The sequence below is a fragment of the Amphiura filiformis genome, chromosome 7 (assembly GCF_039555335.1).
Source record: "Amphiura filiformis chromosome 7, Afil_fr2py, whole genome shotgun sequence".
NCBI lineage: Eukaryota > Metazoa > Echinodermata > Ophiuroidea > Amphilepidida > Amphiuridae > Amphiura > Amphiura filiformis.
The window spans coordinates 22,735,753-22,807,841 of NC_092634.1; the positions used below are offsets into that span (position 1 = coordinate 22,735,753).

Below are 72,089 nucleotides of genomic sequence, written 5' to 3' on the forward strand. Positions count from 1 at the left end.
CGCGCAACGTAACAAAAAAATTATTTGGCCAAAAAAATTTTAAATTATTTTTAAAAACTAGATAAAAATATCTAGGACCCGTATTTTTATTTTTTTGAATTTCGATTTTTTTTTTATTGTCACCGCGCACCAAAAACCGCCTTAAAAATGCATGTCTGTGGCCCCTATTTCCAAACATTTAGCAAATATTAAAATTTGACTTTCAATGGCAGTTAGAACTAACTGAAGGATTAGGATTTAGCTATGTTTTTTAATTCCCCAAAATTAGTGCTGTATTGTTTTGGAATAGTGAGTAGTGGCAAGAGCGTAGTATGCAATCACAGTAATAGCAAACTGACACCAGCCAAAAAAAAAAAAGCAAAGGAGAGCATTTCTAACATAACGTTTTCGTTGGCTCAACTTAGAAATGTAATTACCATGTCGTCAAAATGAACCATCTTAAGTTAACTTTGTCTGCCCGACTACTCACTGTAAAAATAGAGTCTTGGAGTGCTCTTTAAGACATGTCTTTCCGACAAACATGTTTGTCAACAATAAAAAACATTATTACACTACTTGGCTGTGACAAGCTAAGCCATGTCCTGTTAAGCCAGTTTTGAGACATGTAGGTCTCCATTAATTATGGTAAGACACTTATTTACATCTGTATGCAAGACACGTCTCACAAAAATGTCTCCACGCAAGACATGTTTGGCAAAAAATGTCTACATGTAAGACATATCTAAAATGTAAGACTTGTCTTTTGAAGACAATTTTCAAGACATGTCTTGAGTTTGTGTCCTCTGCCATGACATGTATTTGCTGAAGACGTGTCTCAATTGGCCTATGTGTCTTGGCATGTGTCTCCAACCAAATATTTATTAATGGTTTTTTTTTTAAGACGGGTTTATTTGCAAGATATGAGTACAAAATGTTGCCGAGACACCATTTGTACAGTGCTGATACAACGAAATGGACATTTAAACATTTACAGTAGGCCTAACTGCTGTTCACTTCCATTTTGGTCCATTTTTCATTATGAAACCAAATTTCATAACGAGAATATTTCACCATGAAATATCAAATATTTTACGCTTTTATGTGGATCTCACGTGTAAGGGAATTTTTGATCGCCTTTAAAATTCTGAAATATGGAATCGCTCGAATGTCTGAGTCTATGTCTGAGAAATAATACTTCAATGATGAACTTTTGACTTTCTGTGGGCTACAGTGCATCACGTAGGCCTATATGTTTTAATGTTAAACATGGTAAAGATCAGGGAAGTGATTCATCAAAATACACGATTATTGCTGTTGCTTTATACCGTATCGTACGGAAATGGAATATTAAATGTTACAATACTTCTTGTGATTTTGATGTGCACTTTCTTTCTTGCAAGGGTAAGTTCAATAATGTTGTTGTTTTTTAATGTTGCTGTTTGTTTTTCTTTCTGTTTGATTAGTGAATAATTTACTTCTATAGGTTAAACAATATTTTAGTTGAATTCGCCAAAAACACATGCAGACTTGTGGGTTTACTTAAAAGGTCAGTGAATGTGTGTATTTCATTCTTCGTTATTAGGCCCTATTTTATATGTTGCGTGATATTTTACTAAGGCTGGATTGATTCCTCCGACTAATATAGTATAGTGAGTGATAGATGTTCCCTTTTAAATTTATACTCAAGCAAGTTATCACCGTCGGGAATTGAACACGGGACCTCACCAGAAGCTTGATATTGGCATACCCTAAAACCACCTTAAATTTTAGGTCAGGTGAGTGACACCTTACTCAAACGAGGTGAGAATAATATTTGTCTACAGTGGCACTTGGCAAAAATCGGGAGGGATCTGAAAATCTGACAGTTTTTGCCCCATAGAGTTGGAATTTTTGACGATTTTTTGGTTCTGATTGGAGGGGCTTGGATTTGATAACATACATAGGCTAGGCCTACTGTATCCTTAAAAATCATCATAGGATTGGATTTGAATCACCCTTTTTAAAGATTATTAATTTAACTGCACTGAAATTAGTCAATGAATCTAAATAATAACACAGGTTTGGAGGTAAAAACACATTTTGCAGAAATTCACCAAAAACACATGTTTTGCCTCAAATTTATGTAAATACACTATAGAAAATGTAAAAGCCTACTTTTTGGCTTTTGTGTTTTTTTGTAGATATTGGCCTTTTGAGTTAATGACTAAATAAAAAAATTAGATACATTTAAGACTAAAAATGAGTGTTTTAAAAAAATGGTAAAGGGTCATATTTTTGTGCCGTATTAAATAAATAAAAATAGAGCCAATATCCAACCAAAAGGAAAAAAGGAAGACAAAGTTCTAGATTACAAAAAACACACAAAAGCCCACCGTAAAACGGGGTAACTTTGGGCACTTTTCAGAGTTTTTAAATCACTGCTTCCAAACAAAACCAATTATATTTCTAATTATCTCTTTTTTATGACATTAGGGTTCCCTTCTACACCTTGAAGATTTTTAAATAATTTCGTAAGGGTACCCTAGGGGTTCAAAATAGCCTGACCAAAATTACCCCGCATTTGGGGCAACTTTGGTCAGAGTATTACATTCCATGAAGGAAAAAAATCAAAAAAATTGATCTTCGCTGTATATGGGCAAGTTGTTGTTTTTTGTGACATTTGACCCCCTTGCAAAATTAATCAAGCGCACATCCTTGCTCACAAATATCGATTTTTATTTTTTCTGAAAAAAATGTAAAAAAATGCTAATTTTTGGTCAAAAATCCGGATTAACTGGACATGAGCGACTATTATTTCTTCCAAATATATTTCTTAACAAATTGACATTTGCATAAATAGTTAAGAAGTTACACCCCCTTTATATTTAACTTGTTTCTGAGAGTGTAATAAATACAATCCCCTGAACCAGGCGGCGAGTGGCATGATAGAGCCGGCAACTTGTGAAACAGCCCGGCCATATGGCATTTTCCATATACTCGGTTAGTTTTGTGGGGTTCATTATCGAACCCCAACGGTTTTAGCTTGTATTTATATTATTTATTAAAATAGGCCTATTTGTTTGTGATATTTCAAGCGTTTTAAAATTTCAAAATAATCCCATTCAATTACACGGTTGACGATGGAAATTTACTGAATTTAGAGAATGCACGTTATTCATCACCTGCCCTGAACCATGTTAACCAATATGAATACATTGAACAAAATTACCTGGTTAAATAATCCATGGACTAAACATCAATATACAGTGACGTGAAAATTATATTGATATTTTGGACAATGATTTCAAACATAAAACACTATTTTCCCGCGCGTGGTATCTTTGGCAGAGATAGCTGCTATCTTCAGTAGATAGCATTTTTGTTCATTTTAAAAATACGCACATTTTATATGTTATAGTTTCTTATTAATGAGCACATAATGTGCAAACAAATAAAGAAAAGACAGTTTCTCCCGGGATTATTTCTTTATCAAATCAATTTTTGTTTTGAAAGCAAAAGGTTAATTATTTTCCAAGCTTAATGCTGGGATGCACAGAGCTAGTATATTTTTCTTATAACTCTATGGCTGGATGCAATCACAATAGCCGTAGCCGCAGTCTTAACGCAATGCGACAACGTTTCAGTATTCAATGCATGACTGGAAACGAGGTTAACGCACAGGTTCGTGTAATGAACAACCTGCAGTGTTATGATGCAGTGTGAATCTTTGCAATGGCGGATGTACTGACAGTATGCTATGTGACTATATATTGGGATATTGGCTCGTGCATTTTGAGATAAGGTAAATATGTAATGAGTTACAAGCAGTGTTTGGTATATATAATATTTTAGCACACAGTATCTCATAATTATTATTGCATATTGAGTGCATCACCTGGCACGGATGCATGGTTACCAATGCAATATAGGTCATAATGCGACTTAGCTGATTATGTGATGGGTTATTGGGAGCATTAGATTTTGATGGTTGCTGATGTTAGGATCAAATGGTACATGCATATGCCTTCAGAAAATTGTAATCAAATAGTAGAGCAGAATTCCTATTTTGATAAGAACAAACAGCTAAAAATGGTATCTTCTGTATATCAGCAGATATTAAAGCTTCAACATCACTAAAATGTTGCCATTCTATATAGGCTAGAATTGGCGGGCTACTTCCATTTGCAGGCGCAAAGTGCTTTTGAATGCTACACATGCAGTAGTATATAACACACTAATGCTGTCCAGAAGTAGAAGTCCAGTATAGATAGCACTTACATGCTGTCTTCAGTAGGCAAATGTACACTAAATATGGTCCAGATGTCACTGAGGCCAGGTCATATGCTATCTTCAGTAGATAGCATGCAAATAATATCTTTGTAGATAGCTGTCAAATATAATTTTCAGCAGATAACACTCAAATGCTATCTTCAGTAGATAATACTTAAATTCTATCTTCAGAAGATAGCAATTAGGTAGCACTCAATAATCTGCAGGACAGCAGGAGATTGCACTCACATGCTATCTTCAGTAGATTGCAGTCAATTGCTAACTTCAGTATATCCTCAAACATGTCAAATGCTATAGCAGTCAAATATAATATTTTGTAGATAGCAATAAAATGCTCTCTGCAGTAGATACTCAGCAAACACAAAATAACGTTCTTAAAACAATTATTCAAAACATTTTAATAACATTTAAATGACATAAAGGTCATGAAATTAAAACATCATTGTAAAATATTTGGGGCAAACATTTTTGCAAAATATTTGTCAACACTTAAAAGGGCATTTCAAAACATTTCTTGCAGATTAATTCGTTTAACAAAGATATCGTCAAATTTGAATTTCGTTCTGGTATACCAGAACGAAATTACAACACATTGTCTATGGAGCAGTGTAACACACATAACCATGCATAACTCGCAAACGCAAAATCGGAAGCAACTGAAATTTAGGGAATAAGCTTTTTTCGTGGATATCTACTGAAAAATGTCATAAAAAGAGGATGCTAGGATCACGAAATACTCCTTTAAATAACATTTCATTTAGAATGTTTTGCATCATATTTTCAAAAATGTTTGTGGAATATTATTGAAACATTTAAATGTTTTCTTTAAAGTGAATTGTGTTATCTGTACTTGAAGATTGCCCCTTTCAACCAAGCTGTTATCAGCAAATAACACTCAAATGCTATACCATCAGTAGATATCATTCAAATTATACCATCAGTAGATACCACTCAAACTATACCATCAGTAGATACCACTCAAATTATACCATCAGTAGATATCACTCAAATGCTACCATCAGTAGATATCACTCAAATGCTACATTCAGTAAATGACACTCAAATGCTATCTTCAGTAGATAACACTCACTTTCAGTAGATATCACTCAAATGCTTTCTTCAGTAGATAATACTCAAATGATTTCTTCAGTATAGATAACACACAAATGCTATTTTCAGTAGATATGTGTCACTGTGATGCTATGCATCTGTCAAGCAGACTATTATAATCATATTTTTCCAAATATTTTCAGATAATCACCAGACAAACTACTCCCTCAGATCATCATGCACTTCCATCCTGGTTGTCATGGAAACAACATCACCTTTACCAACAATAATGCTGTAGCAACTCGCACTAAAAGCTACTACCATGGCATAACATTCAGTGAAAAACCTCATAATTTGGGAGAGCTTGTTACCTTTCTCTTAGTTGAAGAAAATACATCTTGGACTGGTACTATACGGTTTGGGTTGACCAATAATAACCCGGATGAAATTGATTCCCTCCCGCCATTTTCTATCCCTGATTTTTCTTCAAAATCAGGGACGTGGATGAAACAACTTTCAGAGCAGCACAACAATGTGGGAAGTAAAATAGGACTAGTGTTTTCAAATGATGGTTCCATGTCTCTTTTTGTGGATGGTGAATGTGTGGAGACATGTGATCTTTGTGGAGCTGTTGATGTCTCGGAACCAGTTTGGATAGTAATTGATGTTTATGGGACTGTTACATCAGTTCGGCTGATACCAACTGGTAATTATGCAAATTATCTGGTTTCATAGACAAGGTTTGGGCAAAGAATTGGTTAATAAACATTTCAAAAAAAGTAACTGACCCCCTTAAATAATGACCATTATTCAAAAACGGGTGATTGTATTACAAATCTGTAAAATGCGTTGGAAGCAGAGTTCAATTCTGCACATTTTGATACCTCATTTGCAGCAAATGACTAAATATTGACTTCACAGCGTACATTTAAATCAATGTAGCCCAAGATCTGAAAGTTGCAGTAAATTCTATTGATTTTGCATTCAGTGTAATGGAAGGAAATCTGTGTAATGATATCTGAGTATTTTTGTATCGTAAAAATTTGTATGTAAGTGCAACTTTCAAATCTGGACCTCACTACATTATAAAATGACCGGTGTTTTATTGTTTCCTGGGCTATCGTATCAAATGAGGTGTCAAAGTGCGCAAAAATAAATTCTGTTTCCAACGCATTTTTCAGGTTTGTAATACAATAGCACCCTTTTAAATAATTGCCATTGTTTAAAGGGGGTTAGTTACTTTTTTTGAGATGTTTATTATTATTAATGAAGAGCTTCGTTGCAAAATGTAAGAAATGTAATAGCTGCCATTTGTCAATTTTATTTACAGAACTTGGTGGACATGACTTTTAATGTTAGTATCAAAAGAAATAACTTTATTTCTTATAATAGGCATGTAATTTCTGAAATAATTGTGCTAAGCATGTGTACGAAAATAGAAATGCCTCTGAAGAAAAGCCACATCCATCAAATTCGGTAAACAAAGTTGACAAACGGCAGCTCCTGGACTTAAAACTAACATAACTAAAGCATATTTTGGAATTAAAATAATCATAATGTGACACGATCTGGTCCATGGAGGCCAAATGCAGCAAAGTTAAAATTGAGATAAACGCAAAAATATGGAGTACAAAAACAGTAAAATACATAATAAATAGATATTATGAAACTTCAGAATCTTAGTTGCTAAAATAGTCTTCATATTGGTAACATTATATGTTGAATAAATGTATTTCATTTAGATTTAGGAGGGAAATGGATACCTGAGTATAACCAGGTCATTCAAATGCAGAAAATCACTGCCTTTGACAAATAATAGGGCTGTTTTAACATTTTTTTTTTCTCTGTCTGCCCTGAGGTGTTTTGGGCATTTTATAAATGTCTTGTTATTATTATCATTACAGTATAATATTGCCTTTTATGAGAAATGAACAAAATCCACACATGAAAGAAAACATACTAATGAAGATTTATTGATTAAAAGTAGAAACATTAGTGTAAATATTTCCAATTGCAGAAGCTGACACAATTCCAGTTGAGATCATATCTCACAGTATTGAGGCAAAACAAGCATACCAGCAAGCATTCTCCTTTGGAACTAAGAATGTCTTCCGGACAAGACTCATGATTGTAGGACAAGAAAGGGTCGGAAAGACGAGTCTGAAGAAAACTCTGACAAGAAAAAGGTAAGACGCTCTTAACAGTTTAATGCTGTTGCAGAAAGAAAGGTGGTTAGATTTGAAAAAGATGCAAAAACGATGATAAATCCTATGTGTTTGGTTAATCATATCTTTTCATCTTCGACCTTATTGCGATGGGTTTTGGCCTACTTATTTCCTCACAGCGTAGCAGAATAAAAATAAAATAATCGTGCTGTCTATGTAATCAGGAAACTACAGAGGCGATAGTGTACATTTAAATTTGTCATTACTAGGCCTACTTCATGTTGATATTCAAACAGTGCTATATATATAAAGTTGTCTTACAAAGGAATATGTTTGAATTAAAAGAAATAATTGTTTTACAACTTGGATGAACTAGAATTACTTTTATGCAAATCCGAAAATTGCAACAGATATTTTTCATTTCTTTAAGATTTAGCGGTATTGCCAGATTTCCTTTTAAAGGAATTTTTATTAGCCTTACACCTACCTGACAAGCTCAAATTAGGTGGATCTTGTGCTTTCAGTGAAGCAGTCTTGTACGTAATAACTGGAAACTGTTGAGAAAACTGGAAACTGAGGCTAAGATATCTGTTGCCTCCTGGGATGAGGGATAAAGAAAGATATGGAGAACATTTTTATTTATTAGTTTAAAAATTAATTTTTATTGTCTAACACAGATTTCAAAGGGACCAAGAGATGACAGATGGTATTGATACATCTACAGTATGTACAATTGCTTCTGGTGACACTTGGAAGACCTGTAGAAGAGATTGTGGTAAGTATGTACACTGATAGCAGATGATGATGACTATGATGTAATGATGAAAATAAATATAATGATGAAGATGATGATGAAAATAATGATAGCATTGATGTTGTTGGTGATGATGATGATGATGATGGTGGTGGTGGTCGTAATTTATGTTACTGTTGTTGATGATTAATGATTATTGGTTATATCTTTGTGTAGATTATTCATCCAGTAGTTCAAAATATTATTTTGTAAATTGAATCAAATACTTCAACTAAATTTGCAACTCACTACGCAACGTACCAAAGTGAGTTGCAAATTTAGTTCCAGTATTTGATTCAATTTACAAAATAATAATGATTATAAAGATGATGATTATGACGATAACAATGATGATAATGTTGACATAATCACTGATAATGATGGTAATGATGACAGTGATTTTTCAACAACTGCAGCAATGATGATAATGGTGGCAATGACAATGATGAAGAAGGTGATGATGATGACACAGGCAATGACAGTGATGTTAACCCCATGAGAAATACCTGTCGATTGGTCCAAAATAAGTTTTCATTATCAATTGGACCAATCAGCAAAATTGTTAGAATAATTTCACCACACAAAAAAATTGGGGTGAATTTTTTGCAAAGCTCCATTCTGATTGGTGATTAAAATGAAGATATCATGTAATTGACCAATCAGAGGCAATGTTAGATCGGCAGGTAGTGCTCAGGGGGTTAATGATCTTGTTCATATTCCCAAGCAGGTGGTGACAATCAGGTCCAAACAGAATACATTCAAGCCGTAGCTGATTACATGGTGAAGAAATTAACTATACAAGATGATGATGAAGACACAGATGAGGATGCTGCAACAAGTGAGTAAAATAGGAACTATAGAAAAAAATAGGATGGTCATAAAATTTTTGATTACCAAAATATAGGGAGTCACAAGATGACTACAAATAGCATGTTTATTTTATTCAAAAAAACTGATTTCAATAATTTGAAATTAAATTAAAATGTTTAAGGGGTAAGGTGTATCGGTGCTGTAAATTTGGGAGCCCCTTCCAAAGCACTGAACAACAACAACTTCAAGAACAAAAACCAATAATGACTTCATCACCACCAATATAAGCAGTAGATAGCTACTAGCTCAGGTCCCTTGGATTATCTAAAATTATTTGTGTGGGGGTGTGGGGGGGGGGAGTTGGAGTGTGGGTTTCCTAAAGTGAACTTTTTTGTTTGTTTGAATAAATTGGTTTACAAAAATAAAGTGGATTTTAACCCCTTCAAAGTGGACGTTTGGGCCCTGTTTGAACATTTTCACTAAAAAAAGAGGCTCTCACATTTGCCATTTATCTGCTCTTAATTACATGTTTGTTACAAAAATGTACAAATCTTATATCAGTGTAAAGAGTATTCTGGTTCAGCAAAACAGTGATAGTCCATTTTATTTCTTCTCTTTCACATAAGATATCCCTGCTGATATCCAAGCTGCAAGTGAATCCCTGGATGCAGATGATAGTGAAGATCTTATGGTTCCAGAGAGAGTAACAGAAGAAGTTGAGAGATGTTTGCGGGAACAACGGCAGGTTGGCCAAAATTTGCCGACAGCGAAAAGAGAGAAAATGTTGGCAAGGGATAAGGAGGAGAGTAAAATCAACTTGGCTATATGGGATTTTGGAGGGCATAGTCTTTACCGTGCCACACATCAGGTGAAAAATCTGATTCAATAAAATAAGAAATTGAGTGTAAATCTTTGTAAATTTCTATGAGGTTAAACCCCTGGACACTACTGGTCATCTAACAGCATTTCTGATTGGTTGTTAACTTGAAATGCTCATTTCAATTGCCAATTGACGCGATTCCAAATACAGCGCGCCACCTACGATCACGCCTGGCTGATCTACTTCGCGCAGAGCATCATGGGTAAAAGTCGACATCCATGAGTCGTCGCGTCGACGATGAACCATCGACCCTGGAAACAGAAACGAGTGTTGCTATCGATTACTCAAATTTGCTTATTTACGTTGATGATGATCAGCTGTTGATTCAACCCTCCGACGTTTTTTTTTTTTCATTCCTGTCTCCTTTTTAAAGTTAATTTCGACAGTCATGGTTTAGGCCTCTGTTCAGAGTGTTATGCCTATTCCCACACAACCTTATTTTCAAACTTTTCCGAACTTTCCGAGGCGCTAAAATACTTTAGGCTCTCGTTTACAAGAAAAGAAAACACTTTCAGGTCTTTAAGCTTTGTTGTAAGTAGGCCTATAATAGACTTGATTAAAAAATATGATAGGGGATATATCCTTAAAAAAAATTTAAACCTTGTTTGTTTTAAGTAAAGTAGGCCTAATTCTCAATATTTAACCTACAATGTACCCAAACTCAAAAATGTTGATGTCTCTGATGCTGATCGACCATCTAGGCCTATAAACCCGATGTCAAAATGTCAATTTTCGAGTTTGGGTACATTGTAGGCCTATAATAGCAAATGCTTTTGATGCAAGACAATTTCAAACAGAAAATTTAATCTAAAACGCAAATTCGTGCCTTTTTTATTTCTTGTTTGGATAACTTTTCCCATAATTATTACCATGCGTGATACATGATTAAGATAAAAGCTTTTGGTTTTCAAAAATGTTTTGAACGCTTGTCTTATTTTTTTATTCCTAACCTAGGCCTATAGATGTTTTACATTTATAACCTTTTTACAAACTTGAATAGATATGAATTAATTGTTTTAAAGCATTTTTCGAGTGACGTTTGAAACACTCTTTGTAGCATGATGTAGGCCTACTGTATGACCACGAAGGTCGTAGATTTAGAAGCCATTTCCTTCGATATATAGCCCTATAAACAAAACACTTTGGCCCCAATGTATAATGTCGGGAGAAAATATATACTTGCACTAAACAAATAAACCTGTTAATTTTTTTAATAAACTCTCGTGGTGCAGTTCTGTCAACAAAATTACATAGGCTCAACCCCCTCAATAAATTTGGTGCGGGGGCTCGAAAGACCTACCCTTCTGTGTGAATAGGCACGTTTTCATTTTCATTTAGGCCTATAATGGCCTCCAAACTACATTGTTAAGCATGTTACGTTATCTTGTTTTTGTCAAAAACATCAACTGCAAATTGTCCCTTATTGTACAGTATATCCTTCACCGTAAATCGGTGTGTGTGTGTGTGTGGGGGGGTGTCCTGGTTCGCCCTTCAGTCTCAAATGAAGCAGGCCTAAACAATGCGTTCACCCCTCCAATAAAGTCCATCCTCAGATTTGACCTCTTTACTTTGTAGGTTGAGTCCCGCTTGATCTATGGGCCTGATCCATTATTTAATATGCAAGAAATGTCGACCCTCCGAATTTAAACCTTTCCAATTTGGCCAAAGTCAGTGCCGTAAAGGATGGGCTACACTACATTCAGTTCTTTTCACAGTGTTGACTTATAATTTCATGAGAAAGAAAAGGAAAATGGGAAAGATTTTAATCTTTTCCATTTTCTTTTTCTTTTAAAAACATGTATAGGCCTAGGCCTAGGTGTTTAAAATTGTCCAATTGAATTAGTCGAAAAGGTTTTTGATTTTTCAATGTTGTGCCGACCGATAATATGACTAAAAAGAAACTCATTCCAACCAACGTGTGCTATTTGGGAGTAGGCCTAGGCCTACTTGTAACCATTACACGTACAATAGGCTATCATTTTAAACTGAAAACACCAAAGGTCTAGAATACTTGGTTCTAAAGTTATGAAGTTTTTTCATGCATATTTTCTTGATATGCCTTAAAATAATGATCTTTTAAAATTCATGTACTCTTTTGCAGTTTGAAACTTTCTTCATCTTTATTATTATGCTAGAACTCTATGAGGTATTGTTGAACTTATGCCTTAAAGTCTCAAATTGAAATATTAATAAAAAATAAATGTTATTTTTATGCGGTAGGCTATGCCTACAAAGTGTTTTTATTGCGATCGTAATTTTTTTAATGTTTGATAGTAATATAATTAAAAATACAAATTTAAGCTAAAAATAAAATAAGGACAAATCAAACAATTACAAATAACAAAAACGGCAAACCAATGTGATGCATGTTTATAAGTAATGAGTATTAAGAATCTTTTTAAAATTTACTTGAATTTCTTTGCTGTAGGCCTATCCCGCGCGGCGGGCCGCTAAGCGCCTTCGTACAAAAAAAACCATCATTTTTAGAAAATGTAGGCCGATTACAAAAACGCAACACCTATAGTATGGATGTTCTCAAGTATGCTGGTGTTATATTATTATCGTATTGAACAAACAATAAATTCAGAAAGAATTAAAACAATTTATTCTAATAACCAAAATAAAACCTATGCGTTTTCCATTAAAAAAGGACAGGCCTAGGCCTATACTTCGCATTGACTAGGCTCGCGCGTATCGGGCTGAAAAGCATCGTAAAGTTTAAAAACAAAAAAAGGCGGTTTTAGAAAATGGGATAACAAAAAGTTAACACCTAGTATCAACATCAAGTTTGCGGGTTTTAGAAAAAGACATATGTGAATATCAAAGTGCAATATTTCACTTCAACACAGAAAATCTCAAAAATTTCAAAAAGTACTACAAAACATTGTGTTTTTAGAGTAATAATCACAAACATGGTCAGCTATGGTTGATGAAAAAGATGTCGACCCCAGACACGGGAAATGCCAATTTTCACTGCCGTCGTTGGTGGCGCGCTGTATTTGGAATCGCGAGAATTATGACTAGGCTTTAAACTATTTATGGTCACTCTTGCATTTGCAGACGATCTTATTAATACCCTCCTTGATTGGTTCACAATTATACATAATATTCATTTTGACCAATCGGCAGGTAGTTCTCATGAGGTTAACACTATGTTTGTAATTACAAAGGAAATTGAACTGCAATGCAGTTTGAAACTAATATTGGTATTGCACATGAAATTAATCAATTGTGAAAACATCCACTGACTTGAATTAACTAATATATTAATCATCCATCTCAATGGAATTGTGAGTTGTTCAAAGTGTAAATGAGGCGGGGAAATGAGGTTTTAAAAATGATTTTTATTTTTATCATTTGCTAGGCATTCTTGTCAAGTCGAGCTGTATACATTGTGGTATTCAACCTCAGTCATGATCTAAACCAGGATGTGACAAGTAAGATACAAACAGACAAAGCAAGTAAGGTAGGTTCTAAACCAAGTCGAGTAAGTTCTAAACCAAGTTATCCCAATTTGAACCATATAATAAAGTATTCAACCTCAGTCATGATCTAAATCAGAATGTGCCAACTGAGATACAGACAGTGACAGACAAACCAAGTAAGGTAGGTTCTAAACTCAGGTTACCCACAAACATGATAAATTATAAGTTCTATATAAATCAAGTTATCCCAAGTTGAACCATTAATAAAGTATTCAATCTTTGTCATGATTAAATCAGAACCGTAAAATGGGGTAACTTTGGGCACTTTTCAGAGTTTTTAAATCACTGCTTCCAAACAAAACCAATTATATTTCTAATTAACTCTTTTTCATGACATTTGGGTTCCCTTCTACACCTTGAAGTTGAAAAAGATTTTTTAATAATTTCGTAAGGGTTACCCCGCATTTGGGGCAACTTTGGTCAGAGTATTACATTCCACGAAGAAAAATTAAAAAAAAAAAAATGATTTTCGCTATATATGGGCAAGTTGTTGTTTTTTTGTGACATTTGACTCCATGCAAAATTAATCAAGCTCACATTCTTGCTCACAAATATCGATTTTTATTTTTCAGAAAAAATGTAAAAAATGCTCATTTTGGTCAAAAATCACGATTTTTCGTAAATTTCGAGGAAATTGAACATGGGCGACTATTATTTCTACCCAATATATTTCTTAACAAATTGACACCGAATATGACTAAAAACAATATTGCTGTACGAAAATATGACCATTCAAAAAAATATATTTGATCGGACCAAAGTTACCCCGCTGACCGAAGTTACCCCATTTTACGGAATATGCTTGTTGAGCAGGCAATTCTCGCTATTCGCAATAAGGGCGCCGCCAGCGGTTTGCGATGTAATCGTGATGTATCATGGGAAAAGGTCGACATCCAAGTCCGCGCAATACGAATATTACCATGCTATTACATAGGAACACGTGACAATATTTTTAGTTTGTCAAAATAAAGGTGTTACACGCGAATCGATACTCAATAATACTTAAAGCCATATTATAACATTTGCTGAGGAGGACGCCCTCACTGAATTTTTTAATTCATTTTTTTACACGATTAAATTGTACTTTATTAAACCAATATAGCCTGCAAAAATCAAGACTCTAGGTGCTGTAGTTTTGTCAAAATCAGAGATTTTGAATAAAAGGCTGATTCAGCCCTTTATTATTACGATCGAATTGTTAGTCGAACGCATACACGATGTTCATAACACACAGTACTACGCGGCGTGCGCGACGGTGATATACACAACAAAGGGTCGTACCACAACATGACCGAAGGAGTGGTACGTATTGGCGACATGTGCGCTGGTAGTAAATTCCAATTTTCTTTGCTTTGAAGTAGTTGTTCGGCTCAAAAATAAAAGGGGATATATCTGACAGTAAAAGCTAAGATTTTATGGCAAAGAAATGCCAATCTAATTTGTTTGAAAATGTTATAATATTGCTTTAATAATGTGATTTGAAATGTGCACAATTAATTTTTTCTCTATCGATTTGCGTGTAATACCGTTATATTGACAAACTAAAAAATATTGTCACGTGTTCCTATGTAATAGCATGGTAATATTCGTATTGCGCGGACTTGGATGTCGACCTTTTCCCATGATACATCACGATTTTCCCATGATACATCACGATTACATCGCAAACCGCTGGCGGCGCCCTTATTGCGAATAGCGAGAATTGATATACAAAGATTGACAGACTGACCAAGTAAAGTACGTATAATGTTCTAAACCAGGTTAGGTCACATTCTAAACCATGTTAGCCAAATTGAACCTTAAGATAAAGATAAAGGTATCCAAATGACTATCATTATGCACTGACACTCAATTAATATTTATTCCACCATGTTTAATTTGGTCTTATACCGCTATGTGCCCTGATAGGTACCAATCCCAGCAAGTACAAAACGTTTTCGACAACATTCGCAAAAGGTTAGAAAAGGTTGCCAGAAAACATTTAAACGTCTGGTTATATAAACGGTATGTAAAGGGTATAAAACCTTTTCATAACATTCAAAAACATTTGTTGATAACCTACTGCAAATATTCTAACATAATGTTATTTAAAAGGGCATTTCGTGATCCACAGCCTCATCCCCCCACTTTTATATCACTGGAAACCTCTGGCTGCATAATGTTTATGTACAAAATATTTCTTGCAGGTTAATTCGTTTAGCAAAGATATCGTGAAATTTGTCTATGGAGCAGAGTAATACACATAATCATGCATAACTCGCAAACGCAAAATCGGAATCAACTGAAATTTTGGGAATATGCTTTTTTCGTGGATATGTACTGAAAAATGTCATAAAAAGGAGGATGCTAGGATCACGAAATACTCCTTTAATTGTTGCCAAAATATTTGACAAAAACTGTTTGCAAAAAATATTTCACAATAACATTTTGAAAACATTTTAAAAATATTTTTGAAGTGTGCTTTCATATAACCCGGCATTTTAATGTTATTAAAACGTTGTTATCTAAACCAAAACCCCAAATATAATATGTTCAAAACATTTTTGTGTTTGCTGGGAATGGCTCTTTCTGTCATACTCTGGATCTGGGGATGTAATAAATTCTATATAAATCAAGTTATCCCAAGTTGAACCATTAATAAAGTATTCAATCTTTGTCATGATTAAATCAGAACCGTAAAATGGGGTAACTTTGGGCACTTTTCAGAGTTTTTAAATCACTGCTTCCAAACAAAACCAATTATATTTCTAATTAACTCTTTTTCATGACATTTGGGTTCCCTTCTACACCTTGAAGTTGAAAAAGATTTTTTAATAATTTCGTAAGGGTTACCCCGCATTTGGGGCAACTTTGGTCAGAGTATTACATTCCACGAAGAAAAATTAAAAAAAAAAAAAAAATGATTTTCGCTATATATGGGCAAGTTGTTGTTTTTTGTGACATTTGACTCCATGCAAAATTAATCAAGCTCACATTCTTGCTCACAAATATCGATTTTTTATTTTTTCAGAAAAAAATGTAAAAAAATGCTCATTTTTGGTCAAAAATCACGATTTTTTCGTAAATTTCGAGGAAATTGAACATGGGCGACTATTATTTCTACCCAATATATTTCTTAACAAATTGACACCGAATATGACTAAAAACAATATTGCTGTACGAAAATATGACCATTCAAAAAAATATATTTGATCGGACCAAAGTTACCCCGCTGACCGAAGTTACCCCATTTTACGGAATATGCTTGTTGAGCAGGCAATTCTCGCTATTCGCAATAAGGGCGCCGCCAGCGGTTTGCGATGTAATCGTGATGTATCATGGGAAAAGGTCGACATCCAAGTCCGCGCAATACGAATATTACCATGCTATTACATAGGAACACGTGACAATATTTTTTAGTTTGTCAAAATAAAGGTGTTACACGCGAATCGATACTCAATAATACTTAAAGCCATATTATAACATTTGCTGAGGAGGACGCCCTCACTGAATTTTTTTAATTCATTTTTTTACACGATTAAATTGTACTTTATTAAACCAATATAGCCTGCAAAAATCAAGACTCTAGGTGCTGTAGTTTTGTCAAAATCAGAGATTTTGAATAAAAGGCTGATTCAGCCCTTTATTATTACGATCGAATTGTTAGTCGAACGCATACACGATGTTCATAACACACAGTACTACGCGGCGTGCGCGACGGTGATATACACAACAAAGGGTCGTACCACAACATGACCGAAGGAGTGGTACGTATTGGCGACATGTGCGCTGGTAGTAAATTCCAATTTTCTTTGCTTTGAAGTAGTTGTTCGGCTCAAAAATAAAAGGGGATATATCTGACAGTAAAAGCTAAGATTTTATGGCAAAGAAATGCCAATCTAATTTGTTTGAAAATGTTATAATATTGCTTTAATAATGTGATTTGAAATGTGCACAATTAATTTTTTCTCTATCGATTTGCGTGTAATACCGTTATATTGACAAACTAAAAATATTGTCACGTGTTCCTATGTAATAGCATGGTAATATTCGTATTGCGCGGACTTGGATGTCGACCTTTTCCCATGATACATCACGATTTTCCCATGATACATCACGATTACATCGCAAACCGCTGGCGGCGCCCTTATTGCGAATAGCGAGAATTGATATACAAAGATTGACAGACTGACCAAGTAAAGTACGTATAATGTTCTAAACCAGGTTAGGTCACATTCTAAACCATGTTAGCCAAATTGAACCTTAAGATAAAGATAAAGGTATCCAAATGACTATCATTATGCACTGACACTCAATTAATATTTATTCCACCATGTTTAATTTGGTCTTATACCGCTATGTGCCCTGATAGGTACCAATCCCAGCAAGTACAAAACGTTTTCGACAACATTCGCAAAAGGTTAGAAAAGGTTGCCAGAAAACATTTAAACGTCTGGTTATATAAACGGTATGTAAAGGGTATAAAACCTTTTCATAACATTCAAAAACATTTGTTGATAACCTACTGCAAATATTCTAACATAATGTTATTTAAAAGGGCATTTCGTGATCCACAGCCTCATCCCCCCACTTTTATGTCACTGGAAACCTCTGGCTGCATAATGTTTATGTACAAAATATTTCTTGCAGGTTAATTCGTTTAGCAAAGATATCGTGAAATTTGTCTATGGAGCAGAGTAATACACATAATCATGCATAACTCGCAAACGCAAAATCGGAATCAACTGAAATTTTGGGAATATGCTTTTTTCGTGGATATGTACTGAAAAATGTCATAAAAGGAGGATGCTAGGATCACGAAATACTCCTTTAATTGTTGCCAAAATATTTGACAAAAACTGTTTGCAAAAAATATTTCACAATAACATTTTGAAAACATTTTAAAAATATTTTTGAAGTGTGCTTTCATATAACCCGGCATTTTAATGTTATTAAAACGTTGTTATCTAAACCAAAACCCCAAATATAATATGTTCAAAACATTTTTGTGTTTGCTGGGAATGGCTCTTTCTGTCATACTCTGGATCTGGGGATGTAATAAATTCTATCAAGCATAATAATGAACATTTGCATAGTGCTGTCATATTTCAAAATATTAGTTCCTATCGGTATCGATAGGCTGCCGTTCCTTAGTCTACCGTAAAAACTTGATAGTTAGCATATGTGCTTACTATCAAGCGCCTTTAAACATGCAAACATGAATAGCCCCACCCACAAAAGTGTGAAGGGTTTTGAGCAAATCATCGATACACATAGTTATATATGAACAAGTAAACCTGCAAATGTGTCTCAACCCCATTAGCTCAGTTGGTACAATTTCATGTTTTCAAAAGCGCTCGATAGTAAGCACATTATGCTAACTATCGAGTTTTTATGGTATATACCTTATCTGTTAAAGGCACAAACCATAGAGCAAGGGTTCACCAGCCTGGAACATCTAGACTTTTGGTTGAGATCAATCTTCACCTACACAACTCCTAATCAGCCAAAAGACAAGATGCTGAAACAACTCTCACCACCAATATTTATAGTTGGAACACACAGGGATGCACTGGATACTAACCCTCAAACTAGACAAAAAATGGTAAGTTACCATTGCGATGGTGTATCTATCCCAGTACCTGTACTGTTAGAATCCGAAGAAATCGAGATGGATAATTGGTGTACTGAACTCTTCATATTAAAAGTTCATGTTCTTTCAAGAAAGAAATATTTGCGCTTAACTGTGAAGTAGCATCATTAATAGCAATATTGATAAAATTAATAAAATTAACAAAAAAAGAGAACACATGACGATTACCGTATATGTGCAAATCCATATCAAAATTATGCACTTGTTGGCTGCTACATTAAATAATAGCTAGGAATGAATACCAGACTCATCTCTAGTGGAGATCACCTCAAATCATCCCCAAGTCGCATAGTTTAGGGATGACTTGAAGTAACCTCCACTTGAGATGAGTCTGATACTTATTCCTGGCTATTATGTGAAATGAGACACATGTAGCAGCCAACAAGTGCATCGTTTTGATATGGATGTACACATATATGAACTCTTCATTTCAGAACTATCTTTGGTTCTTGCATGATAATGTTAACAATTATTTAAATGAATGGTAGCTATAAGTATTTGGTAATTTGGTACTGTAAAAATAATTTAAAGGAAGTCAGCAAAAAATGCATTAAAACTTAATGTGTATCATTTTATTTCAGGTGGAAGAAAAGTTTGCCCAGATTAGACAGCACTTAAAAAACAAGGATTATCGACAGCACGTAGTCAACCCATTCTATGCTCTTGAAAATAGCCTGGATGATTCACAGAATGAAGAGGTGCGTTAGTGTACAGAAAACCCCCAGTATTTTCTTTATTTTGGTGTAAAATCATCGAAATCCGAATATATGAATATTAACATAATATATACTTTAAAAATGTTGAAAATGTTACGAAGGAGAATATCAATGTTGAACATGAAATTTAAATCATTATTGAAGGATGTGCTGCTGAACTGACTTCAGAGGGACAAATTTGTTTCACATTAATTTTGTCTCTGGTATAGGTCAACAGTTGTCCACATTAGCAGATTTATGCAAAAAGTTTCAGCTCCAAGAATGACTTTACCAGGCCAATGTATGGGAAGCATGGAAATATGTGCAATGTTCATGTTAAAATGAGACAAAAATAGGTTTTGGTAAATCCCAGTATTTCAAGTCAGGTGGGTAACTTGATCCTCTTCCAACCCGGTGATACTTATCTCCTGTGTCCCAACTTCATTAGATGTTTAATTATCACCCTGCAGGCATTGTCTCTTCGCAAGCATCTCTACAGCGTGTTGATGGAGGAGCCATACATGGGTGATGCTGTACCAATCAGGTGGTTACTGTTTGAAGATGCAGTCAAGAAATCTGTTGAAAAAGGCATACACTTCATGACATTGGAGCAGGTAAATATGCTAAAGATGTTCACAAGGTAGGGGAAATGATATGGTTGGAAGAAGTTTTATTCTATTTTAATGTTGTTGTTGTTGAAAATCAAGTTAATTCTAGTGTTGATGTGTGTTGTGTATTTTTTGTTGCAGACCAAGCAACTTACCCATTCGCTTGGAATGGAATCAGACCAAGACCTGTTTGCACTGTTACATTTCTACCATGAATTGGGACACATCATTTATTTTGGAGGGGAAGAGGATGGTGATCATCAGGGTCTGAGAGATATAGTCATACTTGATCCAAGGTGGCTGATTGATGTGTTTAGACGAGTTATCACAGTCAAGGATGTAAAAGAGCAGGTGAGATCAATGTGTGTATCAGGATACATACATCATCAGATCTACACCCAGACACCCCCACACCCACTGTAAAAAGTGTGTTTAAAAATTAAACACTTTTTAAACACTTTCTTGCAACACATTTTTGAACATGATTAAAATCTGCATATGTTTAGGAACTTGATGCCTTGTGTTTAGGAATTTAATACACGATGTCTTGAAATTTGATATCGGTGTTTAGGAAGAAAAGTGTTGTATTTCTAAACAAGATTTTTTGCAGTGTAGGCCCCAACATACAAACACACACATATAACCATCAGCAAACATGGACACTTTGGACAGTGACACACACTTTGAATGTTATTAGCTTCATTGACACATTATCGGCCTTATCGCCTCTTTGTTCACCTTTGAAATGGCCCTGCAACTCTAATTGTGGACATTTTCATACTATTTCAAATTATTATTTACACGATCTATCACGAATGGACAATCACGATTCCTGTGTGCAATTGTCTTAATTCCCAGTCTTGCATCCACAACCAAGAACCTTGTGTGTACGTGTTACTATCAAAATGAAGATAAATTATTTGAAACAATGTTTAATCAACAAACCAGAGTCCAAAATGGCAGATATTTTGTGTGTATAGCTGTGTATGATAGCTTATGATACTCAGTATGAAATATCCTTACCCACCAACCGTGGTTGATTGCAAAACTCTATGACGTTCTGCAGACATCCATGAACTAAGGACAGTGCTCATTTGCAGATAGGTCCATGGCTTAAAGTGGAAACTCTTGTGTGTGTGTCCTTGTTTGCAGGCGCACACCGCCGCAATCACCTCCACATCACACACACACTTGTACTGCCTTCAGTAGATTGTAAACTTGTACTATTTTCAGTAGATAGCAGATTCATGCTATTGTCAGTAGAGAGTAACTTACTGCAGTCAATATCAAGCTTGTGCTATCTCAGCAGACAACAACTTTTGATTCCTTCATTAGATAGCAAACTTGTGCAATTTTTAGTTGATAGCACATTATTTGGTACATTCTTCAGGTTTGTATCTCAGGAAGATTGTTTCTGTAAAAATCAAATTTGTTCTTTCAAAATGTTATTGCAAAATATTCTTGACAAACATTTTGCAAAATAGTTTGCCAACATGTTAAAATGTTTTGCACCAAGTCTTACATAATACTTTTCTGAATATTAGTAAAACCCATGATGAAATGAAAATACCCTTCACATAACCCAACATTTAAACATTTGTTTAGTTTTTGCTGGGAAGCTACTCCAAAATTGTGTCAAATGTTACATTGAGCAATTTGGCCTTCAACTTTGTCATTTTATTTAACAAATATAAAAACATAATAAAATAGACTGTAATCATCTATGTTATAGGAGACAGTTGCAGCACAGCGGAAGCTTAAATAATACTTTTGGTCTCTGAATAATTTTGGGAATATGAAATGCATGAAACAAATGTGGTAACACAAATATTATAATGGTATCTTTTTCCTCCAATAGTGGCCTATCTATATGGATGCTTGGACACGATTAGACAATGAAGGCATACTTGAAGATCGCCTAATCGAACACATGTGGAGCCATCACATTGATCTAAAACCTGCACTGACAGAGCTTATGATCAAATTTGACCTGATATACCCACTTACACAGGTGAGTGGGATAGAAGAAGGAAGTGTGTACCCCTCTGTGTAATTAAAGCCATTGTAACATTTGTTGAGAGGACACCCTCAATATTTTTTTAAAATTCTGGTTTTAATTCTAATGTACTTTAGTAAACAAAGATATCCTGCAAAAATCAAGACTTTAGGTGCCGTAGTTTTGTCAAAATCTGAGATTTTGAATAAAACATCTTAATAAGACGATTTATTATTACGATGGAAATATTAGTCAAACACGTATGCGATGTTCATAACACAGTATGTACACGGCGTGCGGGACACATCAAAGGATTGTACCATATTACGACCTTTTATTAAAAGGGACATATCTGACAGTAAACGCTAACATTTTATGTAAAAGAAATACTAATCTCTTTTTATAGACATGTTACAATATGGCTTTATTTTAATAAGTACCCAGCAAACACAAAAACGTTTTAAAAACGTTTTAAATAAGTTATATTTTGGCTTTTGGTTTAGGTAAAACGTTTTAATAACATTAAAATGTCGGGTTATATAAAAGGTCATGATAGCGTTTTAAAACGTTATGATAGCGTTTTAAAACGTTTTGTATGAAAACACACTACAACAATATTTTTTAATGTTTTCAAAAAATGTTATTGTGAACTATTTTTGAAAACATTTTTGCCAAATATTGTGTCAATACTTAAATAACATTATGTTAAAATATTTGAACCCAGTAAACACAGAAATGTTCTTAAAATGTTTTTATCAAAACCTTTTAATAACATTTAAATGTCGGGTTATATAAAGGTCATCAAATTGTTTTTAAAACGTTATTGAAAATATTTTGGGCAAACATTTTTTTCAACCCCAAAATAACATTCTGTTTAGAATGTTTTGTAACAAGTTTTCAAGAATGTTTTTGGAATGTTATTAAAACGTTTTTATACCCTTTATATAACCCGACATTTAAACGTTTTCTGTAAAACATTTTTGTTTGCTGAGCAGTAGATTATCAAAAATGTTTTGTAAGGTTATGAAAACGTTTTATACTCTTAATATACCCTTTATATAACCCGACATTTAAAGGTTTTCTGACAACCTTTTATAACCTTTTGCGAATGATGTCGAAAACGTTTTGTGTTTGCTGGGTATGCATGGTTTTGTCACCACATTTTGGACCAAAATAACATTGCTCATTTTTTAGCCTGCATTTGTAAATTCTTTACATCTGATTATCAAAACTTTGATATTTTTGATCCCTGGCTGTGACAAACTTGTGTAGCTTTGTATATTTAAGTATGCATGGTTTTGTCACATCATTTTTGACCAAAATAACGTTAAACAATTTTGGCCGGCACTTGTAAATCTTTATATCTTTGATTCCTAGCCATGACAAACTTGTGAAGCTTTGCATAATTAAGTATGCATGATTTTGTCACAATTATCAAAAACTTTGATATCTTTGATTCCTGGCCATGACAAACTTGTGAAGCTTTGTGTAATTATGTATGTATGGTTTTGTCACCACATTTTGGACCAAAATAACGCTACACACTTTTAGCCTGCACTTGTAAAGGCTTTGCATCTGATTTTCAAATACCTTGATATCTTTGATCCCTGGCCCTATCCAAACTTGCGAAGCTTTGTGTAATTAAGTATGCATGGTTTGTGACATCATTTTGGACCAAAATAACATTAGACAGTTTTTAGCCTGCATTTGTAAATTCATTACATCTGATTATCAAAAACTTTGATATCTTTGATCCCTTGTGGAGCATTGTATAATTACGTATGGATGGTTTTGTCACCTCATTTTGGACTAAAATAACGTTACACATATTTTAGCCTGCACTTGTAAATTCTTTACATCTGATTATCAAAAACTTTAAGATCTTTGATCCCTGGCCCTGTCCAAACTTGTGAAGCTTTGTGTAAATAAGTATGCATGGTTTTGTCACATCATTTTGGACTAAAATAACGCTACACACTTTTTAGCCCGCACTAGTAAATTCTTTAAATCTAATAATCAAAAACCTTGATATTTATGATTCCTGGCTGTAACAAACTTGTGAAGTTTTACTTTAAATTGAATCCAGGACCAAGATGCAACAAAGGCAGGTGATATATGTTACTATGTGCCATCACTAATGAAGCCAGGTGATCACCATCATCATGTTACACCAAGTGAGTCAGACTCAGCCACAGTGTTTTACATTGATTTTGATGGATTTCTACCAGGTAAGATGAAGTGTAAAAGTAAAAAGATGTAAGAAAAACAGCTCAACATCTATTAAACAAACCTCTTTTATCCCAGCAAACACAAAACGTTTTCGGCATCATTCGCAAAAGGTTGTCAGAAAACATTTAAATGTCGGGTTATATAAATGGTATATTAAGGGTATAAAACGTTTTCATAACATTAAAAAACATTTTTTGATAATCTACTGCTAGCAAACACAAAATGTTTTACACAAAACGTTTAAATGTCGGGTTATATAAAGGGTATAAAAACGTTTTAATAACATTCCAAAAACATTTTTGAAAACTTGATACAAAACATTCTAAACAGAATGTTATTTTGGGGGTTGAAAAAATATTTTGGGAAAATGTTTGCCCCAAAAAACGTTTTCATGACCTTTATATAACCCGACATTTAAATGTTATTAAAACGTTTTGAAAAACACATTTTAAGAACGTTTCTGTGTTTGCTGGGTACAAATATTTTAACATAATGTTATTTAAGTGTTGACAAAATATTTGGCAGAAAATGTTTGCAAAAATAGTTTACAATAATATTTTGAAAACATTTTAAAAATATTGTTGTAGTGTATTTTCATACAAAACGTTTTAAAACGTTTTCATATATTTGGCAGAAAATGTTTGCAAAAATAGTTTACAATAATATTTTGAAAACATTTTAAAAATATTGTTGTAGTGTATTTTCATACAAAACGTTTTAAAACGTTTTCATGACTTTCATATAACCCGACATTTTAATGTTATTAAAACGTTTTTACCTAAACCAAAAGCCAAAATATAACTTATTTAAAACGTTTTTAAAACGTTTTTGTGTTTGCTGGGATATTAATATCAGTTCTTGATGCATGACTTGTGTCACTCCTCATGGGCTATTGTTCACTTTAGTTATTTTATAAAAAAATTACAATAAAAAAAATACATAAATTAATCGCAAATAGCATATAAAAGCAAGTGATAAACAATGTCTGCAGTTTGGGTAGTCTCCTACGCAGCCAGTTTGGTTACGCTCCCTCCACACAAACAGTCTGGCAATGACCACGTATGTGAAGGCCGTAAACGCAAACTGGACGGGAACGCAAACTCTATACAAAATTCCCACTCAAAATAGTATACTGCCCTCTTTCTTATGCAGTTCGTTTTAAGTTCAATAGAAGGCATTGTTAGGAGAATTCACTGCCTCATCAGCAGGTCAATACACCATCTTGTGGTATGTGATATTGTGTGCCCGGGATTGTGTGTTTTTACGGTTAGATCGTTGCATCAAGAATTTCAGGTGTCGTATTCAGCACAGATCTTATGAAAATAGGGAAGTCTCGCAAATTGTCCCCAGTATGGCTCATCTGAGACTATTAAACCACCTTTTTATCTCCCCAGTGGCGGCGCCAAGGGGGAGGGGGGGGGGGTCCCCATGTGTTCTTTGTCGTCAGTTTGGCCAACCCGACCAAAAATACAGAAAACACACTATTTTGACCAAAAATGGGGATAAATACGCCAAATTCGCCCAAGTTTAAGATAAGTTTCCGATTTTGAACTAATAATCCCCCCTCCCCATACACACCCACCAATTTCCCCACTCCACTGCATAATTGTATTAACCCGGAACTCGTATTGCAATAATACATCGTGAGTTGGTGTACGGCGCCCTTAATAAGACCTTGAATAATATCCATCATGTCCATTAAATCAGTACAATGTTGAAACTTACGATTGCATCTTATATTCTCCTTACCCGATAAAGTTTGCGTTTCCGTCGTCAAAGACCGAACTCGCAAACTGGTTTGCGAGTTCGTGTTGTTTGCGAAGGCAGCCGTAACACACGTATACGGCGTTTCTGATTAGCTAAGAGGGCGACAATGCAAAGTCAATGAGAACCGAACAGCAGTGCTGCATCCGGGAACTTGATTGCCCGTGGGTTGAACTCCTGGCTGAATAATCAGATACGCGAGCAGCACGTGCTGGATGACGTCATGGGAAACGGCTAGCCAATCAAAAAGACCTCGTTCCTTATCATTGGCAGACTGTTTGTGTGGAGGGTGCGGAACCAAACTGGCTGCCGTGGAGACTACAGTTTGGGGTGTAAGTTAGTCTGTGGTTAGTGGCTGGCAAACTGATTCACCTAATGGCACTATGGGCTCCCTTGACATAAGTGGACTTTTAGGCATAACCTAAAAGTGCTGTCCCATAAAATTCCCACCAGCAAATAAGGACACAATTTAATCCTAGGCAAAGGAGCTCATGTGTGCCATTAGGTGAATTGTTATGGCATGTGTGTATTTCCAATGTTAGCGGGGTATACATTTGTGTATCTAGAGTTATTGAACTTTTGTGTAGACAAATTTTCTGTGTTTTTTTCATATTCCAGATGGCATATTTCATCGCCTTTTAGCCAGGGCTGTTAGTTGGTCTCAAGCCCAGGGTGGAAGCATGCCTAGTCTCCACTACAGACATGCTATTCTCTATGCTGATGATCTCCACCAACTGGAATTGGTGATGTCTACTTCACACCATGCCAAGATTACGGTAAAGTCTAATTAAAAAAAATATATAGATACATTGCCTCCATGGTAAAATAAATTGCATCTTTCAATTAAAAAAATGATTCAGGACGAATATAATCATACTCCAATAATGAACATATGAACAGCTGTTCAACTAATTTCTGATATATCAAACATGTACACTACTAAAGCGCACCTGTGTAATTAGTTATTATTGGTTTCATAAGATAGCAAACTTGTACTATTTTCAGTAAATGTTGTAGTAAAATAGTAAAACTTGTGTTATCTTCAGGTGATATCAAATTTGTTCTATCTTCAGCAGACACTAACTTGTGTGATCTTTAGTTAATAGCACATCAGTATCGCCTTCAGTTTTGTATCTTTGGAAGATAGTAAGCTGGTACCTTTTTCTTTAAAATATGTGCGTTCTTCATTGTGTTATCTTCAGTAGATGGTAAACTTCTATTATTTTATAAATGATTTGTTTAAATTTCATAAACTTGTTGTATCTTCTAAATGATTAATGTCTGATATATACATTATCAGGTAATAATTACCAGAGTGGCAGTAGTCCAGACTGCAGTAAATAACAGCCAAGACAAAGAAGACAACTCACCAAGTCCAAGCACATGTAGCAAGGTATTCCAAAATCTTGACTTTTCCCCAGTAATTTCTTCTAGATCAGAAACTTTCTAATTCATACAGAATGGTTTTCATTAGACTTTTATGATAGTTATCATGTGGTTATGATATTGATAAAGCTACAGCACAGTGCAGAACATTTCAGGGATAAAATGGGGACAGCAAAGAGTAAAGTGTCCTTAAAATGACTAAAAATGGGACAAATAGTGGCATGATTGTTGAGATATTATATCTTTGAAAGAATTAGACCATCTGAGCAGCTAGTATTCTTCTCTGCCATCATTGTGATTCCACTCATTCCACATAGTGAGTAAAATCAAACTGGTATGCAGAAGGCAGAGGAGACTATAAACACACATGCATTAATATTGTTTGTAAACACTCACAACGCTCTGCAGGGTCTATTGTTCTATTGTTTCCGATTAGAGCGCTGACATATTGGAAAATGTTGCCAATCAATATTCATGAGCGTGTACATTCAACGTCCAGTTTGCGAAATTGGGTGAGTTGTGTTTGGTAGGTGTGAAATACATCTGACTGGGCGTTTTAATTACGTAACGAATAAAGGCATTGACATAGTCGAATGGCTGCCCAGTGCTGTTATGTGTTTAGTTATTATATAGGCCTAATAATTATTATTAAATGTATTCATCATTCCTTTCTTTTCCCTTCTCTGTACTTATTCTTTCCTAGGCCTACATTTTATCACTCCCTCGCTCTCATTGTCCCCTCTCACCCTTCCTCTCTCATTCCCATCATTTTCCTTATATTTCTATTTATCTGCTTGTCTTTATTATATCTTTTTATTTCTCCCTTCCTCCAGCCCTCTCTCATTCTCCATATCCCCTCCTCCCCTCTTCCTCCCTCCCCCCTCCCAAGACTTCTCACAGAGGTGAATCTGCCCCTCCCCAACCCCTCCCCTCTTTGGGTACGCCACTATTTCTATACCAATCTCCTTAAAATAAAATTAAATGGAAATTTCTTAAAACAACCTTTATAGGCCTATACTTATACTTACATGTATACGTATAGCGATTGCCATTATAGTGTAATATAGATATATGGACTGGACATGGCAGCCTTCATACATTCTAATGTGTAATCGATCACCAAGAGCATTCAATTTATTTAAATGAAACACCTATCGTCAGGTGGGTGGTAAAGATGATTGCATCGACAGCTAAAGCCTCCTTATAGTCTTCAGACCCACACAAGCACACATTTGGGGTACATGAGTACAATGGTACCACTTTACAGATGACTGCCCTTACACATGACTGTAGTGTGGTCACTTATTGATACTCGCCTGTTGTGTAGAGCGTTAATATGATGCCGGATCAGTGACCAATTTAATGGCGGAACCCTTTATTCGAAACAATGGTACCACTTTTATGAATAGCCTGTCGCAACTTCTAATCGGCATCAAACGAACAAAAGATTATATAATCTATTGCGACTCTATTTCTATTTAAAAGCTCTTTGAACACTCACCCTAAATTACCCTTATGAACTCTCACACTCCTGTTCTTACTTGCCAGGTTAAAGACTTTATGTCAGCAACGTTAAAGGTCCTTCAACAAACCTACCCCAAACCTATCAGGTACAGTTTCCACATAGACTGTCCATGTAACACAGGGGTACCACACACTATAAATCTGGAACAGTGTCTTACAAAGGATATATTTATGTGCAGTGGACGAAGCAGAATTGATACCACCGGAATTAAGAAACAGTTTCAGTGTGCGGAAGGTAAATAAAATTCTATACAAATATTCAATATTATATAAATGTTGTTTAAGAATTATAGCAAAATGTCATGAAGCAAATACTCTCAAAGTCAAATAAAACAACACAGGACTCTGCCTTTGAACATTTTTCTTCTGCATTTATCACCTCTTGATCCTTCAGGAAAACCAACATCACTGAGAGACTCTGGTACAACATCACTAAGGGACTCTGGTGATCCATCATCCATTGCATCATCAATTGATTCTTCATCATTCTCATCAGTAGAGTCAGAGAATAAGATAGCAACAGTATCTCAATCAGACTTGAAGATAATAGGAAAACTGGGACATGGTGGGTTTGGTTTGGTCTTCCATGCCAAACATAAACACTGGGATGATGTGGCAGTTAAGCAGCTGAAGTAAGAGACTGCTTGTCCATTAAGGTGTTAAATTAAGATGGTGGCCTAAATGCTTTCCTCGAGCGAGACACAAATATTATTTAGTAAACGCTTAGATAGCGAAAACTAATCAAAGCAAATGTTAGAAAAATGCCAGGAGTGTATTAAGTGTGCATAATTGCATGGGCGTGTACTCTGCGTACTACACTTAGTGCTTTTGTTGTGGGTTGATGCATTTATATATTGCTCGCGTTTTCCAACAGTTTTAGTGACAACTTTGTTATAATGCACTCTCTGCGAGGCTCATGCATTTATTTTGTGCTATTTTACTCCCCAAAATGATACACATTTATTAACCTACATGTATAATAGGTTCTGTTTTGTTTTTTGCATGTCAGTTTTCCCAAATCAATGAAACATCGAAGATGGTTTTTGTAAGTGTCAACAATTTAGCGCCAATGAAACAAATGACTTCTTGTGAATTGTTATTGTTACATTAGTTATTGACAGTGGCGTGCGCAAAGGGGGGGGCAGGGGTGGCCATGGCCCCCACTATTTTGTTGGTCATTCGGGGGATTCGGGGGAAAAACGTTAAAAACGTCAAACTTTGCTCCTATTAATCAGACTCCATTCGGGGGAACTGAACAATCTCCCCCCCCCACTTTCAAAGTGCTGCGCACTTTACTGGTTATTGCTACATTATTGCAACAACGAGTACAACAATGATTTCATAATTACCTTTATTTCAGTTTCTCTGAAGGAGTATTAGCTGAAGCCAAACAGATGTGGCGTACCATCTCATCCACATTCCTTGTCCGAATCATGGGAATAATTGACGACCCTAACCATCCATCTATAGTTATGGAATACTTCAAACATGGCAGCCTGAAGGTGTTCATGAAGTATATGACAAATATTGACACATTACCACGCAGAGTGAAGATGATTTTTGACATAACCATGGGGATGAATTATTTGCATACGTTACCATCACCAATTGTACATCGTGATTTGAAATGCGATAATATCTTTGTTGGTGAAGGATTCAAGGCAAAGGTATGTGAACATAGTTTGGCTCAATAGTATAACAAAACATCTTCTTTATAATGGGGTTTAAGCCAGGGGCGTAGCCAGCTTTCTTTGTCGGGGGGGGGGGCAAAAATTTCTTGGGAAAAGACAAAAAAATGCTATGGCATCATTTTGACCGGGTGTTATTGGTGTGATACAAACATATACGTTTTTTTAGAGAGACTGTACATGTAAAAAGACTTCAAAAAAGAGTTTTAATGGGACTATGTACGTGCGTAGCGTAAAATTGTTTTGTATTTTTTACACTATTTTGGCCCACGATTGGGGTGAAAAGGGCTCTTTTCAAGTTAGCTCAATCAAGTTAGCTCAATCGATAAGGCGTTCGACTATGGTGCGAGAGGTTGCGGGTTCGAACCCTGGTGGTGCCTAGTATGCTCTCGTGGAAACATTGAGTTAGCTTGAAATTCCCTTGTACAAGGAACTCACTGCTAATTTGTCTCGTTGTAACCCGTACGAAACTCGGGGAGCTGATCCTGGTTGCGATGGTTATTTGTGGTTTGTCTAGGGTGTGCGCTCTTGAAGCAGCAAAGTCCCTGAATTTGTTGTGTAATGGTTTATGGAATGATGTGGGGCCATAGTGGTCAGCGACAACCTGTAAAGTGTGCTGAGGCTTGTGGATCAACGTCTAGGCGTTGTGCCTGTGCGTAGCGCACTATAAATCACTGCGCTTTTTTTTTTCTTTTCCGTTGCCCTTTTTGGTTTTCTCTTTCATTTTTTGTCAAAGAGACACTTTTATCTTTAATATTTTGACAGTGGGGGTACTCTGCCCCCTGCTGGCTACGCTACTGGTTTAACAGTCATTAGGTATCGGCACCTCATAATGTATTTAAAGTTAGCTAAACACCCTATCCTATGTTCGCACATTTAGAGCGCTAAACTGAATTTTGATGAATGTTACAATTTTGCGAATGAGCAAATCACTGAATAAGCCTTTAAGTGAAAATGATAAAATCTTTTGATTTTGCATTTTTTTCTCCAACCTTTACCAGATAGGAGACTTGGGCCTGGCTGTGAATACAGCATCTGTAAAGACAAGACTAGCAGCAGAGAAAGCTGGAACTATATCACATATACCCCCGGAGGCCTGGGCAGGGACCATTACTAAACCTACAACACAATGGGATGTTTATTCGTGAGTATATATGAGAATTATGTGTTGTGTTTACAAAGGTTTCATGATAGATCCAATAGGGGCTTGCAACAACCCTCTCTTTGCTTTTGCATACCCCAGCAAGACATAATGTTCTTTGAACTTAAGTTGTAGAATTAGAAATGTGCAGAAAAATACTGATTTGTATTTTACTGTTAATTAACCTTTCTTAGATTTGGTATCACCCTGTATGAGATTCTCACCAACGGCAAGGATCCATGGCCACAGCTACATACTTGTAAGTATTCTTACTAGTATGACTCTATCTCTATGTTTGTCCAGTAGCAGCACCACTGTGGATGGAAGGGAGCATGCCACCACTATAATTTCTATCTATTTATCTGTTTGTGTCTATTTTACAATTTTAAATGAAGAACTTAAACACAATTTTGGACCGAAAGAAAGGGAGAAACTAAGATGTTTGTCCCAACAAATTTTGAATTCCCAAAGTCCCTTGATTGAGCCCTTACGGGTCATAGATGCTGAGCTAAGATCATCTCCTCACTCTGTTATTTATTTCCAGTTGCAAATGATGCCCTGCTCAGTGTATGGCTCAGCAAAGGACACAGACCAAATCTGGATGCTATCCCAGACACAATGCCTGAAGACCTCATTAACATCATGAGGAAATGCTGGGATGGAGAACCTACTAAAAGACCATCTTTTCAGGGTAAGTCTATAAGAATGCAGTACTTTGTGCTTGCCCGACTGTCTTCTGGCTTCGCAATTTACAATAGAAATCATCCTAATTGCAAGAGCCCTGACAAGGAGTCTTCTTCTACGGTTTTCACAGATATTGGTTACAGGTCTCCATGATTCTACAAGTGATCTTGTAAGAACAAAAATGATAGAAATTACATCTTGGTAGACTGAATGAAGATAAAAAAAAATAACATGATTTCCAAGGCCCAAAGAAAGGTTTGCTTCAGGAGACTAGAAATAGCCTTGAATTTGCACATTTTCTCCCAGCATTTCAGGTTTTTGTAAGGCAGTTTGTTTTTAAAGTCATCCAAAACAATCAAGAAATTTGGCGGTAAAGTGGCTACAAAAAAACCCCAGTGCTTCCCAATCTTGGGGCAACCCCTTCTTACCATTGTGGTACTTTTGCAGATACAGATTTGGATTGTTGATATCATTTTCACTGCCATGGATTCTGGCATATGTCATTTCTAGAAGATTCCCTTAGAGTTAATAGAATAGTTTCAATTTTGTTGCAATATATTATTGGTACATAAAGTAGTATACAGTCTTTTTATTGTACGTACAATATTGTATGTACAATATGTACGTTATTTAATCTATTGCCATTCTATTTCCAGTACTGTTTAAGTTCTAACGAATGTTTGATGACGTAAAATCGATAATATATTTCTGCTAGATATTGTATGTAACATATTATCGATTTTTCGTCATCAAACATTCGTTAGAACTTAAACATTACTGGAAATAGAATGGCAATAGATTAAATAACGTACATATTGTACATACAATATTGTACGTACAATACTCGGAGTCTGAAGCGCGCTTTAGGAGCAATTCTAAAAGATTAAAATCAACGATCATTGAGCAATAGCTTCCAAATACCTTAATTAGATGAGATAATTTGTTTTATGAGTGTGTTTTGTTTTGTTTTGTTTCTTTCAGTGCTGAAAATGCAACTAAGCAAGATGTATGCTACAAAATATGAGGACAATGAAAACAAGGCAGATAAACTAATCATGGATGAAATATCTAAACAGGTATGATAAGAATTCAATTCAACCAAAAAATCACACAGAACATGTTTTTCATTGTCAAAATATGCAATTGTAACAGGAGTTTAAGTTTCAAGTGTACTTTAAAGTCTTTTGGGAGTCAAATTTGTCATTTTGGAGGGCGGAATGTTTAAATTAAAGAATACAAAAGCTTGTGTATCATGGGTTTAGAACGTTATATGAGGAGGTAGAACCCTTAAATATAAAAGCCTCAAAACCTAATTTAAGATATTTCAAGCTTCATTTGAGAATGTTTAAGACAAAATAAGTTAAGAGGTGGAGTTGAAAATGAAAATTTTTGTGTCAGGTAGCGTAATCTCATGGTTGCACATCAATTACAAACAAGTGGAAAGAGCTATACAACTTTCACGTGACTTGCTATGTTTATTTGGGATGTATACATCATAGGATTTATTTTTTTGTGTTTTATATACAAATAACGAAGGGTCGTCTTCTCTAGATGTATTTCTTCTTCTCTGGGTGTACAGCATCTTCATGAACAAACAAAAATACTAAACAGTTACTTCATTTAAATTGCAGAAACATCATACAGTGCAGGGAACAGACTCAGATGATCAAACAGGAGTCATTCAGGGAACAGATGAATGGTAGAGAACATCATACAGTGCAGGGAACAGACTCAGATGATCAAACAGGAGTCATTCAGGGAACAGATGAATGGTAGAGAACATCATACAGTGCAGGGAACAGACTCAGATGATCAAACAGGAGTCATTCAGGGAACAGATGAATGGTAGAGAACATCATACAGTGCATGGAACAGACTCAGATGATCAAACAGGAGTCATTCAGGGAACAGATGAATGGTAGAGAACATCATACAGTGCATGGAACAGACTCAGATGATCAAACAGGAGTCATTCAGGGAACAGATGAATGGTAGAGAATCCCATCAGCCATCAACATACCAGAGACAATGGAAGTAATGATGGAAATCAAATCATTGTCATTGCCACCAGGATAAAATTCAATTATCAGCACCAATACCAACATTAATTCTCTTCACACGGGTGTCGACTGCAGACGACATGTTTCAATTTTTTTTTAATTCAAAAATTTCAGAAATGTAAATTTTCATGACCATATTTGGAATCAGCATGAAAAATGCATTAAAATTAGTACAAACAAGCCTAGTATTGGTTCAGTAGTTCTTAAGATAGCTCTTGATATTTTGAGAAAATATTTCAAAACTTCAACTTCTAGCACGAAGAGCATTAATGCAAAAGAATATGTGAATCTTACATCCATTGAAAACTCGATATCCCATTTTACTATTCATTCATCTGTGTGAAACATCCCAGCAAACACAAAACGTTTTCGACATCATTCGCAAAAGGTTATAAAAGGTTGTCAGAAAACGTTTAAATGTCGGGTTATATAAAGATAATAAAACGTTTTCATAATCTTAAAAAACAGTTTTTGATAATCTACTGCTCAGCAAACAAAATTGTTTTACAGAAAACGTTTAAATGTCGGGTTATATAAAGGGTATAAAAACGTTTAATAATATTCCAAAAACATTCTTGAAAACTTGATACAAAACATTCTAAACAGAAATTTAAATGTTATTAAAAGGTTTTGAAAAAAACATTTTAAGAACATTTCTGTGTTTGCTGGGTTCAAATATTTTAATATAATGGTATTTAAGTATTGACACAATATTTGGCAAAAATGTTTGCAAAAAAAGTTTACAATAACATTTTTTGAAAACATTTAAAAATATTGTTGTAGTGTGTTTTCATACAAAACGTTTTAAAACGTTATCATGACCTTTATATAACCCGACATTTTAATGTTATTAACACGTTTTTACCTAAACCAAAAGCCCAAATATAACTTATTTAAAACGTTTTTCGTGTTTGCTGGGATGTTCTTGAGCATCCACAATTTAGAAAGCCATAAGGAGAATTTCCTAACTGCTGTATGAAAGCTGCTGAGCATGAAACCCTGCTATTTTCATACAATTTGAGTTGTTAATCCCATCTGACAATTTTGTAATTATATAAGTTATGTCATGATCAAAAACAATATTTAATGATAGAAGGTCACTTTTAACTGAATTATCAAGGTGAACACTGTCTGATAGGATTGGTTTTGATGTTTGATGCAATCTTAAAATTGTGATTTAAAGTCTGGTCACATAATGTGTACCAATGTATCTTAATATGAACAAGAACTACTATGATAACTACTATGAGAAGCAGTCGATGCAGTAGGTCAACTCATTCAGATCCAGAGAAGATGAAAAGGACTTTCTTCAGGCACCAGCTGACAATGTTATTAATATTAAAAGATACAGATACAAGTTGCAAACAGTGCTCAAAATCTTTGGATATTCTTTTGAATGCAAATTTTTTGTTTAACGTTGACAGAATGAACATTTAAAAGCATTTTCACAAGTTTACTACCTTAAAATATCCGAGGAAGCCTATTTTGTGTCATACCATAGGCCTTCAAAGGCCTATGGTCATACTCAACACTGACTGATAGTATTGGTTTTGATGTTTGGTGCAAACTTTAAATCGCATTTAAAATTGTGGTTTAAATTCTGCATACATAATTATGTGTATCAATGTATCTGAATCTAATATGAACAAGAACTATGATGACTAAATTGATGAGAAGCAGGTTCAGTAGTGCAACTCATCCAGGTTCAGAGAAGATCAGAAAGAATTTCTCCAGGACCTAGCTGATGTTATAAATATACAAGTTTACAAACAGTGCTCAAAATCTTTGGGTATTCTTTTGAATGCAAACTTGTTATTTATCACTGGCAGAATGAAATTTTAGGAGTCTTTTCACAAGTTTACCTCAGAATATCTACACTGACTGATAGGATTGGTTTTAATATTTGGTGCAAACCTTGTATTTAAATCTAATATGAACAAGAACTGCGATGACTATGTCAATGAGAAGCAGGTGCAACTCATTCATATCCAGAGAAGATGAAAAGGATTTTTTGCAGGCCCCAAGACAATATTTAATGATAAAAGGTCACTTTCAACTTAATTATCAAGGTGAACACTGACTGATAGGATTAGTTTTGATGTCTGGTGACATCGTAGCAAATTCTGGTTACATAATGTGTATCAATGTGTCTGATCTAATACGAACAGGAACTACTATGATAACTACTATCAGAAGCAGATGCAGCAGTTCAACTCATTCAGATCCAGAGAAGATGAAAAGGAATTTCTTCAGGCCCCAGCTGACAATGTTATTAATATTGAAAGATACAGATACAAATTGCAAAATGACAAAGTTTGCAAACAGTGCTCAAAATCTTTGGGTATTCTTTTGAATGCACTATTGTTGTTTCACGCTGGCAGAATGAACATTTAGGAGCAAAGCCGTGTCAGAGGCTTTGCCCCTGAACATACTGAAGTTAAGTTCTGAAATGCACGAGAAACATTTAAAAGGCATGCGATATCTTTCTTTAGGCCAGATAGCTGAAAAGGTACTTTAAACAAATAGAAAAGTAAAAAAAAAACTATATCAGAATACTTGATGGATTGCATTTTTCATAGCTTACAAAAAGGACAACAACTGCAAAAAAAAAAAAAAGTTGAGGTGATGAAATTTGCTGCAAATCAAGCCCAAGTAAGCCTACACGGGGTCAGGAACAAAAACGGTGGCCAAAGACCATGCAAATATAGCCACAAATGCTATATTTAAAAAGTGTAGCATTAAGTTGGCTGTAATCTTGTTTGCAAGGGCTAGATGAAAGGAATAACTCATTATTGTTGGGATAAAATAAATTGAAAATATATGTAAATAGCGCCCTCAATTTGCACACAAATATACAGTTTATACAGCATAAAAATTATCACAAAAAGGCAGAAAAAGAAAATTTGATATAAAATAGTTAAAAATAGCTAAAAACATAATAGTGTGATAGCTGTTGGTATTTTTAAGGTTTAGAATTGTTTTGTGAGAAACATTAATAAATGATGACATCAAACAACCGTGCCTACACACTCACTTTTTGTTGGGCGCTTAATTGCAATTCTGGGTAAAAACCACATGTGCTTGCTAACGGTCAAAAAAAATTTTATCGCATGAGGTGAAAGGGCTTTGGTAGTAGGTTACAAAAAGTCACATCAAAAATTCCTCTGGAGCTTGTTGCCATAGCAACGGCAGATTTTATGATTTTGGCGATTTTTGCTTATTTTGGGGTGAAAATAAGGGAAAATATGTACTTTTTTGAATCGCTCCTGACTTTATATTTGAGGTCACATTAAAAAAACAACCTTACCACCATAAAGTAATATCTTTGTGCTTTCCCCAGATGCAAAAAATATTTCAATAATATTTCCCTATGTGCAATTTTAGGGCTGGGCAACATTGCCAATTTAGCACTTTTGAAAAAATGAAATTTTTGCCCTATCTTTGAAGTCTAAAAACTAATTTTGCTTGAGCACCTACAATTATTTCCTCTTTGTTGGTACTTGGGCAGACATTGCCCCTTCCAAATTTGGTAAAAAATCTCTGGGGCTATTTGACCTGTAAAGCCAGTGCTGCCAGAAAGTTTGATAATTTTCAAAAAATGCATTTTTCGAAATAATGTATTTTCTACATATTTACTCATGTAACCTTTAATACCACCAACTTAATTGAAATATTTGCACACTTTGCACACATGATTAGACACACATTGCAACGGAAGCAACACTTTAAGGCTGGGGACCAGTCCAGTCCTACAAAAACCGGTATTGCCAGAAAATCTTACTTTATTAATCCAAATTTCAAATTGTGCGTTTTACAATTATTTATTCCGTGAAGGTTATACTATCAATGTTAGTTCAATATAATGTGCATTTAAACATCATCTGATACAATAGAGGTTCAGACACATGGGCAAGTTTCTCGACAGGTGGCTTAGTAAGCCTTAGGCTTAGGTGACCTTGCGGATACTAAGCCTAGTTTGACCAAAAATAGTAATTATTACATGGGAAATTTAAAAATATGCATCTTGGAAAGTGTATCAGCTTATTAAGATGGATGTTTAGATCAAAAAGGTAAATCACAACATTTTTCTGTGACCTATGGTTTTTGACCTATGACCTCTTGGAATTCATAAGTAGGCCTAAAATGCAGGTTTTTTAATGATTTTGGTCATTTTGGGCAAAAAATTGGCCCTTTTAACCATTTTTGTATTACAAAAGTTTAAACTACGCTTAACCTTATTGATAAATAGGACTTCATTAATTTTAGGCTATTGAGAGAATTCAACGAGTATGCAGTTTCCATGGCAACGGCCATGAATGCTCATTTTTAAGCAAATATCTGGAAAATAGAGCTAATATTTCCCAGTAAAATTAACAAAAAATGGGTTTAAATGGCTGTTTCCCTGGAAACTGTCTTCTCTTAAAATTCTCTTAATAGCTAAAAATGTTATGCCAATCAAACAATTTTTGTAGTCTTTATGATAATCCTGTTAATGATTTTAGTTTAAAAAAGCCAAAAATGTGTAAAATGAGCGGTCCATGAAGCCTTTCGTGGATAAGTTTTTCCCTATTATTGTAGGCCTATAAATGGTGTTAAACATATATTGACAAATGCGCGAAAGCAGGAGCGAAATATAGCCACTTGTATATGGATTACGCAGGGGTGTCAGAAGTTGGAAAAGTTTGCAAAATGAAAGTCCAATTCAAGCCATTTGGTGCATCATTTTTGCACTATTTAAACAACTCAATTTACAAACCTTGAGACTCGCATTTACTAAAGCATGCATAGATCGATGAAGTCAGTATGGAGTCCGTCTTAATACTGACTTTGGTGACAAAGTGTAACGGGCCCTGCATATTGGCGGGTCCATAGTAATTTTTATATGCTTTTAGGAAGAGGACCCGTCTTCAAACAATGCTTAAAATAATCGCCTTTCCTCCCTTTTCTCTTCTCTTTTTCCCCTTCCCCTTTCTCTTCTCTTCTCTTCTCTCCGGGGATGAGAAACTACATTCCATCAATGCCCAATTGGGCAGTAAGAACGCCAGTTTGGTGCAGCGGGACCCAGTAATGGCCGACTGAATTGTGACCATCACTTGGCTCAATGAAATCTTCTATAGGCCCACTTTAATCGCCCCAAACCCTCAATGTGGACCGGAATGTGACCAAGATCAAGGCCCACATACATAAATATTTTTCTGGTATGCAGGATTTGGTAAATCTTTAGATCCTTCATGTTTTATTATAAAGCCAATCGAATGTTATCTTCCACAGTGATCACATCCTTACATCCCTGATCCTGGGCATCCCGGGAGGAGGAAAAATTTAAATCGTGAGTCTTTCAGGGCAAATGTTAAACATCGGACCTTTCAAAGGGAAGCTAGATTTAGTAGGGGCATGGAAGTAAGAGAGGTCTTCTTTTGTGTTATGTTATTTAGGAATTTATTATTCACAATTAAATTAATCAGAGGAATTTTGAAATTTGACCTGTGCATGATGTTTGACCCGAAGTGACCTCTGATGTGTTTTTAACACGTTCCCCTTTCGGTTTATATTCACCAACTTTGAGCCCAATCACAGGTATTTTAAATTCAACCCCTAAATGACCTTCAACCTCAACATCCTTTAGGGTAATATGTATTATAATCTTTTCTCCCTTCTACCCAATGATCATACCATGATACTTTGATACCACCGACATGATAACATAATAGATGGCAATTTTAACAAAATTGATAGCATGTACACATACGGATAGAGATTTATCTTGAGGATTGTGTTAGAAACTAGGGGAAATGGGGGAAAATAGGGAGTGTTTTAATTGCAACAGCCCATCAGGCCTCTAGCTTCATCACCAGTTGGATTTTTACTTGCATTGTAAACATGATAAATATTGTCTGCACGGTTGTTTCGATGTGAACACCTTTCCACCCTGGACAACAGGTCCTGTATCAACGTAAAAGTAGAAGTCAAATTGAAGGCATCGGAACAACAAACGGATGTCTAAATTTAGGGAAGAAATTAAATAAGGGTGTCAAATAATGCAAACGTCAATATTGATGCCCCAATGGGAGTTTGAAGTTTTTTATTGTGCGTATCATTCATTTTACCAGGCTACATTTTTAAACAAATGCACGCATGTTTTGACGAACTCAAAAATTACGGGTATGGGTAAATTAATTGTCATATAATCTGGTAACACCATCATTGCCTATGTTTCAAAACCTGTTTGAGATGGTGGTTAAAAAGGGCCCATTTTGGCCCAAAATGACCAAAATCATAAAAAACCTGCATTTTAGGCCTACTTATGAATTCCAAGAGAAGTCATGAGTCAAAAACCATAGGTCAAAGGAAAATGTTGTGATTTACTTTTTTGATCCAAACATCCATCTTACATGTCTTAGTAAGCTGATACACTTTCCAAGATGCATATGTCATTTTTCAAAACAATTTCCCATGTAAAAATTACGGTACTATTTTTGGTAAAATCTAGCTTAGTATCCTCAAGGACGCCTAAGCCTAAGGCTTACTAAGCCACCTGTCGAGAAACTCGCCCATGTGTCTGAATCTCTATTGTATCAGATGATGTTTAAATGCACATTCTATTCAACTAAACATTGATAGTATAAAATTAAGCGAATAAATAATTGTAAAACGCACAAATTGGAGATTTGGATTTATAAAATATGATTTTCTGGCAATACCGGATTTTGCAGGACAGAACTTGTTCCCAGCCTCAAAGTGTTGCTTCCGTTGCAATGTGTGTCTAATCATGTGTGCAAAGTGTGCAAATATTTCAATTAAGTTGGTGGTATTAAAGGTTACATGAGTAAATATGTAGAAAATGCATTATTTCGAAAAATGCATTTTTTTTTAAATTATCAAACTTTCTGGCAACACTGGCTTTACAGGTCAAATAGCCCCAGAGATTTTTTACCAAATTTGGAAGGGGCAATGTCTGCCCAAGTACCAACAAAGAGGAAATAATTCTAGGTGCTCAAGCAAAATTAGTTTTAGACTTCAAAGATAGGGTAAAATTGCATTTTTCAAAAGTGCTAAATTGGCGATGTTGCCCAGCCCTAAAATTGCACATAGGGAAGTATTATTGAAATATTTTTTGCATCTGGGGAAAGCACAAAGATATTACTTTATGGTGGTAAGGTTGCTTTTTTAATGTTACCTCAAATATAAAGTCAGGAGCGATTAAAAAAAGTACATATTTTCCCTTATTTTCACCCCAAAATTAGCAAAAATCGCCAAAATCATAAAATCTGCCGTTGCTATGGCAACAAGCTCCGGAGGAATTTTTGATGTGACTTTTTGTAACCTACTACCAAAGCCCTTTAACCTCATGCGATAAAATTTTTTTGACCGTTAGCAAGCACATGTGGTTTTTACCCAGAATTGCAATTAACTATTTTTTCCAATTAAGTATAAAGGTAGACTACTCCGTAGTCCACTTGTCCATTGTGCATACTGTGGTTATTCCCTGGGCATACTCTGGTTATTGCATTTAAGCTTAAAACTCTGATTTAATTAATTTGTGCACAATTGATAGATTTTCACAACTGATCTTTTCAGTCACCGTACCCCTCTGTTAGCTTTCCAAGTGGACTACTGACTTTGGATTGCGGTTTGCATGCTTAACACGGCTGTCTATGGATGAGATTGTCGGATTTCTGGCCTACTAAAATTGGCCATGATGTAATGCATCTTTGAATGGATCTGGCTTGTGATTGGTCGCCCATATCTCGTTATGGTTTAAATCCTCCGGGCACCTGCCATTACCATTAATAACTACATGGTACACAACTATGCGGCCTTTGTGTTGGCGGGAACATTAAACTCCCAGTAGGTGCATGAGCGCGTCTTGTACCATGCTTGTACTTCCAAGCTTTGTGCGTGCGGTTAAATTGGATTGATAAACAAGTACATGTATGATTGACAGTGTGTGTGTTAGGGACTTTGCCCGATCAAAGTCCCGTTTAAAATGCAATGTCGATTGTCCATAGTCGATTTTTAACCCGGACTTTCGCGATTAATAAACTGGTAGATTCTAAAATCAGAATTGTTCAGTATTGAAGTGCCAATATAATTATGACATTATGATACGGTCGCATTCTATAATATAATAAGCCTACGTATACTTTACTTTTACTGTCACTAATATAACTTTTTCATAACAATTTTATACTAGTATTTTGATGTAATAAATATCAGTATAATTTCGAGTTCAACTGAATCCTTTCATCATGATTAATGACATGTTTTATTTATGGCATAGTCTAGTATAAAGGCGATTTATTTGCAATTTAAATTGATTTCATGACAACTATTATATCAATTATTTACCTCAAAAACATAAGAAAATATCGTAAAGGCCAATAATATTCATCATTCATTCATCATTTATTTCCATATCAAATTAATACATAATTACATACATCAAAATCAGACAATATTAAATTATCAAAATACATCAAAATCAGAAAAATAACTTAATTAAAACAATTATTAACAAGACATGTTATGGAGGAGAAGGCTGGAAGGCCAAATAGGCCTGTAAAATGCCTTCCCCTATAGGGGTAGGAACAAAAACAAACAAAAAAATATTTAAAAAACAAAAACAAAGCCAAATAGCACAACTACGGATTAACAAGACAAGAACCGTCGCTCAAAGAAATTTATAAACCATAGGTTAAATTTGTTTTAAGTGCTCAAAAGAGAAGTAAAAAAAATATCAAACGTAAGTTGAAATAAGCTTTATATAATATACCCATAGCGCGGAAACATGACATGTTGACCATGGGGATCGACGCTAAGTCAGGTACTGCGTGAGCAAACTCAAAAATAGCGCAAATAGCGCGCGAGTACACAAAAGAAACTTCGTGTCCATCTCTGAACGCTGTACCGGCGTCAGCTGAATTCGAGTACGCTTAGAAAAAATTCCAATCTGTTTATTTATAAATTGGTGTATGCACCAAACTCATTCGATAAAGTTTACATGAAAGCGAAAGCATCATCGTCTGTTTATTTCAACAATGCCCACTAAATAGCGCCATCAGTATTCAACTTTGCTTAAAAGCGAATAGAGTTCTACATGCCATCAAACAACAAAAGTTCTTCCTGAATTGGTCGAAATTTTCTCAAAAACTGTTTTAATTCTTGTAGGGATCTGTTATGCTAGTTGAATTCCTTTCGTCATTTCCTCTCATCATTACATTTATATAGATATACTGTACAGTGGCGGCTGGTGGGTTAAAAATGCATAGGGGCTAATTGCGGTGCGTAAGCACCGCCATTCGCGCTTGCGCGAACAGGGGGGAGTCTGAGGGGGGATGTGCCGCCCTCTTAATTGGGCGATTTTTGATTTCTGCAAAGGAAATGGTGCAATTTGGTGGGCACTTTTAAGCAAAATTTTGATTAAATTTTATACTATTATAATGATACACTAGGTGGATTTTTTTTACTTCTGAAAGGTAATTTGGTAGGATCTTTCAAGTGGAATTTTGAGAAAATGTTACAAATTTATGAATTTCACAAAATTGTTAAGTACACAACTAAGGTTGTTAAGTCATGATTAAATTTGTCCTACTCACCTCAGCCACCTGAAGTATTCCACATTACAATTTTAGCAAACTGGTTCATGTATAGGCCTAGTTGCCTAACTGATGTACCAGTCACTATGTAGGCCTATATACATTTGTACAGTTATCAACATGTGGTCCAAGAAGATTCTAAGCCAGCTATTCGCCACTTGCACGGTTCCGCCATTATGCACTATGTGCGGGGAGAGCCTCGAACTGGCAGCATACATGAAAGGAAGAATTATGTAACCTTACACAGAACGTTATGACTAGTTCAATTCCCATTCATGTATGCGGAACCGTGCAAGTAGCGAATTTAGGACAAAAGTCACCCATATTCTTACCATCAGTAATCCAGTATGGCTTCAAAACAACCCAACTATAGGCCTACCAACAGCAGCAAAAGAATTGGGGATTCAGCAAAGATCTGATTACAATTATTGATTTTCCCATTTCTTGTGAATGACTCATCAATGCATGGTTTAAATATAGGGTTGGTGATTTCTCAAAGTAGCCCCTGTGAGAGATTCCACATACACGCTTGGATGATCTGAGGTCACTTATACCAGCCACAGTGTCAACATAGTTCTGCCCTTGTAAGTGTAGTATTTAGGTGAAGTGGAAGCATGCAGCAGAGACAAGCATAAGGGTGATTTGTCATTTTAGCCCAATGTACAGGAAGCCAATGGGGACATGTGGTGCTGTCATTACACTATCAAATGCACGTGCAAACTGAATTGCAATAGCAAATGTAAGGTGTGCCATATGGGGTATTTGGCATCGCTTACAAATTGAATTTATTTGTGATATTAAAGTTGTTTTTTTTGGACAAGTTTCTGTGTATTTTCAGTGATTTTTTTGTATATCTTGAGAAGTAAAAAATATAAAGCATGCTTTGGAAAAAGTGGTGGGGCTTAGCCCTTTCAGCCCTGTTTAGCAAACCGCATACAATAAAAGCAATATCTAAATTACTGACTCGAGGAAGGTATACGGACTATAATAGATCCGTTCCTACAAAACGACACTTTACCCACAATTTCTATTTTTGTAGAACTTACTTTCTGCTCTTATTTTATGAAGGTATTTAACTGTAGAGCCAAAACCTGCTTTGAATCCGTATAGCACATTTATTTATTTATTTATTTATTTATTTATTTATTTATTTATTTATTTATTTATTTATTTATTTATTTATTTATTTATTTATTTATTTATTTACTTATTTATTTATTTATTTATCAATAGTCAAAAATCCTGTTGATCAATTCGTTGAACAGTTAGGTGAACAATAATTTGGTACCAAATATCTCTGAATTTGGCTTTGAATATTGACTGCATTATTGGACAGCCAGCTGGAATGACGTTTTATCGTTTATAGCTTCTACGTAAATTTAATAGATTTAATTTGATTTACAATAGGTGATTAGCCTAATGAAACCGGTTCCACTGTCATCAATTTAATGGAAGGAAAATGACATGAGTAAAAATTGTGTCGTCCAGAGATTAAAACTAGCCGAACATGCTAATAATGTTGAGAATCATGAGAGATCTTCTTACGCTTATGGTGTGATGCTGTACTTCACAGGACAGAATAACCAGTACCCATATTGTACTTGACATACCTCAAGATAACTAATACACAGTTTACTTAGCAGTTAATTGAAATGAAGAAGGACAGCGCTAGATCGTGGATGGTGTTATTCGTTGTAACCTTTACTATGTTTCTGAGGATAGGTTCTATCAAAACATTGAGTATTTTATTACCAGACATAAGGCAGCAGCTTGACACTCATACGTGGATTGTTGGATCGAATATTGCAATCATAATGGGAGTTGGTTTTACGTTTGGTAAGTGTTATTAGGACCGTCATGATTTTGGTGGGTTTTTTACACTGGTACAACTTTGTCATTAATGTTCACACCAAAAGTGTCTGAAACATTAAAAAGGAATAAACCTAATTATACCTCTAAATCTCCCTAATAACGACATTCTCCAAGGGCTCTCTAAGGAGCAAACTAAAAGTACTGGTTCATGAAGAGGGGGAGACACGACGTACCACAAATCACAGCGCTGGCATGTAATGACCAGGCAACTGCGGATGTATATTTATTTTCGAAGGCAGCTGATGGAGGCTCATGTTTGTTTTAAATTTTGTGGCGTTTTCCCAAAATTAATATTTTTGGGACATTTCAAGAAAGCGACATGGGAAAGATAAATCTTTGGGCAAATAACGTGTTATTGTTGATACAGCTCTACATTACCATTGGTTACCCGAAAAACTCACTTTGTTACTGGTTTTGAGGCCAATTCTTTTTCAAACACATTTTCGCACTACCGTCTAGGTATATTGCACGATCTCCCGTATGAATTTGGCGACATTTGGATCGAAACTGATGGAGCCTTTGATTAACTCACCCACATAGTCACATAGGCACGTTTGTGATTGGTTGCTGGAAAATCAAGGTCGGCAAAATGACCATAAAAGGAGATGCAGACCCCAGATGCTTTTAAAACTTTGTAGCATCGCACGATGAAATCAAAATGTACATTTTAATTTCATCGCGCGATGCTGCGAGGTTTTAAAAGCATCGCAGCATCGCATCGCGCTGCGATGTGGAATAAGAATCGGACTTTAGAATGAACAAGCTTGTCGGCCTGGAATTTCGGACGTATCGATGGCAAACAAACCCCCTCGTTTTTTGCAATAGTAGTTTCAATTTGCAGTGAAAATGAAATGGGTTAGCGAGTGGCAGAAAGTTGAGAAATAATGTAGGTAGTTAGATGTCAAAATTATGGTTCTACAATGGCACAATCGAGGTATCGATAATAACAAATCGGTTTTTTTGCAAGATACAAGATTCGCCAAAATGTTTCCCCAAAACGGGCTTCTAAAATTAATCGGTACTGCAGTTGGTTCTGATAAATGACGACATCATTTCTTTGATCGTTTTGTAGCACAATACGAAGGAGTAAGCAATCACTCTGCATGTGTTTTTTGTTTTATTGTTGTTTGTTTTTTGGTTTTTTTTTTGGGGGGTGGCACATATTTCCGAAAAATAAAACATGAACACGGTTTGGATCTCGTGAACATGGTTCGTAAAAATGATGTAAACGAAGGCTATTCAAAAGGATTCTAACAAATTATGTATAAACTTACAAAAATAATCTAACGCTATATCCAACGCATCAACATTTCTCTCTGTGGGATATTTAATTTCTGAAACTTGGTTTTAGAGACAAGTTTAGACGTCTTTTATACGTTTTCATACATTTCTTGTAGTAACTTTATTGGTTTTATACCGTGATTCACAACCGTGGACTGGGAAAAACACTGTCAAGTTTATTTGGCGCGTGATCTGAGTTAGTCCTCTTTTGATGGCTGTTCCTCTTACAGACATCCACCCTGTGGAATCGAAACCACGGTACATCTCTTTCCACCCTCAATTAATTGAATACATGAATACAAAAGCCACCCAAGTCCATGGGAAGTGATTTTGAGAGAAAAACCTGTGTATCATTTTAATTCCTTCAGTTAGATTTACCTGGTCAATATGGTAAGTTTTACCTCCAAATGAGTGGATTAACCTGTATTAGGTATGACGATTAGCATTTCAGGGACTTCGTGGGGTTCATTTTAAATTTTGGACTTGGGTTGTTTTTTGAATCATATACAAAGACAACAATGTTAGAATGAGATTACCACTAGTAAGATAATACAAAATAAAGCACACATGTATGTAAACGCATCCCAAAAAGAAAGTATCCAGTTTGATTTTGGTCCATAAGTCAAAGATGTGGTCATAAATCGAGATCTATCAAAAGTATGTTACAGATAAAGTTATTCCGCAGAGTTTGATACCTCATTAGTCCAAATCGATGCCGAATGGATGACACAATGACCTTTTGAATGCAATCATCTCAATTTCAAAAGTTGCAGTAAATTCCTATTGATTTGGTTGTGCTACTCAATAAGGGCAGCGATAGATCAAGGCTAGGGCGCATCAGAATCTCGCTGAGAGCATTGGCCGCAGATGTCTGACAATCATTGATGCAGCAGGAGGACATATCCCATATGGACTTTGAAGAATAAACAGTAAAACATTGAGGAAGAAAGAGTATGTATTGAATAAAACACATGAAGTGGAGTCAAACAGCCTTAGACCGCCTCTGTTATTGTGTACCTTTATGAAGCAGGAGAACAACATCGATAGGAATTACTGCAACTTTAAAAATTGAAGTGACTGCATTTAAAAGATCACTGTGTCGTTAATTCTGCATCAATTTGGACAAATTAGGTATCAAACTGTGCGGAATAAATTCATCTGTAACATACTTTAAGTAGGTCTTGATTTAAGACACCCTTCTTTGATTTGTGGACAAAAATCAAACTGGATACTTTCTTTTTGGGATGAGTTTATAATGTTGATAAGCATTCTGCCATGTAATATAAACCACACACTTTCCTTTATTAAACCCATTTTTTTTTCAAAAGTCACTCTCTAGCAATGAATGTGTTACAAGTGGACTTTTATACATACTGGAGTTCAATCAATGTGTTACAAGACTCAAATCATGGAATTGGGTGATTCTTTCATACATGCTATTTTTCACATGCTCAATAGACACAGAGGATGAATTTGAGTTGTTCTTTCATACATATGACAGGCCTATGTATAGCAACAATTTAAGTGTATCAATTTAGATTAGGAATTGCGCTCCCTACGATACCATTGCGTCCGATAGTGCATATCTAACTGTGTAACTGTTTTTCAAACTTTGTTTTGAAATTTACAATATACAGGTCTGTTGACAGGAGCTTTAATTAAGTTGTTCAGCCCTAGAGTTTGTGTCATGACGTCTGGATTGACTGCAACTGTGGGTCTTATTGTGTGCTCGTTTGCTACAACTCCATTCGTACTACTTCTAGGATTGATCTTAACGGGTAAGGCTGAAAACGCAATAGCCATTTATTTTGTCACTGATCATGATAAGCAAAAAGTGGCATTTTTTATCTACATATTTAGACCATAACTTGACTGTAATAAAGGTTACGTACTTTCAAAGAAGCAAGGACATAATTTTAACAGCAGAAAAAAGATAAATTAACAACAACAACAACAACAACAAGAGGGAGAACATATCACATGACTCTACCAAACCAACATTTTTCCTTTTATGGTCATATAACACATTCAAGATGTTGACAAAAAAAAATTCCCGGCACTCCGGTCAAATTTTTTTTCTGACAAATGTTTTACTATAACATCTTTTATCTTTTATATGACTCTTGCAATTTGACGACAATCACATAGCTTTGACTACATTTGCCGACAATCACATGGTTTTGACGACAACAGTCAATTTTTGCCAACAAAAATTGTGTATTGGGGGTGTCACCCCATACCCCCCTCTAGCGACGGCCATACACAAATATGGCCTATCACTCATTAATTTTGGGCATCTATGGACCAAATGATTTACAATAATTGTTTTTTAAAAAGAGCGATGATCGTATGATAGATAATCTCAAAATCGCTCTCTTACAAGCTTGTCATCTAAAAGCATATTGTAACATTTCCTGAGGAGGACGCCCTCAATATTTTTATAAAATATGTTTTTACACGATTGTAATGTACTTTAGTAAACTAAGATATCCTTCAAAAATCAAGACTTTAGGTGCTGTAGTTATATCAAAATACGAGATTTTGAATAAACCGTCTTGTTTTATTTCGATAGAAATATTAGTCAAACACGAAAAACGGTCATACATACACATCAAAGGACCGTACCGTAGTACGACCGACGTAGTAACACGCATTGGCGCAGGTAGTAAATTCTTGACCTCAGTTGTTTGGGTCAACATTAAAAGGGGCCATATCTGAAAGTAACAGCTAACATTTTATTGAAAAGAAATACTAATCTATTGGCTTTAATATGAGCGGAATAGTATAGCGGAAAACCTAAATAAGCAATGCAACATCTCATGATCTGTCGCAGCGGAAAAGGTTACGAAAAACTATTATAATTTATACTGACCTTTACGTGATTTAAAGCAAAGCATCATTTACATCATTGTAATATCATTCTACCACTTTTACAACAAATTACGATCGATTTTAATTCCGCCTTCTTAATTTTTATTAAAGCTTTCCTTTCAGTTCAAGAAACCATTGCTCAAGGAATTATACCAGATTATTTCGACCGGTACTACGAAGCTGCCGTTGGGATTTATTCTGCTGGAACTCCTCTCGCTTTCTTGATATTACCACTACCAACTCAAATCCTTGACGATATTTTTGGTTGGAGAGGCACCTTGCTTTTACTCAGTGGAATCGTTCTACATTCTGTTCCATGTGGTACTCTTCTCCATGCGGAAAAGAGGGTAGAAACAGAATACGAGCCACATTTAGACTCTTTACATTTGTCCGATAATGGCTCTAAAACATCACAGAGTTATCTGTTCAAAACACTGGGGTTAAATGTTATGACAAGAAAAGATTTCGTCACACGTACTTTTGTCCCATCTTTAGCATGTGGATATGCGGCTACTGGGTGGATAATTTACATGGTTTCTTTTGTTGTATCTGAAGGGGCATCCTTGAAAGATGCTACTATTGTAGTTACCAGTGGAGGAATTGGTATGATGACAATCAGGATTGGAATCTCCTTGCTGCATAAAATCATGACATACAAACAACTTCTTTACCTAGCATCTATTTTGGCGGCCATCTGCTTATCTCTTATGACTGCTTTTACAAACCTTACATCACTTAATGTCATCTCAGTATTATTTGGAACGGCAATAGGCGTCGTTGGCACGGAATTATACATATCTGCAAGGGCGAACTCGCACGATTCGGAACACATTTACGCCATTGCGTGGGTAAATCTAGCTGAAGGTTTGGGATCCATACTCACCGGGATTGTCACTGGTAAGATTAATCTTTGTGCACATACGTCTTCAAAATTGCAAAACATAATGCCCAAACAGACCTGAGTCCACTGTTCCGATAATAATTATAAATACAGTACCTCCCCGCGCCGCGCTGATCTATGCACGCCTACAACCACATGCATTTGATTGTTGGATGTTATAAAGTTCTGTGATATCTTTTTTCTTATGTGTTTTATTGCTTTTCACTCCATATTTTGCCTGTATCTCATTTTCAAATTTGCCGCCTTTGGGCCCCCGTGCACCAGATCGTGTCACAAATACACTATCCAGAGAAGTCGCAAAGCGACTACTTTCAGGTTCTGTCGCTTAAGGGGCATCATTAAATGTTCAAGAAATGGAAATCCACTAAACAGATATCTATGTTAAGTACAATAGATTGTCGACCTGCTTGAGTGAGCTAAATATTCATATCTTGCTCCCCTTGTTGGTGGTGATTCATCAGGTCGCCCAACCATGCAATACAATGACGTTATTGCTGACAAACCTCAAGACATTGCATCTTTTCGGCCAATTTTTTTGCTGAATGTTATAATCTTAACGATCTGACGATGTTGATATATCTGAAACTCCTTCCAGTATTTACCATCCTCCAGGGAATCTTTCCAGTATAATTTGTTCCGTTCAGGCCGTATTTAATTTCATTCTTCTCCGGAAATCTTCATCTGCTGCTGGTATCAGGGGACAAAAAGTTCATCTACCTCCAGCCTATCATTTCCAAGATTTTATAGAATGTTATTCATGAAAATATTCTCTCCCACCTGCAAGAATACAATCTGCTCACTGAGAGGCATTTTGGATTCCTTCCAAATTCATCTACCACTGATGACCTCCTTACAGCCATCTTAGACTGGCATAATACCATTGTCCGCAAAGATATTGTGGTTGCCTTTTTTGACCTGGTGAAAGCCTTCGATAGAGTGCCACACAGACTTTTGTTTAAAAAACTTCCATTTGTCTCGGTCCCAGCCGGTTTGTTCCTCCGTCACTAAAGGAGCACAAATCGGCTGGGACCGAGACTAAACTTCCATCTGCTATCTTGCTACCAAACCGAGGTTCTCTCTGCAATCGCATGCGCAAAATGTGCATTTTTGTTTCTCGCGCTTTGTTTTTTGCAACGCGCTATAAGGATTTTGATAGGCGTACGCGGTAATTAAAAATAGGCGACCAGATTGACAGGCTCACCCCTAGTTTACCTTATCAAAATGCTATAGGCAGATTTTGATATCAAATGAAAGATTCTATTTTTCTCATTTCTCATGATCTTTCATTTGATATCAATTGATTAGGATTATCATTTTATCATTGCTGAAAATACTGTAGACTACCAGTATCATGCTGTATAAAAACTATGAATGTATTGTTTACCCTGACTGCTAATATCCATAAGTGCCAGACTTGAGTTCTGTTTATTAGGGACAGTCTGTGTCGCTCAGTGGGTAGAGCGCTCACCCGACAAGCGAGAAGTCTGGGGTCAAGTCCCCGCACAGGCAGGTATGTCCGGAGTTTTTACTCTGTATACCTGTCTCAGGGACCTGTCTATGCATGTCATCAGGCGGTGGCGGATGCGATATCGCCATTTTTGACGTCGCCATTGGATTAAGACATAATCATGAAATCCCGCATACAATTTTCACAAACAATTCTAAATTTGATATGTGGTGTCAAAGCAAAATTATCTTACTCTAAACCCGTTGGGGTTCGACGGTACCCCACTGTAAGTATCTTGTTTTTCAATTTATAACTGCTAACCGTCTATTTTGAATGGGGCTGTCAGCATGTATTTTCGCAAGCCTCGAACGTCATGTGTTGCGTATCCCATTGTACCGTATTGTCAAGGTAAATGCTGTGCTGGGATGGATATTCTGTATGTATGGGTACGGTGTACCCCGTTGTCAAAATACCACGTACTTTAGTACAGTGACAGCGCCCTCTGTTTGTCATAATTCACTTTAGTACGTATTTTCAACGTAGTGAATATTCGAGGTAATATAACACTATAGAATATAAAAACTATTTTTAGAATTACATTTCAAGGTCGTTAAATTAAGGTTAGTCAAGGTAGTAGTAGTAGTAGTAGTAGTAGTAGTAGTTGGTAACTCCCGCCTATCATAGGCGCACCCCTGAAACAGGGTAAAAAGTTAATTGAAAGCACAGAAATCATTACACAAAAGTCACTAAAGTTCACCAATTCAATAAAGTTCACCACTTTTACAGAAAAACAGTCACCTAAAAGCGCTGTGAAATAACAAAAGCACTACACTACACATCAATCAAAACAGTCAATAAAACGACTTGCTCCATCGATCGATCGATCTTCAGTCATAATAAATCCACTGTGAACAACAACTAACTGGGTGATATACAAAGTAAATAAAAAAACAGGGTGCACAATCCACTTCAAATACAAAAAGCGAATAACTAGATAAAGTCACATAAAAATGAAAAACATCAATAAGGTTCTAATATTCTAATATTAAAGTTAATTTAATTTTTAGAGACAGCCCGTCACCCTTAAGGCTACTCATTGTTGTTTGTTGATGCTGGGGCCCAGTATCAACCAAAAACATCATATACTACGGGGTGGCATATTACCTCAAATATTTCTTCACTACTGTAAAAGAATTGGGTTCCGGAAAAATGAGGAGGCGTGGGCCGGGATTTTTAAGTCCCTCTGGATATGAATATAAAAAAATAACACAACGGAAGCAACCATATATGAGCTCAAAACAACTTTATATAATATACCAACGAAATCACTTACGCTACTAAATAAACTAAGGATCAAGCTGACGCTAAAAACACAATGTCATTTTTATGTACCGATTTCACCGCATTTGTATGAACACACAATGAGAGAATCACGTTGTGTCTGCAAGTAACACATTGTTATGATGTAAATGAAGTGGTAAACAGGGTGAGTGGTACAATGTAAACAAACCAGTATTATTTAGCCAGGCTTGCAGGATGAGTCATATTTTTATTCCCATTCTCACCAATGGGTGCAATATGTGCTGGGTGAGTCATTTTTATTTGTTCCCATTCTCACCAATGGGTGCTCAAAAGGTATGAGTCCTGTTCAAGGTCAAGGGTCACCATCATGGATGAACCAGCCGGTATATATTGCGATATGGCTATGCATGAGTGAGTCCTGTTCACGGCGTCCACACATGTGAGTCCTCATTACGTCCGAAAATAATGAAGACACCAGCACCAGTGAGCTACGCTTGTATGACACATGCATGAGTAAGTCCTGACGGCATTGCAGCTTAACCCGCACACGTGTGACGTACGTGAGTCCTCATTATCATTGCAAAATCATTTGATATGATCCATCTACGCTTGTCTTGACTCTGGATACACGAAAGAAATGGGGAACCAGGAACACTCCAATCAGGCATCACAAGAGTTCAGAAGATCCGTGAGGATATGAAATATGAGGACAACAGTCCCATCAAACAATCACGGAGAGTGCCGAAGATTAATCGGCGACGAAATACGCACTGCCGAACAATGCCGAAGACAGTTTCTCATGTATACACCTGCATGCACATGCATTGGGGGGTTCACCAATCAGATGAGTCACGATCACGAGGAACATATTTTACTGGCAAATACACCACTTTCAGATCCTCCAATTTTTACAATTCAGCTCCATGGAGATTCCTTGTTATGTTGGACACTGATTAGTGCATAACACGGTCCTCTTACATCACCAAAATCGTAAAATTATGTGAATTTCTGCAGCATGGTTAACAGTGGCATGCATACATTTTGCCAGCTCCAATGTCCATCTCCTGATGACACGTGGGACAACGTCAGCACTTAATCTCTGACCTCTATGTTTATTGATGTTTTTATTGCTGCAAATACCTGGCATCATGATGTAAATATTTTTAGAATATGTTGACAAAATATTATAAGTCATTAGGAAGCATGCACATTTTTATAGGGTCTTACACTACAATAACAAAATAATATTGACCAAAGTTCATGACCTTGCTGAACTTGCATAACCATGATAACCAAATGATAACTGGTAAACAATAAGGGCGCACACCAATATAAGAAAACATAAAATACACTTGAAACAACTGATCGATAGCAATGCCAGGGTTTATAATATGATTGCAGAAATGATGGATTTGACACCATGCGAAAAGATAAATAAACAAGAAAATTTGGAAAGCTCAAGACATGTCCTTTAGCATCCCTAAATTTTGCGGGTAGAGATCATAAGGGTTTTCAGGCAAACCACACAGAAAATGACCAAGTTTAATGATTGGCGGAGCTCTATACTTCTCCCTAAACACAGGCTAGTCCTTTTTAAAAATCATACCATACTGCAGCCACACCCATGCAGTTCCTTTAATTCGTTATCTAAATTAACCGTCAAAACCGTGCGAAAAATACCCTAATTTGTCTTAATTACTCAGCCCAAATTTTGTTACACTACGTTGAAAATACAGAATATCCATCCCAGCACGGCATTTGACACAATGTATTACGTGTACATATGTGTGTATCGGGTGCTTTATGTTATACGTAAGTCTTAAAGTATTTCATTTTATAAATATATGAGACCACCTTTTTTTTAAAAGGGCATTTCGTGATCCACAGCTTCATCCCCCACTTTACTCAAAAAAAAGTTGAGATTTTTATATCACTGGAAACCTCTGGCTACATAATGTTTATGTACAAAATATTTCTTGCAGATTAATTCGTTTAGCAAAGATATCGTGAAATTTGAATTTCGTTCTGGTGCACCAGAACGAAATTACAACGCATTGTCTATGGAGCAGTGTAATACACATAATCATGCATAACTCGCGAACGCAAAATCGGAATCAACTGAAATTTTGGGAACTTAGTTTTTTTTCGTGGATATCTAATGAAAAATGACATAAATAGAGGATGCTAGGATCACGAAATACTCCTTTAAAGCATGCGTTTGACAGCCTCGTACACACACACACAACCAGCGTTTTGCGGGTAGAAGTAGAACCTCGTTTTGAGATGACCGCACGATCGGCGAATATCCACCAATTCATAAAGTTATATGAACCCAAACCCTTTTTGTCATTAAAACAGGCGTGATCTTTGATGTGACGGGGAGCTTCACCATATCATTTTACATCTTGGCAGCCGTTTCTTTGGTGATACCGTTATCGCTTGGACTGGGAGATATATTACCATAAAAGCATAGGCATTTTGCTGCGACATAATTTCCTGTGGTTTTTCCAGCCATGGCTTAATTCAGAATTGTCACCTAATTTGGGTGTATACGTGTTGGTCATATAATGAAAGGCAGAAAAATAATGAATAATGAAAAAGTTACCTCACTTGTTTTCAGAAATTATATGACGGGAAACTCAAAATTGACTGTTAGTGGCCTTATAATGTGATTGTAACTACCAGTAAACTATACATTGTGAATAAATATATCTAAAATTAATTACCATGCTTTTAATGGATTTTATACTAAATATTGGTAAATAGTAAAACACAGAAAAGGTAATAAAGGACAGAAATTTGGAGTTAAGATGAATAAAAGATTTGAGAGGAATTCGAAGGAGTTAGATTGTTATGGACATGGTGGGTTAGTAAGCGGAAAATGTTGAAGGTCATGCAGGTCAAAGTCACCCGAGGTGAATTGAGTATAGATTGTCAGATTGTGGATAACAATTCTGCCCAAAATTGTTAAAGGTCATTTGAGGTCGACTAAGTATATTGTGTTGGATTGTCAGAATGTTCAAAGTGGTGTCATGCGCATTTGATGTCAACAGAGCATCGATAGTCTGATTTTCATAAAACGTGGTGCATGTAATTAGGCCCTAAGGGTCAAAACCATCAAGGTCATATCAAGGCTAACAGTTACTGATAATAGATAGTTGGATTGTCATGAAATTTGGTTGATATGAAATCTCTTTAGCAGCAAACATTCTTAAGGTTATCTGAATATAGATTGTTGGATTGTTGTAAAACTCAGAGGATGTGATTTCAATTGAGCCGTTTGTTACAAGTATGAATTAAATGTAGACCAATTTAGCACACATTTTCCAATTCAGCTTTCGACATGAACATTTTGAGTATTTCCTAGTATGTCATTGGTGGTATTTACCAATAAATGCCAATATTTCGCACCCAGTTAGTTGTGCCAAACATTAAAATTTACTAGCTTTCCAAGTACTTGCAATGCAAAATTATGAAACATGATCTTCATCCATGGCGTTGTCTTTTTAAAGACATTTCTTGTTATTGTTACATTAAAATGACGGATTTACGTATGCACGTGACATCGGACTATTACAGCAATTTGTGATTTTTACACCTGGACGGATATTTAGTTATCCCAGCGAAAGTGCAAAAAAAAACCATTAAAGTTATAAGTTAATCTAAAAAATATGGATTATTCATTAAAATTGTCATCACATACTTTTGCAGCAAAAATTTCGCCAAAAAACGATAAAACAGCTGCAGTAATATTAAGAAGGCTGAAGCACCATTTATTTCTGTAGAGATATTTTGATAACAAAAAAAAACCATTAAAGTTATAAGTTAATCTAAAAAATATGGATTATTCATTAAAATTGTCATCACATACTTTTGCAGCAAAAATTTCGCCAAAAAACGATAAAACAGCTGCAGTAATATTAAGAAGGCTGAAGCACCATTTATTTCTGTAGAGATATTTTGATAACATTTATAGTTGTGCCTTTTATACACGGCGTTTGGCTAGCCACAGGAGGGTTATCATGCGGGTATTTTTTGGGGGGGGGGGGTGGCTTTGGGGGCGCGAGCCCCCCGGGGTAAAAGCAGGGGGCGGCCAAAACGAAGGGGCGGCGGCAGAAGAAGGGGCAAAATGAATTAGTAAAGAAAAAAGTGCGGAAAAAATTTGAAAAAGTATAAAAAATTGTGAAAAACTTGTACTATACATCAAAGCGTGTTGCTTTTAGGGCGCTGAGCGCTTTAGAATTCCCTTATTTTATATATATATATTTTTTTGCTCTACGTTATGTTAACACATTTATGCTACTTTTTGATGGGATGTTGGGTCGATCCTTCATGTAATTATTTCGTGTAATCTAATCCTAACTCTAACCCTAATCCTAATCATAACCCTAATCATAACACTAACCCTAATCCTAACCCTAATCCCAACCCTAAACTAACCCTAACCTTAACCCTAACCCTAATTTCGTGTAAAATTACATGAAGGAATAACCGGATGTTGACGATTTCCGAATGAGCAAATAGCTGTACAGTAACCCAAAGAATAAGGTACCAGTTGTGTTCACCCATGTATATCCTAAATATCAAAGACAAATATGTCAAAATTAAAACAAGCAGCCAATACCTGTACTCTTGAGCTCTGATTTAAGACATTATTTGTTGAAATTGGTTGAGAATTAAAGAAACGGTGATCTAAAACTTAATGAAGAAACGAAATCAACAGTTGCACTTTTTGTTCTAATCAATGAAAGCACGACGCTAGTTTTAAAGTGCTAATCAATGGAAGCACGACGCTATATACAGCCTGTCTCAAAAAAATTGTGCAAGTGAAAAGCGCCCTCTTTGGCAATTAAAAATACCGTTATGATGTTTACATCAACGTCAATAGCCTGTCAAGGGCGTAGTCTTAGCTCTCAAATGCCGTTTGTTTTGTTTAATTTGCCTGTTTTAATCTCGAGATATGTTTAGTTAACAACGAAAGGGTAAAATCACAATTGTGCCACTTTTACTAGGGAAGAGGGCTGTACATGTAAATCAATGATAGCATCAAGTTTATCAAGAGTTCCTTCGTGAAATCAAACGAATGCATCAATTACACAACAATACAAAATTGTTACACAGCCGTGACTTTTACTAGGGAAGGTTGCCTATTTCTTTTTCAAGGCTGAGAAAAAAATGTAATTTCTGAACTGCAAACTTATTTGGCGCGCGATCTGAGCTGGTCCTTTTCTGATGGCTGTGTCTCTTACAGGCACACTCCCTCTGGAATTCAAACCAGGTTCCCGCCCATTATACATCCCTTAAAACAGATTTAAAGATGAATAAATATTTCACATTCTGCTGTAAAATTAAATACATGTGCATGTCAATGATTTTATCATGGTAAATATTGTTTCCTTTGTCATTGAAGACATGTTAAAAGACAAACAAATATTGTTTATGAACGCGTATTTCTTGTTGGGAGAGAAATTAGACAAAATAATGCACGCCCGCTGATGTTGATGCGTCTAATGCACGAGCCCCGATTTACATGTACAGTAACCTCCCCTTGTAAAAGTGACACAATTGTGATTTTACCCTTTCGTTGTTAACTAAACATATCTCGAGATTTAAAAAAAGATAATTGAACAGAACAAACGGCATTTGAGAGCTAAGTCTGCGCCACTGAGAGGGGCGCTTTTCACTTGCACAATTTTTTTTAGACAGGCTGGTTCAATTTTGGAAAAATCGCATTCCCAGCGGCAAGTTTGCGTAAAGGTTGGCAACCAGCTTATTTTTGTTAATTTGGGTATGCTGAAACTCGAATCTGTTGCCAAGCAATATTTGGAGACCGTGACCCTAAAAAAGACCCCCCAAATGACCCCATAGGATCGCATAGGAGGCAAAAATTTATTTTATTCCATTAACACTTTCAAACATGTCAAATTACGCGTCTGGGCCAATAGATCCCAAAAATGTAATGTTTGTGCGTGTACGACCTATCGTTAAAAAGTTATAGGTCACAAAAGGTCAAAGGTCGATTTGTTTATTATGTATGGGTCAAAAGTCAAAGTGGCTCCAATTTTCGTAAAAGTTGTGGCAAATTATTCGCCAGAGCTAAGAGGTTTTAGAAAAAGAAAAGTTTGCACCATCTGCGATGTCTAGTTAGCATGTTACACAGCAAAGAGTAAAACAATATGTAGGATTCCATAGGATTCAATGGAATTTGTATTTATTTATCATCTAACTTCTGAACTTGACATCGCAGATAGCAAAAACTATTCTTTTCCTGAATCCCTTGAACTTGAGGAACAGTTTGCATCCATTTTTACGAAAATCGGAGTAACTTTAATTTTTCACCCTTAACTCATAACTTGGTAATTATATATTCTACGCGCAAATACAGTTTGCATCCATTTTTACAAAAATTGGAGTAACTTTAATATTTCACCCTTAACTCATAACTTGGTAATTATATATCCTACGCGCAAATACGTACATTTTTGTGATCCTTAGACCCAGACGAATAATTTGACATGTTTTATAATGAATTTGGAGCATTTTTACAAAATATTTGAATTCAGCATACCCGAATTAACCAAAATAATTTGGTTGCCAACTTTTACGCGAACTTGCCGCTAGATGCTTGAATAAGCACATATTTCCAAAATAGAACCAGTCTACTAGTTTTCTTGTCTCTGAGAGACGAGGGGCAATACAACTTGAGTTACGTCTTTGACGAAGAAAAATCAACTGGCAACTCGGTTGCTAAGCAGCAAAATCATCAGCTGTATACAGATCGTCAATGCAACAATAGCATCGATAAAGGAAACTGTGAGTTTCGAAACGTCTGCAAGTAAGTGGAAATATTTGGACTAAATATCAGTTTACCATGAACAGTCCTGATGAATATCTTCAAGAATTGACGTACTTTCTGTTTATGTAGGAAAAAGGCTGAAAAAGTAATCAAATACCCGGGCAAATACTCTGAAAATTGTGACACGTTTTCAAATTTTCAAGTGAAACTTGAAGCCCTTGATCCGCCTCTCTACAGGCCCCGGGCAACTTTGCTGACAGGGCCTGTTCCCTTAAAAGGGCATTTCGTGATCCACAGCCTCATCCCACCACTTTTTTCAAAAATTTGTTGAGATTTTTATACCACTGGAACAGTGGCGTAGCTGCTCGGGGGGGGCAATTGCCCCCTGGCAAAATTGCTTATTTGGGCCCCGCCCCTCAGACCCTGCGCCCCTAGCGCTATTTGGGCCCCGCCCCTAGCGAAGGGAAAAGGAGAGAGAGAGAGAGGAAAAAAGAGAGGGAGAGAAGGGGAAGAGAGGGGGAGATAGGGAGGAGGGGAAAAGAGATGGGGAATCCATACGATATGCAATACCATACGATTATTGTCAATAAGCCTGGCAAAAATTGTCTATTTGGGCCCCCGCCCCCCTAGTGCGGGGAAAAAAGAGAAAGGATGGAGAGAAAGGAAAAAGATGGGGAAGAGAAGGGAAAGAGAAAGCGGGAATCCATAGGCCTACGATATGTAGGGCCATACGATTATTATCAATGTACTCGACAATATACTTGTAATGACTTCTTGAAGACAAAGAAATATAAATCTTTTGAAATGCTAATTGCACAAAAGCACCTAGGAACAGTATATTGACTAAAACAATAAAATGGTCAACCCAAAAAGAAAAGTCGAAAAAGGTGGTCAAGAAGGCTGTGTCCGACATGTTTCTTGTAGCATGCCCCAACCGAAAATTTTCAGTATCAACACAAAATTGGCCGATTAAGTCATTTACCATTGAGATATTTCAAACTTGGGGCCGGATTTACTACTTAGACCAGATGGGTACCGGGTCCAGGCCCCTAAAATAGCCTAAGGTATGTTCCCCAAAACATCATGTTTTGGACCGAAATAATATGGTAACATTGCTAACTTTTGCCCGCTTCGCGCGCACTGGCCTTTACGTAAAATTTACCTTCATTTCGGGCTAAAATTGTCTGAAATTGGAAATTTTTAGCGCGCTTCGCGGGCACTTTAACCAGGAAATTAGCAAGAATTATGGCCAAAATTCATTTCTATTAAGACCAAATTAGTAATAAAAAAGCCAATTTTTCTCAGTAATAACCCGGTTTACCATTTTTTCTCTTGGGCCACTGTATTGCCAAATTTAAACGTATTTACCTTTGTTTTTTATTTTTATTTGATATATTTGAAAGTGTACTTTTCTTTGAAAGTACACTTTCTTTTCGATGGGGGTGCGTCGCACCACTCGCACCTACCCCCATTTTCGTTTGGTGGGTTTGGGCCCCCGCCCCATACAGGCTTGCCCCCCTGGAAAAAATCCCAGCTACGCCACTTCACTGGAAACCTCTGGCTACATAATGTTTAGGCCTATGTACCAAAAATTTGAATTTCGTTCTGGTATACCAGTCAGTCAGTGGCCTATGGAGCAGTGTAATACACATAATCATGCATAGCTCGCAAACGCAGAATCGGAATCAACTGAAATTTTGGGAATAGGCTTTTTTTCTTGGATATCTACTGAAAAATGTTATAAAAAGAGGATGCTAGGATCACGAAATCCTCTTTTAAATCCGCCTCTGTACATAAATGAGTATTCATGAAAAACACTATAAAATAAACATTTCATTCACTACTGTTTGTTTCTTGTAAAAATATGTGCATTTTATGTGAAATTTTGTCCGTAAAGTCACACGATTTACGTATTTTTACCAACCACTATATGTCTCAATCTCGATGTACATAAATACATGACCAGCTGACGTCATTGACGTAATAATATATGCACGAAACAGGTTTTATAATTGGCTAAACTATACCAATACGTCACGCAGCGTCATATTCATTACTGTCTGTTCAATTAGCTTAGATTTTTGAATTTGATAAAATAAAAACTTGTGGCCAAAGTCATCAAAGAAAAGTGTTAGCACAGCCTTAGACCTAACGTGATTTATACTTTTCAAATTCCAAAGTTCAATTTAAAACCCCATTTCTTTTCAATTTTGCCTCATTTTAGGCAGTTTCTTGGGTCCACCGAAAGGGTTCGCGACCTTTTTACAAATCGAGTGGGACGGTCCATTCTCGACTTAGGGCATAGATCCTATCCAATTTAGCAAAACAATCTGTCCACCAATCTGTCCTGCCATTTCAATTGTTATACCGTTCCGGTTATTGGATAGGTTCTATAGGTGATGATGGTCCATCGGTTTTTGTTACACGAAATTATATGGCGCGATTACGTTTTATGCATAACATTATTCTGAGCATTATTTTTCATAAACAATTACATTAAAATTATGGATTTCGTTCTTCAACTGGTTTACAATGTAAATTGAGCTTTGTTTAATACCACCATGCCTTCCCAAGAATATCAGCATTCGCTTGACATTTTCAGATACAGTGACTTTACAAGAATTGTTTTCTGCAACCTGATTGTTTTAAATAATATTTTCTTGTACAAAAGTTCTTTTGTTTCACGGTTTTTTCAGTTTGTATTCAACAAACAAAACGAAATAACAAATTGAAAATAAATGTGTAGTTTTATAACAGGCATATAGGCCTACACCCTACACCTTCTCAGACCCATTCTCAGACTCATACGCACAATAAATAAATAAATAAATATAAAAATAAATAAATAAATAAATAAATAAATAAATAAATAAATAAATAAATAAATAAATAAATAAATAAATAAATAAATAAATAAATACGCAAGGAATGTATTTATATAAGCTGTGCCTATTTTAGAAAGATAATAAATAATAACGTATTGTTTCAACAGTAGGGTTTCAACACAAATTAGGCATACTGGCAAATATTTTGCTGGACAATACATCCTGATGCGGATGGTCGAATAAATACTATCTCTGCGCATTGTGACATTCGTCCTCATTGCTCTAAATGGATTGATTCAAAAAGTTTATGGTACCCGACGTTCTACGGCTTTTTATAAAAATATCGCGGGAAAAGACCAAAATTTAAAAGAAATGGGGTTTTAAATTGAACTTTAGAATTTGAAAAGTATAAATCATGCTAGGTCTAAGGCTGTGCTAACACTTTTCTTTGATGACTTTGACTACAATTTTTATTTTTTCAAATATCTTAAAAATTCAAGAATCTAAGCTAATTGAACAGACAGTAGTATATATGTTTGCCAGTCTGATCTCGGGATAAACCGCAGTTCTGACGAGTTTAGAACAACTCCGAAATCCCCTGAGAAAATCTCAACCTGGTTTGTAAAATCGTTCGGAAACCACTTTTTTGTGTCAAATAACATGAAAAATATTCAAAAACACACCCTTTTACACCAATATTACATGACTTTGATACACTATTCACGTTACGCACGTAACGTACCCTAAGTCTGAAAAAAAAGCCCTTTTTACGTGAATTTACGGACGGGCCTGATACCTCCCTTCATCATTAAAGTGGCCCCTGGTCTTTGTTTAGGATATAGACGAATCCAACGAGCCAAGTCATGGTCACGATTTGGTCGGACATCTTTGGGTAGCCGCTAGCACCAACCTGGTGTTTTGAGCGTCTAATTGTGCAAATAAAAGCCGCCTAACACCTAGAGAAGATGCAAGGACGAGGAGGGTTAATAGAATAATAGCTAATAATATATATAATGGAGATAATTCCGCAGGTAATCCCGTCGTATCTATTCATACATAGTCCTTTTGTTCGCAAGTACATCAATGCATAGATACCGCGTGTAGTTAATCCGATTATTCACTTCAACAGCGAATAGACCATGTAGAAGCTTGTAAACTTTAATCATTCTTTTGTCTACCTGTGTTTTCGCGGAAGGTGTAGAGCGGGTGATGGAATGCAGTTTAAAATTTCCGCCAAGGCCGAATCATTTCACATTAAGGTGCATTGTAGCCGACGGCTACCCAACTAAAGGCTGCTAGTCAGGTGTAGGAATGCGTGGATTTGGATTCCTCTATAGCTTATATAACAGGTGAGCCATGAAGCGATCATTACTCTAACGACAACGACAATGGTGAAAGACAGTGCTACATCGTGGTTGGTGTTACTCGTTGTCACTTTCAGTATGTTTCTGGAGGTAGGTACCATCAAAGCATTCAGTGTTTTATTACCAGACATAGAGCAACAACTTGACACCCACATGTGGATCGTTGGATCGAGTATTGCGATCATGACGGGATTTGGCTATACCTTTGGTAAGTAAACAAGTATAAAATACTACGTTTATGGGTGCGTAGGCCTACCCGTGTACACACTTCGCTTTTGTGGACAATGATGTAATGATAAGTTATTGGCTTAAATGACAATGTACATGTTCCAATTAACATATTTATAATTAAATATATTGTTTCTTCACTGTGGCGATGTAAGCATTAACATTTAAGGTTGACGAGCATATCTTGTGACGGTTTTATTACTGTGAAATTTGCGCGTTTTTTGCCAAAAATGAAAGTAAAATTGCGGTATAGCCTATAATGGGCCAGTGCTATTATAGTATTATGTTCAATTTTACAAGTGCGTAAAAAGCAACTGGTCCAGCTTGAAATTAACTCGTCGCATACGATATTTTTATGTTTTATTTGGTTTTTATGTATCGGTGCTCGGGCGCTATCTTAGTGTCTATAGTTATCAGTGAAAAAAAAATCCAAGATGAAAAACAGTGGCTTTTTTCGACGGGAATAAGCAAACTATGATGCAATTTGATCAGTTTTGCCGTCGAGCAATGATTAAAGGAGGAAATAGGAAAAGTGATCCCGCCCGGGAATTGAACCCAGGAACTTTGGTTTACGAGACCAGCGCCTTAATTAACCAGCACTTGGCCACGGGATCTCCATGATTAGGCAGACTGGGAATTCAACCTATACGCGGTCACTTAACCCTACCTCCTTTGTGCAAGTCATCCCAATGTGGCTCGGGCTTGAAAAGCGTAAATAGTGCCGTCCTCAGGGACATAACATGAAAAGCCACTGAATTGTTTTGTACATTTATCATGTTATGTATTTTCGGTGAAATAAATTGAACATTGAACATTATAAATGTATTTTCTTCCGACCTTATACGTTTGGTTCCAGGATATGTTAATGACTGAAGTTCGAATTACGCATGTTGGTTTGGTTTTATTATTTATGTGTTGCATTTTAATTTGTTCACCTGAACCATAAAACAGGTTTTTGAATTATTTTATGAAACCTAAATCAGGAAGTTATTAACGTTTCTTTCTGATTAATGTAGGCCTATGTAAAGTGAAAAGCATACAAAGCATAAAACACTTAAGGCAACTTCGTTTTGGAAGGAAATTATAAATGACTGTATTCTCAGTGAAAATGATCAAAGGTAGCAACAAAAACCTTACTTGATGCTAACCGGGGATGCTAATTAGTCTGTGTTCACAAACTATGAAGCAAGAAAGTTGTATTTTGAATTATACCGGGTGTCCCAAAAGTCCCTTAACATTGTGAATTTGCCATAACTTGCGTTGGGTTAATAGTGTTGTTACAAAAATTGCACAGCATGTAGATAATTCGTCTAGAAATGTTATGATACCAAACATGACTATGTGGTCATGACCCTTTGGCAGGAAATTAATGGATATCTACCGTACCGTAAAACACACTTTTATAAACGCAAAATAAGTCTCGTCATTTGAGACGTGAACACGATATAACGTGTTATCATTTTAAAATCTGTTTTGTTTAATTTGGCTGTGTTTGTTTGATTGTTTGTTTTCAATGCGTAATCTTTATTTTCTGTTTTATCTGGGTTTTATATGGAAACTACTTAAGATCTTTTCTGAGGATTCGATGAACAGTTGTACGCGGTACGTTGTTCTCCATTGAAAGTCGACGTACTGATCGCCTTGGGCTTTTCGCCACCGCTCTTCGTATGACATCAATGTTTGTAGCCGATCTTCCTGTTCTTCCACGTCCTACCCGAAGTAGATCATGAACAGATCCAGTTGATAGGAATTTCAGCACTAGTTGCTGGATTGTATTTTGGCTGGGTAGTGCATAATTTACATTAAACTGTTCCTTAAACATTGCTTCAGTGAGTTTGTCCGACTTTGTCTCGGCAAAGAACCATACGACCTGAATCCGTTGATCTATATGAAATTCATCTTCACTTCAACTGTTTTAAAGTAAAGTTTAATATTGTCAATATATCCTAGTTATAATTTAAAACAGCAGTCACGCTTACGCTAAGCCATGTAATCCATGAATGTTCATACCTAAATGTAGCGTGCGCAGTGAGTGAACCAACTCTATTGTTCAGGGAAGCACATCATTCATGTTCTTGAACAAAGAACACATGAGCTTGCTTTTGTGGGTTTGATACACACATATGTACAGTCGCACAGTAAGGTCAAAGGGTCATCAATAATGCTGTTTTTGGTATCAGAATAATTCTAAAAGATCAATCTATATGAATATGTTCTCCATTTTGGTATGAAGTAGGAAATATTTGAGATATGGCCAATTCACAATGTTAAGTTACTTTTGGGACACGCTTTTTGGGATGGATCTATTGTATTACTCGATTATTATTATCTGATTGAGCGGCTGCTTGCAGCCTGCCATCAAACCTCTCACCGTTTTGTGTATTTTCTACTGAACAAGAAGTTGCCAGTGTTTTATTCTACCAATGAAGTGACTGTATTGAGCTAAGTACTCTGCTGTTTGGTTAATTTTCTTGTTTCGTTTGCTGATTTTCGAAATATATCAAGATCTTGGTAAAGACCAACCTGATCTAGACAGATATGACCCTTTGCCTGAGAGACCAGTTTGTGTTTCATTCAGTGAGTTTGATCTTTTGGGCGAGGAGGACGTTCTTAAAGCCCTTAATAAAGCTTCCACAAAGTCTTGCTTGCTCGACCCTGTGCCCACATGGTTTCTGAAACAAAACATTCATGTTTTTGTTCCCGTTATCACACGTATCATCAATGAATCCCTTCATACTGGTGTTTTTCCTGATAACCTGAAGCATTCTATTGTCACACCCATTATCAAAATACCATCTCTCAACTCAAATGACCTGAGCAATTTCAGACCTGTGTCCAATATTCAATTCATATAGCTTCATATCAAAACTTATTGAGAAACAGGCTGTTAAGGGGTACTACACCCATTGCATTTTATTTGCATTTTTTGCATTTTGTGAAGAAATGAGAAAAGAAATTGGACAAAGTGGTATGCAAAATGAAGGGGCAAATCTTCTCGTTCAATTGGTGGCATCAGTATCAATGACGCGTACATGCTTCTAATGGTATAAGCCAAAAAGTGGTACATCACTGATGTTTTAAATTCACTTCATTTTGGAAAGCTTACTATCAACGGATTTCGTTAAAATTTTGGATATGTGTTGCTAACACATTAGGGAAATAATGTTGATATGTAAAATGGGAATAAGTGGTCCCTGATTTCTTTTATGACTTCATGAACTTGGTGCTCCACAACTATCAAAAAACGAACCGGTTAAAATGCTTCTATTTTCAATGTTGAGCTATATTTTGTATTTTGAACTTGCGACACTATGTCACTGAAACTTAATTAAGCCATAGGTAACAGGTTACCACAACCACACTACAGCAATGTTGAAAAAGATTGTATTTTTTGTCACCTATACCACCTATACCACCATATTAGGTAGTTTTCCGTAAGCTTCATTTTTGTGATTTTGGTAACTATTTTATATTTATTTGCCCAATCCATCTCAACTAGGCAATCTAAATTGTACTCACCATTTACATCCCAAGGTATTTTAGAATATCCACCTCACACATTTCCATTATATATCCAGTAACAGACAAAATATCAAAATTGATGCCTCATTATGACATGTATGATATCACAGACTATCACATGTATTCAAAATTGATGCCTGAATTTGACCTGAACCAATTGACCTATAACCCGACCTTTGATGACCTTATAGCCTTTTTTAATCTCTTTTCCTAACAACACATTATAGAAGATACATACATGGTGTAGTTTTAAATTGTCTATGTGGAAGAGATTATGCCTATTTAATTTATTCAGTGTTATAATCAGTGAGTACATTTCTATAGATAGTATAACAAAGGATTTAATGTATTCTATTCATGTATTCTACTTGGACATGTTCAATAGAATAAATTATGGTTTGTTATGAAACACACATCTCAGTTACCAGGATACAGTAAACAAAAAAAAATATATAGGGCTAAAATGATTTTCTAAAATGGTTTAAAACCACTTTGTATGTAGAGATATTTTATAAGTTCAGGACATGAGATGATGAACATATTTATATACTTCATAAATTTGCAACAAAAAAAAGAAGATGGGTACTGATGAAAATCAGGGTATTATATCGCCTTAAGACTTTGAATGATCATATGGAAAGAAACAACCTGGGTGAAAAATTACAATCTGCTTATAAAAAGCACACAGTACAGAAACACCATTAATGAGAGTCAAGAACACTAAGGTGTTTTTCTAGTACTCCTCGATTTGAGCAGTGCTTTCGATACTGTAAAACACAACATGCTGATCAACAGATTACAGAGTGAAATTGGAATACAAGGTAAAGCTTTGCAATGGTTCAGATCCTACCTGTCTGAGAGAACCAGCAGAGTTTGCATTGATGGTACTTTTTCTGACCCTGTTGAGCTCGAATTTGGCCTACCTCAAGGTTCAATCATCGGACCCTCAGGGTTTTCTTTGTATATTTTACCAGTTGGTCGTATCATCAAATCATTCAACTTATATTACCACTTGTATGCAGATGATGTACAGCTGTACACCAGTTTTGATCCCAAAGACCCGGTATCCATTGATGCTGCTTTAGATAATCTATCTCGTTGTATTGATGCTCTTATGGCTTGTATGAGAACGAACATGCTGAAATTTAATGACAGCAAAACTGAGTTTTTTGTGACCACTACTCCACACCTGAAGCGCTCAACGATACCGGTTGCTTTGAGGGTTGGTGACAAATCCATCTGTCCTTCAGATTATGTGCGTAACCTAGGGGTTATATTTGACTCTCAAATGTCTATGTCCATTCACGTCAAGACTCTTTGTTCTAACCTTACATACCAGCTTCGCAACATTTCCCGGATACGTTGGTACTTGGATTATGACACTTGTCATCTGGTCATAAGAGCCCTTGTCCTTTCCAAGATCGATTATGGCAATGGGCTGCTTCTTGGCTGTTGTAAAGCAGACATTCAAAGACTACAACGGATCCAGAATTGGGCTGCGAAGCTGATATGAAAGGCCCTCAAATATGATCATGCCACACCGTATTTAAAGCAGTTGCACTGGCTCCCTGTTGAAGAGCGCATCAATTTCAAAGTTTTAATCACTGTGTTTAAATGCCTCACCAAGAGTGTTCCTGAGTACCTGTCTGATTGTGTTTCCCTGCACTGCCCTGCGCGTGCAGGCCTGCGTTCTGCTTCTGATACCACCCTCCTGACAGAGCACAACACAATCAAAACACTCATGTCAGCTGAGCGCAGGACTTTCTCCTATGTTGCGCCTCGCACCTGGAATAGACTGCCAATTGGTATCAGGGAATCACAATCAGTGGGTATTTTCAAGAGGGTTCTAAAGTCACATTTGTTTCCATAGATTTTGCAGCCTTCACGGGCAGTTCTCAATTATTTTTTCTTCATGTTCTTCACGTTCTAAATGTAGCAGCGCTATATAAATATTTATAATGTATGTATGTATGTATTACAAACCATTCTGAATTAATTTTAAATGTTACAGGATTGTTAACAGATTCAATAATTAAGTTCTTCAGCCCTAGAGTATGTGTCATGGCGTCTGGATTGATCGCAACTGTGGGTCTTATTGTGTGCTCGTTTGCTACAAATTCATTCACGCTGCTTCTAGGTTTGATTTTATCGGGTAAGTAACACATTATTTATTTGGTTAGAATTAAGGGTAACATTTCGATGCGTCAATTGGAATATATATTTTCTTTTATATCCACACATGTTTCAATTTACCAGCACTGTGCATGAACCCAAGTTTGAAATTTTTACAACACAGACTTGGTATGCGCATTGGTCTCCACTGAAAACCCACTTATAGATTTACCATGGTACCCCAAAACTGTGGCACATCCCGTATACCTTCAACCTGTTAGAACTCCCGGGTATGTTCAGTGCCGTAGCCAGTTAAATTTGAGGGGGAAAGGCCAAATTTTTGTCCCAATTTAGGGGGATAAGCCAGATTTTCGTCACAATTTAGGGGGCAAAGCCAGATTTTCGTCCCAATTTGTTAATTTCTTGTCCCATTTTTAGTCATTTTGGTCAAACGTCCCCATTTTGTCCCTGATAATTTTCTGTGGGGGCACTCTGCCCCCTCCCACCCTGTTCTCACCCTGGTTTCCACCTAGTAAGTATCACTCCCACATGACTCTCAGAAGACAACCCAAATTTGACTCTTTTAGATGTAGGACCAACAGATTTCAAAATAGTCCCCTACCATTTCTCACCAACATCCTAAAAGCAATGTAGTTTTTTTTTTCTTGCCAGTCATTTTTTAATATTGTTCCAAATCCAGTCAAGTGCAATTATAATGTGTTCTTATTTATTTGTATGTTTTTTAATGTTTAAGTGTTTTAATTATAAATGTATGTTTTTTTCATAATGCTATTTTTAATGTAATTTGTCATGCAATTCAGCCGTTGGCTGCTATGTGATTTCTAATAAAATATACAATATATAACATATAACGGGGTATATTCTTCAAGATGAATTGAAATCTGCTTAAACTGTAGTCTTCTGATTTTATCATCTCTTTCAAAGGTTTCCTTTTAGTGCAAGAAACCGTTGTTCAAGGAATTATACCAGACTATTTCGACAGGTACTACGAGACCGCTGTTGGGATTTACTCCTGCGGAACAGCACTTGCTATTTTGACATTTCCGATGGCAACTCAAATAGTTCTTGATGTTTATGGTTGGAAAGGCACATTGCTTTTAATTAGTGGAATCG

General features: G+C 35.9%; 1 protein-coding gene across 2 annotated transcripts; it reads left to right on the forward strand.

The window, feature by feature from the left end:
• The first annotated feature begins 3,640 nt into the window (after nucleotides 1–3,640).
• LOC140156893 (probable serine/threonine-protein kinase pats1) lies at nucleotides 3,641–37,824 on the forward strand. 2 transcript variants are annotated; one of them, XM_072179910.1, is made up of 23 exons: nucleotides 3,641–3,760; nucleotides 5,502–6,004; nucleotides 7,316–7,484; nucleotides 8,141–8,238; nucleotides 8,981–9,094; nucleotides 9,693–9,934; nucleotides 13,311–13,412; nucleotides 18,830–19,015; nucleotides 19,645–19,761; nucleotides 20,229–20,372; nucleotides 20,508–20,717; nucleotides 22,225–22,377; nucleotides 24,449–24,590; nucleotides 26,974–27,131; nucleotides 27,656–27,748; nucleotides 29,290–29,500; nucleotides 29,660–29,897; nucleotides 30,626–30,932; nucleotides 31,955–32,097; nucleotides 32,289–32,353; nucleotides 32,639–32,785; nucleotides 33,760–33,854; nucleotides 34,410–37,824. In XM_072179910.1, exons 2-23 carry the CDS (start codon nucleotides 5,536–5,538, stop codon nucleotides 34,479–34,481), a joined length of 3,675 nt encoding a protein of 1,224 aa, XP_072036011.1. In that variant the 5' UTR covers nucleotides 3,641–3,760; nucleotides 5,502–5,535; the 3' UTR covers nucleotides 34,482–37,824. The 2 variants fall into 2 exon arrangements, with proteins under 2 accessions (XP_072036011.1, XP_072036012.1); XM_072179911.1 differs by having other exon boundaries at nucleotides 8,984–9,094; nucleotides 34,410–37,823.
• Nucleotides 37,825–72,089: the final 34,265 nt, after the last annotated feature.

Coding starts and splice junctions, on each gene's coding strand:
- LOC140156893 (XM_072179910.1), top strand. CDS start 5,536: ATGCACTTCCATCCTGGTTGTCATGGAAACAACATCACCTTTACCAAC. Junction 19,016..19,644: donor CTCAAACTAGACAAAAAATG/GTAAGTTACCAT, acceptor ATTTTATTTCAG/GTGGAAGAAAAGTTTGCCCA. Junction 20,373..20,507: donor ACTTCATGACATTGGAGCAG/GTAAATATGCTA, acceptor TTTTTGTTGCAG/ACCAAGCAACTTACCCATTC.